The following is a 72,089-nucleotide window of genomic DNA, read 5'->3' on the forward strand; positions in this document are numbered from 1 at the left end:
CCTTGCAAAATGAAAGATCCAATTCCCACCCAGCTCTAATGTTTCATGCTGCTATGCAGATGCAGTTAGGGTGGGGTAGGGAATATTGAGTAGGGGAGCAGGATTCCTCTGTCTTGTCAGAAACCTAAGAATTGTGTTATTTTCCAATTTACACCACATGCTAAACACCCTGTAGTGCCACAACCATTCTTCTGGCCAAGGGAGATTGAATGGGATTCTCTGTGAAACCCATCTAATGTCCTCAAGTGAAATGCCATCACTGGGCTATGCACGATCACTCCCACTTTCCTCTGGCTGCTAATGGATGGAACTCCCTTCAGAGCTTCATTAAAGTAGCTCATGGGCTTACAGATGTTGCCGCTCTTGAGTCATTCAGGAGTTGGGGGTGCTCCTAACCTTTACTGGTTTAGAGAGTGAGATGACCAAACCTGGAATTCATACCCAAGTTTCCTACTTGACGGTGCGTAATGCTATGTCTATGGAGCGGACCTTTAGTAGTTAATTTATTGTGAATGCCTATAAAATGCATGTAGAAGGCAGACAGCTCTGTCATAAATCTGAAAGTATCAGCTCAACTCTCTTGTTGTTTGCCAGCTAAATGCATGGGGAAGATGCCTACATTTTCATTATAGTTTTGGTTTGTGTGTAAGAGAGTTCAGTAGACACAAATTCTGGTTGTGCTGTAACGTTCCAGCATATTTACACTGGGAAGAGCCAGTGAGTTTGTTGGCTTTCCATTCCATTGCTGGGTAAGTTTCAAACTCCTTGCTATGGTTTTATATTTCCCCTCATTTCTGCAGGAATGGTGCAGTTCAGCCTTCATCCAGAAATGAAGCCTAATGGGAATTAGGCTCCTAAAGCTCTTAGATTACTTGTAAATTTTCTATTAAGTCCCATTTTCAAAAATGCTTAAGTTGTTTAGGAGCATAAGTCACATTTACCTTCAGTAGGATTGAAACTCTTAAGTAACCGAGGCACTTTTGAAAATTTTACCCAAAGTCTAATGTGCTAGACTGTGCAAAACAGAAATGACTTTACTTGAGATGCATGTCGTATAATATCTTCCTGCTAAGAAATGAGTGGAAACCAGCTCTATGCAGAGTTGTGATAAGAGTTGTTCATACATTTGAATAAATTGTCACACTGCTGAAAAATGGTAGCCCTTCATCCTCTGAAAGCAAGTAGTGAGCTAGTTCAATGTTCCAAGGAGATTGTAGTTGCTGAATAAACATTTTTTAGCATGTCCACTAAATGCCTTGCTCAAGTCACAGGTTGTTGGTGTGGATCTGAATTAGTCTAACTCCTGCACTGCCTGGCCCCTTTGGCACCGAAGCAGCTGAAAGCTGACCTCCAAGGACTATGATCTATGCAGCAGCCTCTATCAGCCCTTGCCCATTCTCTCGATCCTCTTTGGATCAATGACTGCCAAGCATGGTTTAGTCTCTCAAGTCAGTGCAGGGAGCATCTCAGGGACAAAGTAGCCTGGCCTAACCTTTGATTTGTTGGAGGAGCTGCATTGTAGGAACTCCAGCCTATGGAGCTGTGCATCCTGTATGATCAGTTATTTGTGGGGCAAAAGAAACAAAAACTCAGAGGGTTCAGTTCACCTCTTGAAGTGTTCATTAACCACCATTAATCCCAAAGGAAGGCATAGGTGTGCACGGGAATGTATATAGAGTCTCAAATGTTACAAATACTGTATCATGTGTCTTTATTTTTTTTGTTTACATTGATGCCCTGATCCAGTGAAGTGCTGCATGCCCTCAGGTCCCATTGATTTCAGTGGGAGCTGAGGACATTTATGTTCTCAGTTACAAAGCCCTGTTCTATTCAGTAACATCATCTCCCTCAAGTTCTTTTGAAGATAAATCTTGAGTCTGTTGTCTATGAAAGAGCAAGGGATGGAGTCTTTTATGAACGTGCACCTATTTCTGTGTTTCGAACATCGGAAGATTAAATATTTCAGGGTTTCAGAATGTTCAGTGATGTGCATTTTTAACAAACTTTAAACTGCAGGGATTAACTGCCTCTTCCTTGTTAGCAGTGGGCCAAATGCCACGTGCATAATAAGGAAATGATAAGTTTCTGCAATTGAATTAAAGCATGGAAAGGCTTTTTAACTTTCATCAAGTATGCTGGTAATCCTGATGCTTGATATGGAAACGTGACTGTTTTGACTTAAATATCTTATATCTCAGAGATATTAAATTTAGCTTTACTGGGAAATTTTCAGCAATCCCACTAATATTTATATCCTGTGTCCTGCTTTCCCCAGATTTGTTAATGAGGACACATTTAAGGAGACTATACGCTAGAACCTCTGCGAGTGTAAATCGGTGTAGTTTCATTTACTTCAGTGGAGCAGATTTGCACCAGTTGAGGCTTTGACCTGAAGGATGACAGGTTTCAGATCAACCTTAACCTAACCATCTACATGACAATTTTATCATTCATAAGTGCAATGTGCAAAAACTCTCATATTTCACAAACTTCTAGTAAGAAAGTAGTCCTGGCTGTTCCATGAGAAAGGCTGTTCTCTCAGGAAATCCAGCCTCAGGCCCTTCCCTCCCCTTGAATCCAGACTCCTTCCTGCTCCTACACAGAGTCCATTGATTGCAGTGGGATTTCACGCAGGTGTTGGGATATGTCTACACAGCCTGCGGAAGCGAGCCTTCCAGTCTGAGTTGGCAGCTGTGGAGCTCTTGTTACCTAGGGTTGCCAATGTTCTAACTGCACAGAACTGAACACCCTAGCCTTGCCCCTTCCCCGAGGCCCGCCCTCCGCTCACTACATTCCCCCTCATAGAATCATAGAATATCAGGGTTGGAAGGGACCTCAGGAGGTCATCTAGTCCAGCCCCCTGCTCAAAAGCAGGACCCATACCCAATTAAATCATCCCAGCCAGGGCTTTGTCAAGCCTGACCTTAAAAACTTCTAAGGAAGGAGATTCCACCACCTCCCTAGGCAACGCATTCCAGTGTTTCACCACCCTCCTAGTGAAGAAGTTTTTCCTAATATCCAACCTAAACCTCCCCCACTGCAACTTGAGACCATTACTCCTTGTCCTGTCCTCTTCCACCACTGAGAATAGTCTAGAACCATCCTCTCTGGAACTACCTCTCACGTAGTTGAAAGCAGCTATCAAATCCCCCCTCATTCTTCTCTTCTGCAGACTAAACAATCCCAGTTCCCTCAGCCTCTCCTCATAACTCATGTGTTCCAGACCCCTAATCATTTTTGTTGCCCTTTGCTGGACTCTCTCCAATTTATCCACATCCTTCTTGTAGTGCGGGGCCCAAAACTGGACACAGTACTCCAGATGAGGCCTCACCAATGTCGAATAGAGGGGGACGATCACGTCCCTCGATCTGCTCGCTATGCCCCTACTTATACATCCCAAAATGCCATTGGCCTTCTTGGCAACAAGGGCACACTGCTGGCACATATCCAGCTTCTCGTTCACTGTCACCCCTAGGTCCTTTTCCGCAGAACTGCTGCCTAGCCATTCGGTCCCTAGTCTGTAGCTGTGCATTGGGTTCTTCCGTCCTAAGTGCAGGACCCTGCACTTATCCTTATTGAACCTCATCCGATTTCTTTTTGGCCCAATCCTCCAATTTGTCTAGGTCCCTCTGTATCCTATCCCTGCCCTCCAGCGTATCTACCACTCCTCCCAGTTTAATATCATCCGCAAATTTGCTGAGAGTGCAATCCACACCATCCTCCAGATCATTTATGAAGATATTGAACAAAACCGGCCCCAGGACCGCCCCCTGGGGCACTCCACTTGACACCGGCTGCCAACTAGACACCCCTCCCTCAGTGGCCCGCTGTCCCCCACCGTCGCTCACTTTTACTGGGCTGGTGCCAGGGGTTGGGGTGTGGGAGGGGACTCCAGGCTGGGGCAGGGAGTTGGGGTGTGGGCGGGGTCCGGGGTTTGGGTTGCAGCAGGAGGGAGCTCCAGGCTGGGGGGTGAGGCTGAGGGTTTCGGAATGTGGGAGGGGGCTGTGGGTTCAGGCGGGGGTTGGGGTGCAGGAGGGGGTTCTGGTTTTGTGGGGGCTCGGCTGGTGCAGGGAGTTGGGGCTCGAGGTTTTGGTGCAGGCTTACCTCGGCCGGCTCCTGGTCAGCAGTGCAGCAGGGCTAAGGGAGGCTCCCTGTCTGTCCTGGCTCCATGCTGCACCCCGGAAGCAGCCGGCAGGTCTGGCTCCTGGGTGGGAGGGACAGGAGGCTCCACGCACTGTTGTCACACACAGGCACTGCCCGCCCCACCCCAGCTCCCATTGGTCACTGTTCCCAGCCAGTGGGAGTGCAGAGCCGGTGCTCGGGACGGGGGCTGCGTGTGGAGCCCCATGGCCCCTACGCCTAGGAACCGGACCTGCTGGCCACTTCCGGGGTGCACTGCAGTGCCAGGACATGTTGGGACTAGCCTGCCTTAGCCCTGCAGCACCGCTTTTTTATGACTTTTAATGACTGCAGCCGCCAGGGTCCCTTTTCGACTGGGCATTCTGGTTGAAAAGTGGAAACTTGGCAACGCTAGTGCTACTGCGCTAAATATAACTGTGTAGAAAGCATTTTGAAGTTGCAGCTTGGGCTGGAGCTGGGGTGCTGCAACCTACTACCCCCGCTAGGCTTCAGAACCTGAGCACCAGCCTGAACTGCACCATCTACACAGGGCTATTTTTAGTGCAGTAGCCCCAGGAGCCCAAGTCTGTTGATCCAGGCTGGCAGGCTTGCTTCTGTGGGCTGTATAGACACACCCTTACAGGTCAGCTGCATGGATCCAGTTGTGGATTGGGTACTGGACTGAAAGAAAGGAGACCTGAGATCAATATCTTGCTTTGCCACTGATCTACTGCATGACCCTGGGCAAGTTACTTTGCCTCTGTTTTCCCTTCCTTGTCTGTTCTGGCCTGTAAGATCATTAGGACAGGGATTATCTGTTACTATGCGTGCATAGTGTCTAGCACAATGGGATTCTGATCTCATCTGGAGCCTCTGGATGCCATCACAATAAAATAATAACAGTAATTAGAACTGGTAGGGTATTTTATTTTTTTTAAATGTCAGAGGAAGATGCTATTTGTTGAAACCAAAGCTTTTCATGGGAAAGGGCCAGCTTTGACAAATTTTTTTTTCCTATTTTGAGTACATCTCAAAACTTTTCAATATTATCAAAATATCCTGTTTTCAACATTTTTGAAATAAAAAGTTCCATTTTTTGGTTGGCAATGATTTTGTTTTGAAATTTAGCTTAATTTATCATTTTAAAGAAAAGGGAGGAGTAAAGAAGGTTGAAATCATAATAAAGCATTTCAAATGATCAAATGAAATATTTCAATTGATCTGATATGATTTTTTGTTTTTGTTCGTTTGTTTGTGAAGCTTTTAGAATTTTTGACTTTGTCCCAATTTGGGACAGGAACATTTTTCAAAATCTTACAGTTTCTCCCAGGATTGGAAGCCATATTCCACCTAGCTCTTAAAATAGGCACAGCCAAGAGATCTGGATAAGTATCTGTCTACACTTTTGAATCCTTATTCGAACTGCACTCCAATGCTTTGAAGATTCATGTATCTATGCCTTATATAACCCTCCTTGTTCTCTTTTCTTCTTCCTCCTGTTTTGTCATCTTGATTGCTTTCACTAGTTTTCTCGTGAAAAAAGTGTTATTTCAAAGTAAGGTAATGGGTAAAACATCCAGTTGCTCGTAGTCCCTGCTTCCCCAGTTCTCATTCATATTGAGTGGGATGGATTTCTGCTGCCAGAGCTTATTGTGCAACTGGTGTTTGACCGTGTCTGAGCCATTCTTTTAGAACAGAAGAGCATAAGAACGGTCATACTGGGTCAGACCAATGGTCCATTTAGCCCAGTATCCTGTCTCTGACAGTGGTCAATGATAGGTGCTTCAGAGGGAATGAACAGAACAGGTAATCATCAAGTGATCCATCCCTTGTTGCCCATTTCCTAGCTTCTGGAAAACAGAGGTTAGGGACACTTCAGAGCATGGTTTTGCATTCCTGCCCATCCTGGCTAATAGCCATTGATGGACCTTTCCTCCATGAACTTAACTTTAATCCTGTTATAGTCATGGCCATGGTGTCCCCACAGGGCCCGCTCAGGAGACCCCTTTCTAAAGAGCTGCAAACTCTAGACATTAGTCAGTCTTTTAATTGAAAATAATCAAGGGACAAAACTTCCAATAGTGAAGTATTTTTGAGCAGTTTGTGAGTGTAGGTATAAGTGTTTAATCTCAGACTCCATTTATAAGGCCTTAAAGCCATACATATGTACAAATGATGAATGAAGTGGATCAATTTTGTTTTATGTGTATTCCTCACCATACTGTTCATTAGCTGAACAAAGAGAATAGTTTCAGAATTTCAAAACAAAAGTCTGTCAAGGTTTGGCAAGCCAAATGACTCATTCAGAAGCACTGCCCCGTGGGAGACCTGGGCTTTGGAGTGATCTTGAATCTCAAATTTCTCAAGATGGCAGGGGCAGGGAATGTCATGGAGAAAGCGCTCATAATCTCCAATGGGATGGTGAAGTCTACTTTACTTTACTCCTTTTTGCACCCCAATATGGTAGCAGTGTCCAGCTTGGTGAGAGGAGATTGCCTCAGTCAAAAGGGTACAGCTGTTTATGTAGCTAGTGATGTATGGAGAGGGCATGTGTGGAAGAGATTCTCAGCCCAATGGCATTGCAGGCTGCCACCTTAGGGATGGGAGAACACATATGGATAAATAAAAGCTTCCTTGCCCCACGTAGGCCTTTTCTCCAGGTGAACCAAAACCAAAGTTTTTAGCAGTAGTCAAAACATTAGGCTAACTTTCTTTGTATCATCATCTTTCACTTCTGTGCAATTTCTAGTTTCAGAATACCATAAAAATGTCTCTTGCTTTATGCCTAGCCCAACTTGAAACAGGAAGCATCAGAATTTTGTAAGAAAGCATATTTAGCTGAGATTTCCAAGCCAGTTTTGCAGATCGAAGGTGTTCAGGTGGTTTGGATCTTTTTATCCTCTAAATGGAACAGCCAATCTTTGACGCTCCTCTGTCACAACTCAGGAGGAGGAGAGAGTGAAAATCCGAAGACCCCATTTAGACAATCTAAAGTCCCAAGTCTTTGTCTTGGGATAAAGCATGGATGTTTCATCTTTGAGCCAGTACTACTATATATGGGTCTAGTCAGTTGGACAAACTTTAAGACCTTTTGCTTGAGCATCTAAGGACCACTGAAATAAAAGATAAAAGGGAAGGCCAACAGCAATAATTTAAAATGTTCCATTATATCACATGAAACTATCAAATGCTCATCTTTGGACATCAATGGAGTCTGCTGCTGTGAAGCATTGAACTTATATATATCAATATTTGTACTTTGTAGCAGCACTCCAACTTGGGCAATGCTTCAACATTCCAATGAAGATCATGTGATTTTTTTTTTCCCCCGCACCCCCAAAAAGCCAGCTACATCTATGACCCCAGGGTCCAGTATGCTGAATTGGTGATAAAATCAAAGTGGGAGTGGGGGAATATTTTTATAGGGAACAGACATTGCTCCCTTTTGACAAGAGACAAATGTTTCATTCAAATGCTGCATTTCGCATATTGGAAACAGTAATGAATTCTTGTGCACCTTTCTGCCTAGTTCACAATGTCAGCCACAGGCATTGAGGCGCCTCAGGCTTTCCTCACAAAATTAAATTTAATGTTACACCCTCCAGTGGAACGGTGCATAAATCAAGTGTTTGATTTGCATGGACTCTAGTGAACAACCCCATTCTGTGCAAATATAAACATAAACCCAGCCTTGAATATTATGTCAGGGACAGGAACAAAGCAATCTAGGGCTTCCAATAAAAGTCTGCTACCAAGTGTAATTCATGCTGGTATTATGCTGCTCTCATGTCAAGCCTGTTATTAAAATGCTTGTTTTTGCCTCCTTTTTTCATTTCAAAAGAAAATGTTTTTTCTGACCTTCTTGTATTCTGAAAAAACCAGTATACACCAGTACTATTTATAAACTGGTGTTAGCTAGGGGAATCTGAGAGAGAGAATTGTTTTTTCCTTGGTACGCAGTAAACCTAACATGGATATAGGGATAGTAAGGCAAAGCCGATGATCATGGAATAAAAATTCATAAATAAAGGTTAGGTGGCTGTGTGACTTGTTCCACTAGAGGCTGTGTTCCTATGTGAATGCTCAAAGCTGGCACAGGGCAACTAAGTTAAAAAATTTACTTGAAGGCAATAAATAAAGGGAAATTAACTTCTATTTAGATGCAGAATATGTGCCCAGTTCAGTAAAAGTTCATCTGTATATGCATCTGTTGGTCTCTCTAATTCTACCAGGTCATCATATACTGTACAATTCTGCCATGTACTTGTGTTATAAATGTATGAACTTCACGGTAATAATTATTCTGTTACTTTGTAACTGGCTCTATAGTTTACTAGTAATTTCTATGGCAATCTGGTATCTTCCCAACAGAGCACAGCTTCTCAGATCACATAGTCAAGTGAAAATTTGCCTGTGAGCAGTTCAGTGATAGTTTGTTCTCCATCCTGTGGGCTTCCACCATTGTAACTGTATGTTTGTTGTATATTTTGGTACATTTTTATTTGTAGCTTTGAGCGGATTAGCATCTAGGAGCCAGGGGTGAAATCCTGAGCCCGTTTACTTCAACAGGGCTTAGATTTCACCCCAGATCTTCAACTGTTATAAACTGGGAGCTTTAAATTTAATGGAGCTATGCTTTTTTACATCAGGTGAGGGTCTGACTCCTAGGTCTCAAAGGTTCTAATTTACCATAAATGGAAGATGTGGTTTCTTTTCAGTTTAATCCTAACTCAGAATTTCCTGGTTTTATAATTGTTGTTTCTTAAGTGTTTTATTTTTACTTTTAAATTATAGACATACATTCTCAACTTTTAATTCAAGTTTAATAATGTATATTCTATGAAAATTTTATTGAGATAGATAGACAGATATAGATATAACTATGTTGTTGTAGCCATGTTGGTCCCAGAATATAAAAGATGCAAGGTGGGTGAGGTAATATCTTTTAGTAGACCAACTTCTGTTGGTGAGAGACAAGCTTTTCAGCTTGAAAGCTTGTCTCTTTCATTACAGAAGTTGATCCAATAAAAAATATTACCTCACACACCTTGTCTCTCAAATTTCATAATAGCAGTTACAGCATGTTACTTTAATACTAATGCTAAAGAATTATTAAAGCCACATTCATTTAGTTCTATCAAATAGGCTTCTTTGCAATCAGTAACTCTGACCTTTGTGATATGATTTTGTTCAGAATAAAGTTATCTTGTTAACTTGTAAATAATTGCCTTATCAAATCTTAAAACAGGGCAAATAAGTCATAACTCATTTATTTGATGAGTTTTGTCTCTTTGCAAATTGCCCTCAAGCACATCACAATTTTCTGACTTGTTCAAAATAATTTGCTGAATAATTTTGGAGAGTAAAGCTGGCTCTGCAGGTTGACTGCAAGCAGATAGCTGTAAGTAGAAATTTGAACTGTTTTACTAGGGGTTGCAGATCACATGTTACGTTTCTATTCCCTGTTTGCATAATCACCTGAGACATTAGGTCTCAGGGGTGAATACTTATGTTTACAAACTCAAGATTTCATCTCCATTGATATTCTGCAAAGTTAGCTTAACTATTGCTGTTTGTGTGGACACTCAAGCAGGGGAGCTCATTTGCTAAGATATTCACAGGAAGTGAAGACACAAGGAGTAAAAACACATAAGTCAATTTAAATGTATAAGACTCAAATATATCAGATTTAAATCGCTAATTCACACTTTGAATCTGAATGTATGAACTCTTTAATGAATAATCCTCATCTGTATACCTGTACTTGCACTTCTGTGCAAATTAGTTGCTTATAATAGAAGTACCAATGGCCCATTGTTACATGACTCTTGTCCTTATCGAGTTTGAAGTTCTTATTACTCATTATTAACTGGAGGCCCTCAAATGAGATCAGGGGACTGTATGGTTAGGTGCTGTACAGACTCATAGCAAGAGACAGTGTCTGTCCAAAAGAAGAGTTTGCAATCTGAAAGAACAAAACAGATGAAGACAGAGGACAGGTGTACTCACAGATGAGATTAGTCCCTTAAAGTTGTGATTGATTTCCAGTAGGAATGCAGCAGAAAATTCTGTATCCAAACACCTCTGAATTTTGGAGAAGTTCATGTCCAGTTCTAGACCCTAAACCTTACAGTTTCCATCTCTGTAATTGACTTAACAAAAATCTTGGGTCCAAACTCCCGCAAATTTTAAAGAAGTTTAGATTCAAATCTGAGCTGTGCAATGCAGGCCCATTTCAAACTTCCAGAATCCAGTTCTCCTCCTGCTGCATTGCCACTGTGCCAGATGCGTCTTTCCACAAGAGCCCAAGTTCAGATCCCTCTAGTTTTCTGAAGCTGGTATTAGTTTGGTATGTTTCTCATTCACAAAAATGCGGAAGTTGAGACGTTATTGTAAGAGAGAGATCCAGTTTATTTCCCCATTTGGGCTGCAAAAAGAACCACATAATTGTTCTCATTTCCTATGCCTCTTTCGAGAGGTCTGAGGAAGGCCGTCGGCCATTCAATAATATTTACTGGTCTGTATGCTTGAAAGCTTTGATGAAGCAGGGCACAGGTACTGCACTGAAAAGTGTGGATGGGCAATATAACTGCTTAGCTGCAGCCAAACTCAGGCATCAGTGTTATGCCCTCTTCAGAAGGGAGCTTCTGCCTCCTTTATATTCTTTGGGGAATTGGGCTGCTGGAATTTGGGATATACAAGAGCAAAGATGATACTACTTTTATCATTTGCCTCTGTGTCCCCATTGCAGTGAAATGTCCTTCCCCTTCAGTCTGAGGACCAAGGAGCAAGCCCTCTTTTAAATTAGCAGCATATTAACTTTATGGCTTTAAACTGGTCTAAATTATTCTTGGTTCCTATATGTTTTTAAAAAAGGAGGACTTGTGGCACCTTAGAGACTAACAAATTTATTTGAGCATAAGCTTTCATGAGCTACAGCTCACTTCATCACTCATGAAAGCTTATGCTCAAATAAATTTGTTAGCCCTGGTCTACACTAGGACTTTAGATCGAATTTAGCAGCGTTAAATCGATTTAAACCTGCACCCGTCCACACAATGAAGCCCTTTATTTCGACTTAAAGGGCTCTTAAAATCGATTTCCTTACTCCACCCCTGACAAGTGGATTAGCGCTTAAATCGACCTTGCCGGCTCGAATTTGGGGTACTGTGGACACAATTCGATGGTATTGGCCTCCGGGAGCTATCCCAGAGTGCTCCATTCTGACCGCTCTGGACAGCGCTCTCAACTCAGATGCACTGGCCAGGTAGACAGGAAAAGAACCGCGAACTTTTGAATCTCATTTCCTGTTTGGCCAGCGTGGCAAGCTGCAGGTGACCATGCAGAGCTCATCAGCAGAGGTGACCATGATGGAGTCCCAGAATCGCAAAAGAGCTCCAGCATGGACTGAACGGGAGGTACGGGATCTGATCGCTGTTTGGGGAGAGGAATCCGTGCTATCAGAACTCCGTTCCAGTTTTCGAAATGCCAAAACCTTTCTGAAAATCTCCCAGGGCATGAAGGACAGAGGCCATAACAGGGACCCGAAGCAGTGCCGCGTGAAACTGAAGGAGCTGAGGCAAGCCTACCAGAAAACCAGAGAGGCGAACGGCCGCTCTGGGTCAGAGCCCCAAACATGCCGCTTCTATGATGAGCTGCATGCCATTTTAGGGGGTTCAGCCACCACTACCCCAGCCGTGTTGTTTGACTCCTTCAATGGAGATGGAGGCAATACAGAAGTAGGTTTTGGGGACGAAGAAGATGATGAGGAGGAGGTTGTAGATAGCTCACAGCAAGCAAGCGGAGAAACCGGTTTTCCCGACAGCCAGGAACTGTTTCTCACCCTAGACCTGGAGCCAGTACCCCCCGAACCCACCCAAGGCTGCCTCCTGGACTCAGCAGGCGGAGAAGGGACCTCTGGTGAGTGTACCTTTTAAAATGCTATACATGGTTTAAAAGCAAGCATGTGAAAGGATTACTTTGCCCTGGCATTTGCGGTTCTGCCTTTGCAAAAGGTTTCTGGGGAGGGCAGCCTTATTTCGTCCTTCATGGTAGGACACTTTACCACTCCAGGCCAGCAACACGTACTGGGGAATCACTGTAGAACAAAGCATTGCAGTGTATGTTTGCTGGCATTCAACCAAAATCCGTTCACGCGGTGGGAGGAGGCAAAATGCGACCTTGTAACGAAAGCACATGTGCTATGTATGTAATGTTAACTTTCAAGGTTTACCCTGAAAGAGTGTAGCCACTGTTTTATAAAATGTGTCTTTTTAAATACCGCTGTCCCTTTTTTTTTCTCCACCAGCTGCATGTGTTTCAATGATCACAGGATCTTCTCCTTCCCAGAGGCTAGTGAAGCTTAGAAAGAAAAAAAAACGCACTCGCGATGAAATGTTCTCCGAGCTCATGCTGTCCTCCCACACTGACAGAGCACAGACGAATGCGTGGAGGCAAATAATGTCAGAGTGCAGGAAAGCACAAAATGACCGGGAGGAGAGGTGGAGGGCTGAAGAGAGTAAGTGGCGGGCTGAAGAGAGTAAGTGGCGGGCTGAAGACAGGGCTGAAGCTCAAAGGTGGCGGCAGCGTGATGAGAGGAGGCAGGATTCAATGCTGAGGCTGCTGCAGGACCAAACCAGTATGCTCCAGTGTATGGTTGAGCTGCAGCAAAGGCAGCTGGAGCACAGACTGCCACTGCAGCCCCTCTGTAACCAACCGCCCTCCTCCCCAAGTTCCATAGCCTCCACACCCAGACGCCCAAGAACACGGTGGGGAGGCCTCCGGCCAACCAGCCACTCCCCCACAGAGGATTGCCCAAAAAAAAGAAGGCTGTCATTCAATAAATTTTAAAGTTGTAAACTTTTAAAGTGCTGTGCTTAAAGTGCTGTGTGGCATTTTCCTTCCCTCCTCCACCACCCCTCCTGGGATACCTTGGTAGTCATCCCCCTGTTTGTGTGATGAATGAATAACGAATGCATGACTGTGAAGCAGCAATGACTTTATTGGCTCTGCAAGCAATGATTAAAGGGAGGAGGGGAGGGTGGTTAGCTTACAGGGAAGTAGAGTGAACCAAGGGGCGGGGGGGTTCATCAAGGAGAAACAAACAGAACTTTTACACCGTAGCCTGGCCAGTCATGAAACTGTTTTTCAAAGCTTCTCTGATGCGTACCGCGCCCTCCTGTGCTCTTCTAACCGCCCTGGTGTCTGGCTGCGCGTAACCAGCAGCCAGGCGATTTGCCTCAACCTCCCACCCCGCCATAAACGTCTCCCCCTTACTCTCACAGATATTGTGGAGCACACAGCAAGCAGTAATAACAGTGGGAATATTGGTTTCGCTGAGGTCTAAGCGAGTCAATAAACTGCGCCAGCGCGCCTTTAAACGTCCAAATGCACATTCTACCACCATTCTGCACTTGCTCAGCCTGTAGTTGAACAGCTCCTGACCACTGTCCAGGCTGCCTGTGTACGGCTTCATGAGCCATGGCATTAAGGGGTAGGCTGGGTCCCCAAGGATACATATAGGCATTTCAACATCCCCAACAGTTATTTTCTGGTCTGGGAATAAAGTCCCTTCCTGCAGCTTTTGAAACAGACCAGAGTTCCTGAAGATGCGAGCATCATGCACCTTTCCCGGCCATCCCACGTTGATGTTGGTGAAACGTCCCTTGTGATCCACCAGAGCTTGCAGCACTATTGAAAAGTACCCCTTGCGGTTTATGTACTCGGCGGCTTGGTGCTCCGGTGCCAAGATAGGGATATGGGTTCCATCTATAGCCCCACCACAGTTAGGGAATCCCATTGCAGCAAAGCCATCCACTATGACCTGCACATTTCCCAGGGTCACTACCCTTGATATCAGCAGATCTTTGATTGCGTGGGCTACTTGCATCACAGCAGCCCCCACAGTAGATTTGCCCACTCCAAATTGATTCCCAACTGACCGGTAGCTGTCTGGCGTTGCAAGCTTCCACAGGGCTATCGCCACTCGCTTCTCAACTGTGAGGGCTGCTCTCATCTTGGTATTCATGCGCTTCAGGACAGGGGAAAGCAAGTCACAAAGTTCCATGAAAGTGCCCTTACGCATGCGAAAGTTTCGTAGCCACTGGGAATCGTCCCAGACCTGCAACACTATGCGGTCCCACCAGTCTGTGCTTGTTTCCCGAGCCCAGAATCGGCGTTCCACAGCATGAACCTGCCCCATTAGCACCATGATGCATGCATTGGCAGGGCCCATGCTTTCAGAGAAATCTGTGTCCATGTCCTGATCACTCACGGGACCGCGCTGACGTCGCCTCCTCGCCCGGTATCGCGTTGCCAGGTTCTGGTGCTGCATATACTGCTGAATAATGCGTGTGGTGGTTAATGTGCTCCTAATTGCCAAAGTGAGCTGAGCGGGCTCCATGCTTGCCGTGGTATGGCGTCCGCACAGAAAAAAGGCGCGGAACGATTGTCTGCCGTTGCTCTGACGGAGGGAGGGGCGACTGACGACACGGCTTACAGGGTTGGCTTCAGGGAGCTAAAATCAACAAAGGGGGTGCCTGTACATCAAGGAGTATTTCAGGCAGGACTGCACGGAGGGTTCCAATAAGAAATGGTGCACCTAAGTTATCGTTGTTATTGGAACAAGGAGGTTAGCCTGGCCTCTGATTGATACATGGCTAGATTTACCTCGCTGCACCTTCTCTGTGAGTGACTGCAGTGTGACCTAGAGGAATGAGTCCCCTAGACAGGGGAGGAGGCAAATGAGTACAAAACAAATCTGGTCTATTTCTTGTTTTGACCCACTCCATCTATCTTTTACATCTTTGGCTGGCAGCAGACGGTGCAGAAGGACTGCATGCCATCCACATCTCATGGCTGCTTGGCAGAAGATGGTACAGTACGCCTGCTAGCCATCCCCATCTCTTGCCTGCCTGGCAGAAGATGGTGCAATACGACTGCTAGCAATCCTCATCTCTTGCCTGCCTGGCAGAAGATGGTACAGTACGACTGCTAGCAGTCCGTATCGCCTGCCTGCTCACCATAAGATGGTTCAATAGGACTGACTGCAGGACTAAAGAGAATGACCTGGTCAAGTCACTCCAAATTTAGTCCCTGCGCCCATGTCTGCCCAGGCGCTCCCAGCCGACGCGGCCAGGAGCACCTCGGACACGATGAGGACGACTACCAGTCGTATTGCACCGTCTGCTGCCAGAAGGCAAGGGGTTGCTGCTACTGTGCAGCAAAGCCGTACCGCGTCTGCCAGCACCCAGGAGACATAGGGTGACGGTTACCTGAGCGGGCTCCATGCTTGCTGTGGTATGGCGTCTGCACAGGTAACTCAGGAAAAAAGGCGCGAAATGATTGTCTGCCCTTGCTTTCACGGAGGGAGGGAGGGAACGGGGGCCTGACGACACGTACCCAGAACCACCCGCGACAATGTTTTAGCCCCATCAGAGCGCTCCATTGTGACTGCTCTGGACAGCACTCTCAGATGCCCGATTGTTTGCCATTGCTCTGACGCTGGGAGGGGCGCTTACAGGGTTGGCTTCAGGGAGCTAAAATCAACAAAGGGGGTGGCTTTACATCAAGGAGTATTTCAGGCAGGACTTCACAGAGGGTTCCAATAAGAAATGGTGCACCTAAGTTATTGTCCTTATTGGAGCAAGAAGGTTAGCCTGGCCTCTGATTGATACATGGCTAGATTTACCTCGCTGCACCTTGACTGCAGTGTGATCTAGAAGAATGAGTCCCCTAGACAGGGGAGGGGGGGGAAGCAAATGAGTACAAAACAAATCTGGTCTATTTCTTGTTTTGACCCACTCCATCTATCTTTTACATCTTTGGCTGGCAGCAGACGGACTGCATGCCATCCACATCTCATGACTGCTCGGCAGAAGATGGTACAGCACGACTGCTAGCAGTCCGTATCGCCTGCCCGCTCACCATAAGACGGTTCAATAGGACTGACTGCAGGACTAAAGAGAATGACCTGGTCAAGTCACTCCAAATTTAGTCCCTGTGCCCATGTCTGCCCAGGCGCTCCTGATCGACCTCACAGAGGCGACCAGGAGCACCTCAGACATGACGATGACGGCTACCAGTCGTACTGTACCGTCTGCTGCCACAAGGCAAGGGGTTGCTGCTACTGTGTAGCAATGCCGTACCGCGTCTGCCAGCACCCAGGAGACATAGGGTGACGGTTACCTGAGCGGGCTCCATGCTTGCCATGGTATGGCGTCTGCACAGGTAACTCAGGAAAAAAGGCGCGAAATGATTGTCTGCCCTTGCTTTCACGGGGGGAGGGAGGGAACGGGAGGCTGACGATATGTACCCAGAACCACCCGCGACAATGTTTTAGCCCCATCAGGCATTGGGATCTCAACCCAGAATTCCAATGGGCAGCGGAGACTGCGGGAACTGTGGGATAGCTACCCACAGTGCAACGCTCCGGAAGTCGACGCTTGCCTCGGTACTGTGGAAGCGCTCCGCCGAGTTAATGCACTTAATGCACTTAGAGCATTTACTGTGGGGACACACACACTCGAATTTATAAAACCGATTTCTAAAAAACCGACTTCTATAAATTCGACCTTATTCCGTAGTGTAGACATACCCTTAGTCTCTAAGGTGCCACAAGTCCTTCGTTTCTTTTTCTAACACAGCTGCTATTCTGAAACCTGTCATATATGTTTTTAAGGTGTTGTTGAAAGCAGAGTTAGGCCAATACTGCGTACTCTGGAAAAACCCCATTTGTAGCGTTTTAAACAGTATTTATTTTGTCATAAAATGCACAGGATATTTTTGTAGACAGACATTATATATATATATATATATATATATATATGCCAGACCCTGTGCTTCTCTCTCGGGCACAATCCCCATTGGAGCTAATGGTAGTTTTGCCTGAGTAAGGACTGTAGAACTGGGCTCTTGGTAAGCAAAATAAATTCTTATTCACAGTACCATAAAAAGCATATTACTAGCATGAGGCATTAATCGTTAAACAAGAATAAAATGAAACTCAGTCCTCGGTAGAATCATAGAAATGTAGGACTGGAAGAGACATTGAGAGGTTGTCCAATTCAGCTCCTTGCACTGAGGCAGGACGAAGTAAACCTAGACCATCCCTGACAGATGTTTGTCTAACCTGTTCTAAAAACCTCCGGTGATGGGGATTCCACAACCTCCCTTGGAAGCCTATTCCAGATCTTAATTACCCTTTCAGTTACAAAGTTTTTCCTAATGTCTAACCTAAATCTCCCTGCAGATTAATCCCATTAGGTAGAGCATGGAACATACACAAGTTATTATAAAATGAGAATTGTTCAGATTGGATCTGGCTTACAGTGTAATTATAATTATAACTTATTGGATAGTGGGTTGTCAAGTCATTTAACCTTCCTATGTTTCAGTTTCCCAATCTGTAAGATGGAGATAATAATACTTCCTTACCCCTTAGGGTGTTGTGAGCCTTAATTCACTGATATTTGTAAAGGACTTTGGGATCCTCAGATGAACGCTGCAGTGTGACTACAAAGTATCATTTATTATTAACCATCTGTTTTATTTTCCTCTTTTTCAGGCAGCATTTGTCTTTATATTTCTCTATGTAAAATTTACTGAAAGTATTATTTTCAAAGGTCAGTTTCAATGCTTAGATTCTGATTCAATAAATCACTTAAGCACCTGATTAACTCCCATTGACTTAAATTACTTACTTTGATTTATTTTAGAGTCAATGGGAAGTAAGCATTTGCTTAAGTTAAGTCCATGCTTAATTGTGTGGTGGGTAGGGATGAACTTAAGTGCATTCTGCAAATTAAACACATGCTTTTATGCTTTGCTGAATCACATCTTAGACATCCTACTGTATTTAACTGTAATACTCAATGACAGAAATTACGATGCTAACCAGAGGTTTTCAAACTTTCTTGGGGCAATCTGCAGAGTGCAGGCTGATTATATGGTGTTAACTCTCCTCCTTTTTTCCAGCTGCTAAGATCATATTAAAAATACCTTAATTTTTTCCTAGTACAGTATTAGCAATTGCTGTAGCTGCCACTGGGATGCTATGTGCTTGTAAATAGGAAGGGAACTGGTCTGTGCAATTGGGGATTCAGAAGAGATGTGGGACAATTGCTATATTAATATACAGCTCATGCTACAAAAAGGTTTGAAAACTTCTGTGCCAGGATGCATGTGAAATATGGAGAACAGCAGAAGAATACAAGGGTCTGTCCTTTCACATCAGTGGAAAGTTGCCTTACAATGGGGTTTGGTTATGATTAAAGAGATACTGTTATGCTATGACTATGCAGTCAGTTCTTAGCAACTTAAAAGCTTTTAATGACTGTTGTTTTGTTTATTTATACAATGAAAATGACATGACTGTGAGAAATACAATTTAATGACTTGTCTTGGTGGTTTCCACCTTTGTGATGTGGGATATACGCTATACCGTCTCTTCTAGGGCTAAAAGGGGTTGAATAGTGACTAAGTGACCTTTCCTTTTACTTGTGTCTTTACTGAGCTCTTTGAGAATTTTGAATTTGTGGCCATAGTGTTATAAAACGAATTATCATCCTCTGTATCACAAAGGAAGGATGTTTTTGTGGTTTAAACACTGGATTGGAAATATGGAAAGACTGCATACAATTCTGCCACAGACTTCCTGTGTGCCCTCTTGGGCAATACATGCAATCGCTCGCTGCCTCAAGTCCCCATCTGTAGAATACGTCCCTTCTGTCACCTTTCTTCTCTATTTAAATTTTGAGTTCTTTGGGTGGTGACTCTCTTACTGTTTAAATATTGGGGCCTTAAAGTGTTATTTTAATATAAATAGTAAAAGGGTACTTGGTAATTCAATTCATTCTATATTAAAATTAATATTTTAATGTAGATGTTATATATTAATGATATTAGTGTCCATGGACACTTGTCACTCCCACAGAGGTCTAAAAGCATGCTATGAATTAGCTGCCAAATTCATTGAGGGCTATCACTGAGTGCTGGATATAGTAGGGTTGGTTCCAAGCCCAGACTTCTCCTGGTTATAAAACTTCTTTCCTCTTAATACCAGGAAAGATGTATAATCTGGAAACCAGCCAAATTTACAATTCTTGTACAAAAATCTCCATCTCTTCCTTTCAGCATTCTACAGTAATGCAAAGCTCCTCATGTGGCTTCACAGACACTTTTTATTTCAGCATTAAATTTGTTTATTTCTGTAGTGCTTAAGGACCAACCAAGAGTGGGGCCTCTTGTGCTAGGTGGTGTACAAACAGAGGAGTAGACAGTTCCTGCCCTGAAGAGCTGTGCTGCTGTAGAGCTTCAGTGTAGACACTACCTACACCAACGGGAGAACCCTTCCTGTTGGCACAGGTAATCCATCTCCATGACAGGCAGTAGCTAGGTGGACAGAAGAATTCTTCCATAGACCTAGTATTGTCTACACTGGAGCTTCGGTTGATACAGCAATGTCTCTCAGGGGTGTCAATTTTTCACACTCCTAGAGACATTGCTATTGCAATGTAAGTGCCCAGTGTAGACCAGCCCTAAGCAGACAAGACCATCATGGCGTGAGAGAAGGAGCAGAACACAGAAGTAGAGTTAACAATGTGATGGCAGCAAATGTCATGCCAGTTCCGTGTATTTTTGAGGGCTGGGGATTAGATAGGAGAGGATCAGCTAGCTGGAAAGAAAAGGGAAGAGAGAGGGGACATTGAAAGAAAAGGAAACAGGAGGAGCTAAGGGTATGAGGGGCAGGTCTCAGGGCAGGTGAAGAGCCTGAGAGGGAGGGGAAGGGTTAGCTGAAGATAACTGCCAATAAGCACAGGACAGAGAAAGTCCAGTCAAAACTGTAGTAAATTCTCTGAATATCCAGAGGTCCCTGCTTTTGGCTGCTTCTGCATCTGCTCCTCCTTCCTTGAATCTGGCTGGCTCCACTCAGTTTTCCCCAAGGCCACATTGTGGGATGGAGGAGAAACACCACCCGGGGCCTAATTTCTCCAGAATGATGGGGTTTCCCCTGCATTGTTCTACGTCTGAAAGGGTGCTAGGAGGAGGGTGGGTCCAGCTGGGCCCCATTTCCTACCCCTATCCCAAGCAAAGCAGTCCCTTCAGTCATCCTTAAAAACTTGCCAATTTTACCTTAGATGGATAAATAAATTTTCCTCAAATATCTCTGGATTTCTGTGTTGTTCCTTATGCTTACTATAAGAATTACCTTGAATGCTGCAGATACTGAGGTAAAGTTATGTAGCTATTTAAGGCCTGGATCCTGCACACACTTATACATGTGCTTAACTCCATGCATAGAAGTAGTCCCACTGAAGTCAGTGGAACTATTCATGGGGATAAAGCTAAGCAGTTGCATAAGTATGCAGGGTTGGATCCTCAGATAGTATCTGAGGCAATCACTATATTCCCAAGGGTGATCACTAAATAATGACAGTTCTTAGAAAACAGCAAGAGCATTCTGACTACTTTTTGGAAAGCTGCCTTTCCAAAAGTATTCACAGTGGGACTGGAGGGACTGATTTTCATTGGGTGAAATCCTGGCTCCATTCAGCTCCAAGTCAATGGCAAAACTTCCATAGATTTCAATGGGGCCCGGATTTTGCCCCCAGAGAATTAGTCGGCCCTCTAGAGTGACAGAAAAAATAATTTAAGATGATCACTATCTACTTTCTCTGATACCCAAAAAATCTTGATGAATTTTCCTATCTGTCCACACAGTATCAGTGTCTTGTTGTCCTTAATTACCCAGAAAAACATGGCAGCCATTCCATCCTATCCATTCCATCATGAAGCTATCTAGACTGCAAGTTCATACCCGTGTATTCTGCAACTTGGTAGAGAAAGTTCCCTTTTTTCTTAAAACAGCTGTGAAATTATCGTGAAGAGCACTAGGGCCCATCACGGATTGTCAAGCTGGAGCTCTGAGCTAGTGATGTTCTCAGGATCACATAGGGCCAACTCTGAGCTTGCTGATGTGATCCCCTTTCTAATGCTGGGCAACTCCCTTAGCCGCTCTGTTTCACTTTCCCCACCGCTCACAGAATCAGGGTAGTAACACTTCCCTCATAAGGGCCTCATGAGGATTAGTCAGTCAGTCTGTTGGTTCAGCACTCTGAAAAAGAAAATCACGATGTATTTTTAATAAAGTCTGTTTGAATCCTACTGCACTAGGTGCCTAGGGTTCTTTGGGGCAGGGGGTATTAGTAAGTAATAGGTAATATTATTTTATTTTTTACGTGTGGCCCAATTCTGATCTCAGACACCTGGAATATACTTGGTTATTTAGCATGCGTATAGGGTAGTATGTGGAGCCGTCATACATGGATCGATATCTCATTATGAGGTATGTCACCAAAATGTGACACTGACCCACACAGATATGTTATCTCACTATCTGTCTGGAAAATTATAGACATCAGAAATACTTGGATACTAGAGATTGAGGTTGTGAAAAGCTTTACACATATTACAGAAATGAATTATACACCTAACTCCTTCTCTTAATTTGCCTTGTGTCCTCTATTCTAGGTCTTTTTCATGCATTTTAAAGGCCAAAGCTGCACAATTGGACTTTGACAAGCTGAGATCTGACACCCCTCCCATGTCAGAGATCAGAATCTGACCCATATGAGGCAGAGATTAAAATTTTCAGTTGTCTGGAAATTAAAGCTTGATCAAGGACTCTGTAATGCAGTTGATCGAGATCAGCACCATGTCAAATTTGTATTGTCATCATCATGATTAAGAGAGGACATGAAGGGTGACCCCTGTCTTGATTGAATCTGTAATAAATAATGAGAATGGTGGGAACCTATTCAAATCAAGGGCGTGGGGGGAGAAATTGCAACTTAAAAAGGTAACGTAAAAATCCAGTGTTTTAACTACTACCCAGTAATGTAATATCTTAAACGTATCAAAGGATCTCGTTCTTAATACAACTGGGAAAAATGCAATTTACTTCAAAGAACACCTTTAATAACATCCTTGGAAGGCCTGACTCGCTTTCAAATTTTCTGATATGAAAAGTAGTTTAGTGTAGTACCCAGCCCTGATAAATTTCCTGCAAGCTGGGATCCCTGGAAAAGGAAGACTGGCCCTGATTCTGCAACCTCTTCCATGAAGAGCCCCATAGGGCTCTGTGCAGGTGCAAGGGCCTGCCTGTACGGAGCAGCTTGCTGGATCAGAGCCTGTATGTGAAATGAAGCCTGATCTCCTAATTGTTTGTTGGGGGCACTTGCTCAGCTTTGTTCTCCCCACTTTCTAAAAGCATCATTAGACCCTTAAAATGAAAATACTAGTTCACTTTACAGCAGATAAGGAACTTGGCCTGGATCCAACAATGATTTTTGCCTCATTTGGTCTACTTCAGGTAATAACCCTATTTTCTTCCTCAGTGGATCCTGCACCAAACCTAACTGTAAAGCTACTCAATGAAATAAGTGCAAAATATTCTTACCCAGCTGGCTCCATGCTCTCCTTTATATTCAATCATGAAGAATAATGAATCAGACGATTGCAGTGGTAAAATCCAAATGTAGATATTTGCTGTCCCTACTAATGAGAGAAAAATATAGTAGACCATTGGCCTAAAGGCTCCAGCTGTGATTCCTTTGTAACTTAGAGTGCATTAAAAAGGCTTCAGTCAGCAAGATAAGTTAATTTTTTATGACCTTTATAAACTGTTTTAGCCTGGAACTCAGGAACATCTCTTTAAGATTAAATTTTTAAATCCTTTTAGCTCAGGATTGCTAAGCATCTTGAGACCTTTTTGTTTCAGAAAAAACATACAAAATCTATAAATAAATTCTGTTTGTGACAATTATTGTCAGAGTAATGATTAGCTAACATAGCACTCTTTGTTTTTAGTGGTTCTGTCTCTACAATGCTAATCTAATATAACTCACTTTCCCTTAATTTAAAAGTTGCTTACGATGTGCATCATTACCAGTTACTGTTGCCCATATTTGCAAATTCTTGGAGAAGCAAATTGAATTGTCACTGATGTCATCTTCTTTCGTGAGACCATTGTTCGGTTAGCTAAAAAAAAAAAAAATCATGATTCCATCATGGAATGCACAGTAGCAACACTCTGAGAAATTACAGAACAAACCTATTAATTCATAATCACACAAATGGATTCAATACAATGTTGGTGGGGTGTGAATAATGTGTAAGGCATTGTCTGCACATTACTTGTCTTAAAGAACCTCCTTTCATTCTATTCAGTTGTCTTGAAGTGGAGTTTTAAATATCCCCGGGTTTCATAATGCTAAAGGTTGGGTAGGATGGGAGCATACAGTGACTGCAAAACTCACCTCTGCAATCCTTGCTATACATACTATCCCTTCTCAACAGAGCTGTCTAGTTGTAAAGCTTTTTATTTCCTAGTAAAATCTGGAGTTTGCTCTTTTTTAAACTTTTATTTTGATTATTTATATTTTGTTACAACACAGAGTGAGTCAGTCTATTGAAATCAACGGAATCACATGGTGTCAAGGTTCCTCCCCCACTCTGAACTCTAGGGTACAGATGTGGGGACCTGCATGAAAAAACCTCCTAAGCTTATCTTTACCAGCTTAGGTCAAAACTTCCCCAAGGTACAAAATATTCCCCCCCGTTGTCCTTGGACTGGCCGCTACCACCACCAAACTAATACTGGTTACTGGGGAAGAGCTGTTTGGACGCGTCTTTCCCCCCAAAATACTTCCCAAAACCCTGCACCCCACTTCCTGGACAAGTTTGGTAAAAAGCCTCACCAATTTGCCTAGGTGACTACAGACCCAGACCCTTGGATCTTAAGAACAATGAACAATCCTCCCAACACTTGCACCCCCCCTTTCCTGGGAAAGGTTGGATAAAAAGCCTCACCAATTTGCATAGGTGACCACAGACCCAAACCCTTGGATCTGAGAACAATGAAAAAGCATTCAGTTTTTTACAAGAAGACTTTTAATAAAAAATAGAAGTAAATAGAAATAAAGAAATCCCCCCTGTAAAATCAGGATGGTAGATATCTTACAGGGTAATTAGATTCAAAAACATAGAGAACCCCTCTAGGCAAAACCTTAAGTTACAAAAAAGATACACAGACAGAAATAGTTATTCTATTCAGCACAATGCTTTTCTCAGCCATTTAAAGAAATCATAATCTAACACATACCTAGCTAGATTACTTACTAAAAGTTCTAAGACTCCATTCCTGGTCTATCCCCGGCCAAGACGACTACAGACAGACCCAGACCCTTTGTTTCTCTCCCTCCTCCCAGCTTTTGAAAGTATCTTGTCTCCTCATTGGTCATTTTGGTCAGGTGCCAGCGAGGTTACCTTTAGCTTCTTAACCCTTTACAGGTGAGAGGAGCTTTCCCCTGGCCAGGAGGGATTTCAAAGGGGTTTACCCTTCCCTTTATTTTTATGACGGAATCACATAGGCATAAAGCTGGTGTGCTGTAATGGTGAATGAATCAGGCTCTGAGTATTTACATAGCCAGGTAAGGAATGATAGGTCACTAGAATACAGTCGAGTCACATCTTACACGGGGGTTAGGTTCTAAAGTCCGCGCGTAAGGCAAAAATCGCGTATAGTCAAAAAGAGAGAGAGATGGAAGAATGAAAGAATAAAAAAAGGGAGAAAAATGACTTCAACATCGTTATGCGCAAACCGGAGTGCTGCAGGGTGGCCAGGAGCATTGTCTACGATCAGCAACACTTTAAAGTGTTAAGGAAAAGTTAGCACATGTGACTCCATTTTGGTTTGGGGCCCACCATAGTCTAAAAGCAAGCACATCATGCACCAGGAGGAGTGTTCCTTAGACACTGCATCCCTGTGAAAATCCTCCTTCTTGTCTCCAGCCTGCCTTGACTCCCCGTATCTGTTTTTTGTCAGTCTCTAACTCCCTATCTCCTGGCCTTTGATGTGAGGCCTCCCATCCTGATGATAAAAGTTACTGATGCATGACTTTAGGACCATGCTGTGTAATTAACATACTAGTTTAGCACGAGGAATGCACCAAGCAGGGATAGGTGGTAGATAAGAAAAGGGTTTGTTTATTGGCTAAGGTTTCCGATGCACGAGGACAACACGCTTTGCTAAAAAGTATATAACCTTTGTATAATCTGTATTTGGGGTCCCCTCCTGGCTAGCAGGAGGGCACCACACTCGAACGTAATAAACTTGGTGTTTTTTGGGAACTCTGCAGTTGTGGACTTTATGTGCCTCAGCCTAGATTCGAACTGTGCGTGTCCTACCAGGTGTAATTCGCAGCAGTTGTGTGCGTGTCCTACCAGGTGTAATTCATAACAAAAGTCAAGTCTCTTCTCTTCGAGGTGCCGCTTGACCTCCGGAATGAAACACTTGTGGAACCAATCCAGAAATAATGCTGCCGTCACCCAAGCCTTTTTATTTGATTGCCAGAACATAGGCAGGAGATTTTTTGTTCTTGCCTTTCAGGGCACGGGGATTTGCAGCCTGTAGAGCAAGCCTGGCTTTATTAAATGCACAGCCACATTGCCACAAAACAACACAGTTACACGATCTTTAGCAGCTTTGAAGCCAGGGGCTTGTCTTTTTGATTTCAAAGTGTAAGTGCGGTTGGGCATTTTTTCCAGAAGAGCCTAGTCTCGTCAGCATTAAATCTTGTTCCGGAAGATAGCCCTTTTCTTCTATGATTTTCTTTAATTGTTCGGGGTAGGCTTTTGCTGCCTCTTCATTGGCAGATGCAGCTTCACCAGACGTCTGCATGTTTTTGAGGTTGAAGCGGTTCCTAAAACTGTTAAGCCAACCTTGGCTGGCTTAGAATTCCTTCCCATCAGAAGGCTGTCCCTCTTCAGCGAGAGGTTTGAACAGCGTGTAGAGGCTAAGAGCCTTTTCTCACGATGTTTTGCCATCAATAGACACACGTTTACAGTTCATGTCTTCCAGCCATAAGTTTAATGCCTTTTCAGTCTTCACTAAAGTCTTATCACACACCTGGCTCATCACCTTAGCAGTTATTGGAGCACTTGATGCCATGGCTTGACGAATTTCTCTCTCTCAAATCTTAATGGCACGAATGCTAGATTAGCTGTGGCCATATTTACGCGCCACCGTTGGAGACCGACATACCGTCTCTCAATCAGTCCAACACAGCCAGTTTTTCCTCCAGTGTTGGAACAGATCGCTGTTTCTTCGATTGAGCACCAGATGAAGTAGTTGGCTTGCGTTTAGGGGCCATATTGTATGAAAAATATGTATCTTTAAACACTAGAATCACACTCAGCGCGGCGAGATGCTCACCTGATCAACCCCCGAGCACTCTTCCGTTGACTCCTGTACAGTACTCCACCACGGCAAGTTATTGTTATTTTTCTTTTTTTTTGCCGAGCGCGTATAGTTGAATTTGAGTAAGTTAAATGCGCGTACGATGCATCTCCATTGTACTACTCCTAGACAGAGTTTAACAGAGTGTATTATCTATTGGTTAGAGTAGAGGACTGCATTCTACTTCCAGCTCTTCCACTGAGTGGTCATACAGTCAGACCTTGGGCAAGTTAGTTATCTTTTCTTTGCTTTAGTTTACCGCCCATCTGTATGAATATCCCCTATTTAATGTTTGTAAATGGCTATCTGCATCTTGGAGATCAGACTAGATGGTCACAGTGGTTCCTTCTGGCCTTAAAATCTATGAATCTGAAGGAATTATTGTTGATTATAAAAAATCTCTTACAGATTCTGCTTGCTCTGATACTGACTCAAAAGGAATTTGGATTTATTTTTGGTACTTTTACAGATGTATCAGTTATTGTGTTGTTTTGAAAAATATAAATGGCTGGTAACCTATGCTGAGTATTTAATTTGTTCATTTGCAAGGTAAGGGTTTAACAACTCATTTGATTGTGCACCTCCCTCAATAAACACTGAATACAGAAAATAGCACGAATGTTTTGCATAGTAGTAGCACTTCTAATTCACACTTGAATAACTTTGTGTTTAAAAACAATATTCTATTTAGGTAAGTTTCTTCAATTTCAATTATATTCAAAGATGCCCCTTCTTATGTATAACTTAATTAATCAGGCATGTCTGCTGTTTCTAGTTTCTAATCTTTTCTGGCTTCACAAAGGCTGAATAGAAATGTACAGCTGCATCATTTTCTTCAGAAATCATATCTTCTGCTTGCTGCTGAACAATACAAAATGTGTTATTGATCATATACATGATTGGATGGAGGTTACTGGAGGGAATACCCTCTGTAAATTTCCTTTGATCCTACTAAATGTTGTTACCACTCTGCTACAGGAAATAAGTTAGTGTAATGATTTTAGAGTGGCGGTATTGTTGGCTATATCAAAGATGAAACACTGACGGTGTTCTCTTAGCAGACTTTATAGTAGGGCCACCATGAAATATCTCAAGACCATTATTTACTGGAAATAAAAGAACAAGGCAGCAATCGATTACTACGACCCTAGATTTATGTCTCCATTGCATTCTGTATACATCTCCTATTTGTTCTAACTTCATGGAAAGATGTTTAATATATAATGGAAAGAGGCTTTTGATTTTGATTTATTTATTGTTTATTATTTTTGGCATTCCTTGGAGAAATTCTGGAAATCAATACTTAGATGTATGTGTATGTGTATCTAGGTACTGGGAGGCAGTGGCAATTGATGTATCTGTGCATTTTACACAGATTAGGAGGGTTCCTTAACACACTGAACTCTGTGGTCACAAGTAAAATGCACTCGGCTTAAGTGGAAGAGAGCTGCATCTCTTCTGTTTGCTTGTATAAAATGATCCAGGAAGCATAATCCCTTTTAAAAAATTGCATCATGTTAGGCACTGTTCCTGCAAACACTTGCTCACATGCTTAGCTTTAAGCACGTGAATAGTCCCGTTGATTTCAATGTGGGTACTCACAGGCTTAATGTTTCACACGTTTGTCAGATTGGGGCCTTGTTCCAAGGAGTAAGAGAAGTGTTACCATTAACTTCAATGAGAGCAGCACCTCTTTCGTTTTATTTGTATCATAGCAGTATTACCAACTCCAAATGTTCAAAAATCATGAATCAGGTCCCAAAAAAACCATGAGTTTTTTTTTTATTTAAAATGTTGGGATTTTTTTTTTGAAATTTGCCTTCAAGTTTCAGAGACCTTAGTCACTTTTTGAAACTGTTCTCCACAACCATGATGGCTCAAAACTTACTTTTTAAAAAAGAAATGAAAGCTGAGATTCTTACCTAATTGCATGACTCCAGGAGCTGGGACTTTAAGAAAAGCATTAGATAGCGTGAGACCTGAGATAAAATTGTAAGAGTTGGCCACACCATTATACTAGCGCCCGGAGGCCCAAAGCAAGCATAAGAGCTCCCATTGCAGTAGGTGTTAGGATATAGATATTCAGGCCTGTCTGTAAAGGCCTATACTCTAAGAATTTAGGTGTATTCTTATCACTTGGCTAGTTATAGTGGTATAAAAGAATCAAAATCACTGTCTGCCAGCGTAAGGTCCTTCTCTTACAGTGACAGTCTGAGGCCCTGTTCTTATGCTAAGGCCTTTGGCTAAGCAACAGAGGCAGCCATAAGCTGGGAAGCAACCGGTCACATCCTCACATTCCAAACTAGTCACATTGAAATAAGGTGCTATGGGCTGTTAGGAATACAATCCTGTCCTGATAATGCCCATCGCCTCCAGAGAAAGGGAAGTGCCTAGAAGATGAAAAAGGAAACTTAGTTTGATAGCATCCTGTCTGGCAAGAACTCACTTATCAATAGCTGGGATGTGAAATCATAGAATCATAGAATATCAGGGTTGGAAGGGACCTCAGGAGGTCATCTAGTCCAACCCCCTGCTCAAAGCAGGACCAATCCCCAATTAAATCCTCATTTCTGTGTTTGTTCTATCACTGTAGTCCCCATTTCCCCATTTTTTGTCTGTATAATCTCTGTCTGCTTCTGTGATTGTTTCTGTCTGCTGTATACTTAATTTTGCTGGGGGTAAACTAATTAAGGTGGTGGGATATAATTGGTTACATAATCATGTTACAATATGTTAGGATTGGTTAGTTAAATTTCAATGAAGTGAGCTGTAGCTCACAAAAGCTTATGCTCAAATAAATTGGTTAGTCTTTAAGGTGCCACAAGCACTCCTTTTCTTTTTAGTAAAATGATTGGTTAAGGTATAGCTAAGCAGAACTTAAGTTTTACTATATAGTCTGCAGCCAATCAGGAAGTGGGTGGGTGGGGGAAATTGGAATCATGTTTTGCTAAAGGGGGAAATGAGAACAGGGAATGGGGGTGGGGAAATTGGAATCATGTTCAGGAATGGGAACAGGGACACAGGTGTAAGGCTCTGTGGTGTCAGAGCTGGGAAGGGGGACACTAAGGAAGGAAACTGGAATCATGCTTGCTGGAAGTTCACCCCAGTAAACATCGAATTGCTTGCACCTTTGGACTTCGGGTATTGTTGCTCTCTGTTCATGCGAGAAGGACCAGGGAAGTAAGTGGGTGAAGGAATAAGCCCCCTAACACTAGGTACCATACAGGCATGAAGAACAAAGGCAGCCTTTGGCAGCAAAAAGGGTCCAATTGTTTCGGACAAGTCGTAACAGGTGAATGAAACAGATGATGGAAGGGGTGAAGAAAGGATGAGGTAACCAGACAGTTGTACGCAGTAAAGCAATTCCTAGGAGACAGAGGAGGGTAGCAGCCCTTTCCTAAAAATTGTACCTTCAGCTATTTACTTCTTTAAAATCTTCATTGATGATTTCAAAATTTATAATAAAAAGCATCAAAGCTAAAGTATGTAGGACAGAACAGCTGAGCCATGTCTCAGCCATTCTGTATAATCAGCCTGGTCAGCGATGTTTAAAGGCACCAGCTTTTAAAAAACAGACTACCCCATCTCCAGCACCTGAAGCAGTAAGACAGGCATGCTTATCTCCTTCCCCCTGCTTCTTGTTTCTAGCGTACGTTACAACTTTGCTTGCCTATGGTGTCCATCGCTTAGCGCTAGATCATTAGAGCTGTGTATAACCAATTCTTTGGGGTCGCTAGCAGTTCTCTAATTAAAAAAAAAAATTGTGTCAAATGAAACATTTTGTTTTGTGAATCTTGCCTGAAAAATCAAATCATTTTGGAAATAAACTGTTTTGATACTTTAAAAAAAATGTTTTTACTCAAACAATTTGCTGAAACTGGCCCGATTTTGGGAAATGTTTCCATTAACCTAAATATGTATTTTTGGGTGAAAAAAAACGTTTAGGCCAAAATTTGTCACCTGGCTCCGTAAATTATAATGTGTAGGCACAGTCCGGTGTCAGAGGTGGTGTGAAACTGCCATGCCACAGCTGGGAGCTCTGGGAGCCATCCTGACTCAAAGAGAGAAAATCTTTCCCTCTCCTCCCAGCATGCATGCTGGCTACCATTGCTCCTTTATGGAGGAGTGTAAGCTGCTCTTCCATGCATGTTGTTGCCACTCCATAGCTTGGTGTGGAGCCGAGGCAGAGTAATGGCTCCATCTCCCCCTGGCCTTGTTCCCTTTGCATCTGAGGCGCCCTTCTTGGGGAGGAGTAGGGTTGGAGCAGTTCCTGCAGTCCCATGCAAAGAGATGCAAGAGGCTGCACCTTTTGTCAATAGCAATGAGTGAGATTATTCTATGTTGGGGGGGGGTGTGTTTAAAACTAAAAAGAAAGTGTGCGAACTACCCAATAAATGCTTTAGCTCTGATTCTCCTCTCACGCTGATGTGACTCCAGTGTGACTCCATTGACTTCAATAGAATTATTCCTCTTTGGCACCAGTGTAAGTGAGAAGAAAATCAAGGCCCTTTGTCTCACTCAGTTGGAAATGAACCAAGCTTTTAAAAAATCTGGGTTCCACATATGCAGCCAGTTATAATAATGAGTGCACATGTACAATATAGGACACGAAATTCCTATGCCCGATTGTCTCCTACTTGCACACTGTCTCCTTACTTTCCCAAACAATTCTTTCAAGAATAACAAGGAGCCAACAAATGAAAACTCACAACTAGATTTGGTTGAAAAACAGAATATTTCACCCTGACTTTTTTCTTGGTTGAAATTTGAAAATTTTGACTTGTTTTGTTTTTTGTTTACATTTTTAAAATATTGTCAAGCAGCTCTCCCCAGGACCTATGTGGATAATTTGTGAACAGAAAAATGGTCAAGATTTACCAGTTTAATGATCTCCTGTGAATTATTTGCTAGGCTTCATTACTAAGGAAGATGCCTGTGATTCATGCACAGCTCCCAGCCTCTGTACCTTCAGAGCAAACACTATAAGGAAGTAAAATGCTTCCCTTCCTTGCGCCTACCAGTTAGCAATAAGAAAGCCTTTTCTCACCACTCTTCCTCAGCACATTTATTCCCTTTGTTCCTGGTATTCACTGCTCATGAATATGAGCAGCAGAGGGCTGGCAGCAGTTCCTTGGTCTTTCTGTTCAGGAATGACCGTGTGTTTTCTCCAGTCGTGTCGTTTTGATAACACCATTACTTTGCTAAAACATTTATCAATAACAATTTCTGGCTGAGACATGGCTTTGTGAAAGAGAGAATCTGTGAAAGTCTAACAATGTTTGTCCACTAAGGCTTCCCATAGCCCTGCGATGTGCGATCAATATCCTCAGTTAAGTCTGAGGATGCCATGATACCCTCAAAGATGCAGTGGCATTCTCCCCAACCTTTCTTCTATCCCATCAGTTATAGACTAATAAGCTCAGCTTTGCTGTAGGTAAAAGTCTGTTTTCAGTCAAAGTTTTTCTAGGTCTCCTGCTGTTGTGGGGGGAAGGGTGTTTATTTTGGCAAAATATCATTTCTTTATAGAAAACGTACGCAGAAGAGCCTTGCTGCTAGAATCAGCATAAGAGAGGAATCCCTCCTGAGTAAACTCCGGTCATCTGGGGGTCTCCCCCTTCCATCCCTGAAACCCTTTTCCAGCAGAGCAGGGATTTCTGGCAGCTTCTGTCATTGTATTCTTGCTCTAGGCAGATTTATAGCCACTGGCGATCCGCAGCTGCATCGAGCTGACAGAGAATGAATCGAGCCCAGAAAAGCAGGTACAATGTCATCCCTTTAAAGGGTAGCAGGCCTGAAAAGTTTAGCCTGGTATGACCTGCATATGCTCTACCTATGGATGTCTCTCTTTAGATGATTGCATCCAAATTGCTCCTTGAGATCTTGAGTCTGCTTCTACTCATGCTCCCTAAGACCCATGTTTGTGGCTGCCTGGAAGGTGTAAACTCTACCTGCATGAACAATGGATCTTGTCATGCACATATATCACTGATGAAATATAGGTTGCATTGAAGTTATGATCAAAGGATCCAATCCTGCGGTGTCAGCTGTGCAAGCACAGACCCCTGCATCCATGCAGAGCACTCATTAACATTAATGGGACTCCGCGCAGGAAAACCCTTACACCTGCACAGTATCTCATTGAGATCCATGGAGCTCTGCAGGGATCCACTCACTTGATCAGATTGCAGAATCGGGGCTCAGCCATTTTTGACTCCTGCAGCAAGACAAAGAGGCAGGAACAGAACCCAGATCTCCTGACTCCTAGTCCAATGCCCTATTGATATTTAGATAGATAAATTAGAAAGACAGAAATACCTTAAATTATCTCTTCCAATCTAAGGAAATCCTCAGATTTAAAAACAAACAAACAAAAAACCACAACCCTCCATTACAATAAGTAGAAAATAAGTTCTTCTTTAAAAGCACAGAAATAGAATATAGCAGTTTTTTCAAAATCCAAAACTGCTCTAGAAACTCAGGAAATGCACAGTGAAGGTACCAACACAAATCTTAAGTCTGCCCTCCTGTTCTGTCCAGCCTCCACCTTCCCCCCACTCCTACCTTCAATCTGCCTCCATATCCATACTCCACTCTATCTCATACACGCCCTGAGTATGTCTACACTTGGAGGTGGAAGTCTGATTCCCAGCTCATGCAGTGGTACTCAGGCTAGCGCTCCTAGAGCTAGCGTGCTAAAAATAGCAGTGCAGACAGGTTAGCATAGGCAGCAGGGAGGGGCAGCATGGGCTAGCCATCCCAAATAGTACCCAGTACACTGATGGTGATTTCATGAGATCTTGCAATGCATTATGTTAAATGCAAACCATTGTTTCCTAATGGTTCACCATCCGACTGATTCACGTAATTTAACCCCTTTATGCTATATATTGTGGAGAGAACTGCACCATTAACATGGTTTCACGAGTGTACTTGGCATCTGCCAGAAACAATCAGATCTGTTCTCTGTGTAGACAAACAGTTGTGAAGTTTCTTCTGTCTGTGCTTCATAGGAAACCTACTGTAACACAACATTACCTGTGCCCTTTGCTCTTGTTCTGTTGTAGCAGTCTCCCTGTCTGATGCCATTTACTTTGTTGCAGGACTAAGCTGTATGCAATTAAATTCAAAACAAATCATTCCTTGATGTGACATTAGGGACCAGATTGCAGCAGTTAGTTATTGCTCCAGGTTGAGGCTGTTGTGGAGTTGTGTCAGCCAAACAGGAGTACAGGGGGAGGGAATGTGCCTTAGGGAGACAGAGTACCTCTTGGAACTCCTCAATTTGCGAGGGAAACATGCCCACTATATCACTATCTAGGAGAGTTCTGTGTCCACTGTCCATAACACTGGTCAGTATGGGGTGGTGGGGAGGAATGAGCTGGGGCTTTCCTACCCACCCTTTTTTTGGGGGGGTGGGGGAAGACGACTTGTGCTTCAGAGGGTGCTAGTTAGGAGTAATCCCTGTGTTCAGGACAGCACCAGGGATCACAATTAGGTTGCCCCTGTGCAAGAAAGGCTGCTTGAGCACTCTGAGCAGCCATTCGAGTCAGTAGATATTGAACCTTGTCATGTAAGAGGGGTATTAACCTGTTCTTTAACCCTGACTGATGCCTGGGCATTTTGTCCTGATCTAATTTCCTACTGTATGTCACAAGATCATTACAAAAAGTATTGTGAACTTAAAAAAATAACAAAAACAAAAACAAAAAACCAGCCAAGTAAAAATACAGCTACCAGGAAAAATACGTTTTTTTCAACTTGGGTGACTCAAACACAAAAGTTGCCATATCGGACCACATGAGTGGGCCATATAGTCTAGTATCCTGTGTCAGACAGTGGCCTGTACCAGCTGTTTCACAGGATGGTACAAGAAATCTTGCAGTAAGTAGTTTCTTCCTAGCCCCCTTCAGTTAGAGATGAGCTTTTGTTCTGTAGTATGGCTGAAAAGATTTCCCGCCGTTTTGCTAAAACAAGTAATCTTTTCTCTAGACGAAATGTGGAAAGTTTGAGTCCAAAAGGAGACAAATAGAAAGTTATGAGCAAGTAAAATAGAGGATTAAAATGGAAATTAATTGCAACTTTAACTCCAGCCACACCAGCTACCATGCCCTTTACTTCCCTCAACACTTCTGCAGATCTCTACCTGTCTGTGACATCCATTTCCCTGTGCACAGAGCAGATCACCAAATTACAATCAGTTTTGAAAGGGACAGGGAACACACAATGTCTCTAGGGCCTCCAAAGCCTCATGTTGAAGTACAAACTGTCTAGAGGGCTGACACAACTCATTTCCCAACCCAGGATTTACTGTGCTCCCTTGTCAGTGCTGCTTGATTTGGTGGGCGAGGGAGGGAAGGACATTCTCAGCTCTGGATTAGGAGTTTGAAGTGGTGTTATTCACTTAAGTGGTACCATAGGCCTTGTGCTGCCTCTTTGCACAGGGATGAGTTTTATGCTCTTTGAGAGCCATCGCACAACAGAAAATGTTTGGGATTTCCAACAGTTTTGTGAATTTTAGCCTGAATGGTTATTAGGCCGAAAAATTGTTAGTTCACTCTTTGGCATTTGTGTTTCTTTGACTGAAAGAAGCAAGGGGCATTCAGGGAATCACTGCGCGCTGCCCCTGCCCCCAGCACCGGCTCCGCAGCGCCCATTGGCTGGGAACCGAGGCCAGTGGGAGCTGTAGGGGCAGAGCCTGTGGGCATGGGCAGTGTACACCACACATAGCGGCCTGGCCCCTCTGCCTAGGGGCTGGACATGCCAGCCACCTCGGGGAGCAGAGCAGTGGGGAGCCAAGGCAGTTAGGGATCCTGCCTTAGCCCCGCTGTGCTGCCGACCAGGAGTCACCCAAGGTAAGTGCCTCCCAGCCAGAGCCTGCACCCCAACCCTCTACCCCAGCCCGGAGCCCCCACCTGCAGCCAAACTCCCACCCAGACCCCGCACCTGCACCCCAACCCCCTGTCCCAGCCCCCTGTCCCAGCCCAGAGCCCCCTCCCGCACCTAAACTCCCATGCAGAGCCCACACCTCGAACCTCCTGCTGCACCCCAATCTCCTGTCCCATCCTGGCCCCACCCCTCCCAGCTGGAGCTGCACCCCTCCCACACCCCAATCCCCTACCCCAGGCCTGAGCCCACTCTCACACTCCAACCCCCCCAGGGGCCCTACTAAATCTAATAGCTCTTGGCCTACAGGAGAGATAATCCGGTCTTGCTAGTGTGGATGTAATTATACCATCTAAAGGTGATGTATACCAAGATAGAAATTCCCCTCCTGTATGGAAATAGCTATACTGGCACAAATCAATGTTATACTGCTATAACTGCATCCACACTAGAAGAGTTATACCACTTCGACTATATTGATATAGTTAAAGAAATAGAACTTTCTAGAGTAGACAAACCCTAAGCCTCAAAATAGGGTTTAGTGTGACTTAAGTGGTGATCAGGGCCTCTCCTTCACAGGGATGAATTCTGCCTACAGTGAATTATTTGACCCTGCTAATCATAGCAAACAGAACTCTGCATTTAATTGCAATATAATTGCAAAGTAGGGTCCTTGATCTAGTATTGTGATCAGGCAGGCAGACACACTCCTGATTTCAATGGGGCTCTGAGCAGGAGTAACAGACCATCTGTATGGATCACAGTGCAGCCTTGGGGCATAGGACTTTTACTATTCAGGAAGCTCTAATCCTTACACATCCTTGCCCCTGAAAAATACAGTGCTGATGCAGTCTTAAGCTATAGTGGAAAGAATTCTCAGCTGGTGCCACAGTTTTGTGTAGGTGAATAATATATAATGCTCCTCCCATAGTCTATACATGTATTTATTGTGAGGAAGACTGGAAGTAACTACCATTGTGTATGCCTAGAAGCCACAGCCCTTTTGTGATAGCCACTCTTACAAACATATAACAAAGACACAGTTCCTGCCGAAGATAGAGGGAAACAATACAAGACAAAAAGAAAAGGAGTACTTGTGGCACCTTAGAGACTAACAAATTTATTTGAACATAAACTTTCATGAGCTACAGCTCACTTCATCGGATGCATTCAGTGGAAAATACAGTGGGGAGATTTATATACATAGAGAACATGAAACAATGGGTGTCACCATACACACAGTAAGGAGAGCGATCACTTAAGGTGAGCGATTACCAGCAGGAGAGCGGGGCGGGGACCTTTTGTAGTGATAATCAAGGTGGGCCATTTCCAGCAGTTGACAAGAGGAACCGTGCGGAGGGGGTGGGGGGGATAAACAAGGGGACATAGTTTTACTTTGTGTAATGACCCATCCACTCCCAGTCTCTATTCAAGCCTAAGTTAATTGTATCCAGTTTGCAAATTAATTCCATTGTAAAACTATGTCCCCTTGTTTATTTTCTATTTGCGAATACAGACTAACACGGCTGGTACTCTGAATACAAGACAATTTATTTCCAGAAATGGTTCTGATCCAGCAGTGAAGTACCTAGAATAAATGTGTGTAAATTTTGCCCCGCACTCCCACCATCACAACCAGCCAGTTCAATACACATATTTTGCTGCATGATTATAAGAACTGTAAGGCCTAAAAAACGTCTTTAGAAAACATTTAGACTGTGAAAGAGTTAAATGCTGCGCACATTAGATTCCAGTGATGAAGCCTCTGATTAATATAATTAAAAGCCTGGTTTAATTGCATTACCCTCCATTAGCTTTCACTGTATTTTTTTTTAAGGCCCTCTATACCTAATCCCCAATGGGGCTTTCATCCCACGTTGATTCAAGTGAGATTGCTGCTTTCAAAACTGCACCTTTCATCAATCTTCTATTAATTAGCTAAATGCTGCATCATATTAAACATTCATGCATTCTGTTGAGGCTGTGCCATAATGAGAGCAGAGCTCATGATCTGCCCAGGCCCCTGTTTGAGACTGGTCATTGGTATTCCAGGATAAGTCAGTTTACTGTAATTTGAAATTGGTCTGCCGTCCCATTAGGAATCTGCCCGATCAATACCAAGTGAATTAGAGTTTCAGTGATCTGATTAACTCCCCATTATTTTCTACCGGGCCTGATTTAGAATGCATGATGAGACAATATTCCAGTTTCTTTGCTTTATCCCAGTTTAAATGAAATATAGACATCTGAGGAAGCAGTGGCTGTGCATCTGATTTGGCTTTGCTGTAAGTGTCTGCCTCATCATGACAACCATAAGTGACTGAGGGCTGCCTCACCGTGCACAGAGCGAGAGACAGCAAGTGAAGAGAAAAAGGAAAGGAAAGGGCAGGGCTTTTCCTATATTAATTAACTGCACCAATGCTACATTTTAACATGTTCATTCACTTATTTCCCATTTGATAGAAAACACTTGGAGTTAGCTAGATAGCACTTAGCTGTCACATGTTGTTTTCTGGGCTTATTCAATGGACATATCAAGGCACTGATAACATTCATAGTGCTGCACAGGTAGTGAGCAGTGTGAGAATGTTTGTGTATTTATTTAGGGATAGAGATGGGTTGAAGGGTTAGTGTTGAGATCCTGTTTCAGTTTGGAGTTGGATGTTGGAACAGGGCTAAGGTTCAGATTTGAAGGCCTGTAGGCTAAAGCTACTTTCAGTATATATAACAGACTAAGATGGAAAGAAATCTGGTGAAATCACCTAATTCCGTGACTCCTCTGCCAGGCTGAACATCGGACATTTTTGAGAATCTCGTAAAATAATTTCTCCATACCTAGATTGTAAATTATTTAGGGCAGGGACTGTCATTTTGTATTATATTTGTTAGCATTGGGATTCTGACCACTGAGTGGAGCCTACAGGTGCTATCCCAGTACAAATTAATAATAATCTGAATCAGAAAGTGCACCTCATGCAGTTTAGGATTACAGCTGGAATCAACACTGTAAGGGAAGGAGGGTTCTAGTTTTGTCTTGTCTCTCAATGAATGAACACTAGTACATTAATTAGCATTGCTCTTTGTCTCTGATTATTTTCATTTTTGTTCATATTTTCAAGAAAAAAATATTTTGCACTTGTATAGCAGCTTTCAGCCAGGTTCACCAAAGCACTTTAAAAACATTCATCCTTCAACATCTGCATTATATAAGTATTATCACCCCCATCATGTTCCATCTGGGGAAACTGAGGCTCAGAGAGGTTATAACTTACTGCTGAGCCAGTGGGACTTTCAGCAAAGCCAGGAATACTGTGGATCCTGGGTATCTTGATTCCCAATCTACTGCTTTAACCAGATCACATTTTGCTAATCACTGATCATGAAAGAGAGGTAACAGATTTCACAGGAGGCCTCCCTATGTACAAGTAGTGCCCATAGATATGGCAGCGCAGTGGTCGTATTTACAGAAGCATCAAACAATAGTTTCCATGGCAGTTATAAGTGATATCTTAAATGGTCAAAGGTGCCAAGGGGTTGTAATTTAGTAACACAAGCTTTACAATTATCTAGAACAGCGTTTCTCAACCTTTTTGATACCAGGGACTGGCTTGCTGCCTTCCTAAACTGTGTCAGGAAGATCTCAGGGACTGGCGCCAGTCCACGGATCAGTCGTTGAGAAACACTGACTTGGAAGGTACAAACAAAACCCCTGATGAGCAATGTGTTTATTTCGTGATTGGAAATCTATTTTAAATGGCAGAATAATTTTATATCCTTTAATAAATGTTCACAGCATGACCCTACTCCAAAACATTGGTCAAGTATACAGCAGGGAACAATCCTGCACTCATTGAGATTGCAGGTCATTTCCATTTCTGCTGTCTTATGATCATGATGATGTGCTTCAGGGAATACGCAGGGGGGTCAAAAGTCAATCCATGACTATGATAACGTGCCACCCAAGCCCTAGGCCTATGTGTGTAGCATACGGCCTGCACGCCCTCAGAAAGGATAGATTATATTCCCCCCCCCAAAAAAAATCCCCTGCACAACACCCATTTACCCAACACTGCAGTATTTGGCCCTAGGTAAAATATGGTTGTTTTATGGGGACGGTTTCCCCCTTCCTTTGAAGCATCAGATAGTAGCTGTTGCTAGATATATTAAAGAATGTGGGGCCAGATTTTTAGAGGTATTTAGGCACATAGTAGGATTTTCAAATGCCTAGGGTTAGATGTCTAGGTGCTTTTGAAAATCCCCCTCAGCAACTATCTGAATCTTTAGGCTCCTAAATACCCTTTTAAAATCTTGCTGTAGATGGATTGAAATACATTAAAAAGCAGAAAATAGAGAAAAACTACACTGGGAAAAGTTAGATTCATTTGTATTATAAAAACAAAAACAATTTTTTATTCCCCTACCATTTATCCTAGAGCCCTAACCCATCTTTAATATATTTCAGGGCATAAAATAATGTGCAGTGCTGCACGTTTTGTGTACTAATAGGCAAAAAATGCGTTGTAATCTCCTTGAACATGTGCAATAAGTATATTAATATTAATTTATATATTTTGGAAATTACTATAGATTTGCTGACTTGTATAAGTGCAATACATAAATACATACATAAAAGTTTAATGCATGCGTATTCCTGTAGCCACCAAGTGTGTGTGTTGACACATTTTTAGTATTTCCTTAGTGCTGCTTTCTAGCCCTTTTAAAAAAAAAAATTAAAAATGATAAGGTGTTAAAATGGATGGGAGATAGATGCACAAAAGTAACAATGCTCTGCGTTGGGTCATTTTTGGGAATTGAACCTGGAATCTTTAGTTCGAAAATCATAAGCCTCTACTGCTTGTCTTAAAAGAGAGGCACATAAACCTCCTTACATGGCTTGCTAGAGGGTGAAAAAGACCAATGCTGGGTTAATGTGCATTACACACTGCCCTGGCTGGAGAAACTTGTCTTGAGTGTCAGAGGTCTATGGCAGTGCAAATCCTCATACTGTCCAACACTTAGTAACAAATCTGCTGGTCAGGCAATTGGTGGGGTTGAAACCTGTGGATCTAAAAGCATGAACCTCAACCATCAGAGATAAAGGGTTGGGTTTGGGTCCGGGTCCATTAGCACAAAGATAATAGCAGACTCATAAACCTCTTCATGAGGCCAAGCCACTAGACAGGGACAAAGATACATGCAGAACTATACGCCTACCTGCAAGGATGGTAAAGCACAACACAGCACAGATTAATCCACTTAGGAAATATCTACCAGAAATACACATTAGGTGCTCAATCTTGCTGTTGGACAAGTGGTTACATGGGAGTGGTGGAAAGGATGCTCAAAATTCTGAATCCAGTGCACTAACAGCATTGACCTGATCCAAAGTAATTGAACGCAGTGGAAAGGCAACCCATTGACTTCATTGGGTTTTAAATCCAGACTATAACATGGGTGAGCAGACGGCATTCTGCCATGGCACACAAGTTGGTGTGCCTAATGTGATAGGCACTGCTCCGTGTCCAACAGAGCATGGCTGCCTCACAGTCCGACAAGTGAGTAAGCACAACAAGCAGTAACTGGCAGCAATGACGACATGCTCAATGCTCCTGCAGAGAGCTGCAGTTTAACAACATGATATTTAACAGCCCAGCAGGAGACATCCTGCCCTGCAAAATGTGTCTTGCTTTAGAAACATATCCATCTTGGCACTGCTACCTTCCCTGTGCAGGACTTGGGTGTAAAACCTCATTTAGACTTGTTTCTCTCTAGCAATCTGTCTGATACACAGACATACAAATGCCAGGTATAAAACCTGCAAATTTGCTATTCCAGATGATCAAGAACCCTCATTCCATCATATAGGCTTGGTTCAACTCTGGGTTTCCACCAGTGTATCTCAGGGCAAAAGATCAGCAGTGACAGTCAGTCTCCCTGAACGAGATTGCAGGGATGTCGTTCCCTCAACCTCTGTTCTGTTGTAGGGGCCTGAGGTGGGAAGCAATGCCCCAATGTATGGCACTACTTATAAATGGGGCATGGTTTAGGCAGCTGAGGTATGTGCTGGATCAGGGCTTAATCAGACTCATACTGAGGTAAATGATCATGTCCCAATTGACTTAATATCAATTGTATTGGGTGATGTCCCCAGACAGTCTCCGGGAGCAGGAATCCTATGGAGCCAAGCTGCAGTTTAAAGCTGCCCCTCACCTCATGCGCATTAGTGGTGCAAATGCCTGGAACTGAACACGTGCAGATATTCAGGGAGGATTTTTTGTTTGTTTGTTTTTGATGGGCTTTCTTTCAGATATTCAATGTTGTTGTTTATGCCCAGAGAGATTGAATATAAAGAACTTGCGTCAGAGATTTTGAAAATCCTGTGATATGTATAACGTTTGTTTATTTAAAAATCTAGTTTATTTTCTCAGATTATGGAATATTTAGTGTGTCCAGTTTCTAAATAAATAAATACTGTGAGAACACATTGCCTTTTCTGCCATAATTTTCCCCCTTCATATTATTTTTGTTACCCATGCACTCCAAAAGTATTATGTAAAATTTTTAAAGCTGTAGTACACCAATTAAAAATTAAAATATTCATACAAAGCTTTTTCTTTTTCCTGAAGCTTTTTCTTCTAGGTCCTTGCATTTAAACATGCTTAAGTGAATCCTTATTCAGCAAAGAACTTAAACATGTGTTAAGTCCCATTGACTGCTGAATTGGCATCTTCCTTCAGAGGACCATTTCTGGTGCTGAGGAAAGAGGAGTAAGAAATACTGGGGTTTTTAAATATAAAAATTCAGTAATTGTCAGTAATTGACCATACAAAAATGCCTGATTATGAAATAAAAAGATAAATAGATATTTCAAAATTGTCACATGGCATAGAAAACAAAAACACAGAAAACAAAACCAAACCTCTTTAAAAGGATAGGCTTTTTCTTTAGAAATATGCAATTACAAAATCCTGAATAACATTAACCATACAAATGTTGTAGGATTTGAAATAAATACGTGATGGATTTTCTGCTCCGAGACATGGTTTATTTCTTTTATGTTTTATTATTATTTCTGAGAATCCCATACAGAACTCTATTAATTAAAACTCAGCCCGACACTTTAGCTCCGTAAGATTTAGGAATTAGTGGGATTTTATCTCATTAGTGCATTTATTGCAGTGCTCGTCCTTTTAATTAAGCATTAAGTCCCTCCAAGGTGAGTTTTATCATCCCATAATGCATCTGGACTTCCACTACTTGTCTAAATGTACATTATGGGATGACAGCCACTTTGGAGAGACCTTAAGTGTGGTATCAGCGAAGTCTGATCTTTTGTCTTTCTCTCTCTCTCTCTCCTTTTTGATGGCTCTGTTGTAACTTTTTACCCCTAGCCTTTTCAAAATATTCAGGAATTGCATGGTTAAGAACTGTGTGTAAGTTCAAATCAAGGCCCACTTCCATATTATCTCAGAACATTAAGAAATCTGTTTTCAAAGGATTTTAGTGAATCCCTTTCCGTACATAGTTTATTTCATAATAATAATTAATAATAATTAATTTTAGTGCTGATAAAAGGCCTGATCCAAAGCCCAGTGAAGTAAATAGGAGTCTTTCTGCTGACTTGAATGAGGTTTGGATCAGGTCCAAAAGGTGTTGTATCGAGAACCCTGAAGTATCGAGAACCCTGAAGTCTGATTTTCCTTCCTCCATTGATCACGGGTAGTGATCAATGGCTCCATGTCTAGTTGGCAGCCGGTGTCAAGTGGAGTGCCCCAGGGGTTGGTCCTGGGGCCGGTTTTGTTCAATATCTTCATAAATGATCTGGAGGATGGTGTGGATTGCACTCTCAGCAAATTTGCGGATGATACTAAACTGGGAGGAGTGATTGATATGCTGGAGGGCAGGGATAGGATACAGAGGGACCTAGACAAATTGGAGGATTGGGCCAAAAGAAATCTGATGAGGTTCAATAAGGATAAGTGCAGGGTCCTGCACTTAGGACGGAAGAACCCAACGCACAGCAACAGACTAGGGACCGAATGGCTAGGCAGCAGTTCTGCGGAAAAGGACCTAGGGGTGACAGTGGATGAGAAGCTGGATATGAGTCAGCAGTGTGCCCTTGTTGTCAAGAAGGCCAATGGCATTTTGGGATGTATAAGTAGGGGCATAGCGAGCAGATCGAGGGACGTAATCGTTCCCCTCTATTCGACATTGGTGAGGCCTCATCTGGAGTACTGTGTCCAGTTTTGGGCCCCGCACTACAAGAAGGATGTGGATAAATTGGAGAGAGTCCAGCGAAGGGCAACAAAAATGATTAGGGGTCTGGAACACATGAGTTATGAGGAGAGGCTGAGGGAACTGGGATTGTTTAGTCTGCAGAAGAGAAGAATGAGAGGGGATTTGATAGCTGCTTTCAACTACGTGAGAGGTGGTTCCAGAGAGGATGGTTCTAGACTATTCTCAGTGGTAGAAGAGGACAGGACAAGGAGTAATGGTCTCAAGTTGCAGTGGGGGAGGTTTAGGTTGGATATTAGGAAAAACTTCTTCACTAGGAGGGTGGTGAAACACTGGAATGCATTACCTAGGGAGGTGGTAGAATCTCCTTCCTTAGAAATTTTTAAGGTCAGGCTTGACAAAGCCCTGGCTGGGATGATTTAATTGGGGATTGGTCCTGCTTTGAGCAGGGGGTTGGACTAGATGACCTCCTGAGGTCCCTTCCAACCCTGATATTCTATGATTCTATGATTCTTTATCCATAGTACAGGCACAGCACAAGCAGTATAAGCTTCCCATCCCCTCTGTGCCTCACCCCTTTCATTTCTGTGTGAGAGAGTTGAGCAGGAACCAAGGCTCATTCCGTTCAATACCTTGTCAGCCAAGTCTGTCATCAAGTGTGCTAATCATTATCATTGTTATTTGTCTTGCAGTAGCACTGAGAGTCCCCAGTCAGGGAGCAAGTGCCCCGTTTGCGAGGTACTGTACGTTCATGTAACAGAGAAGACAGTCCCTGCCCCCAAAGACCTTACAATGTCCACATATAATAAGAAACACGTGGATACAACAAACTAATGGGGGTGGGGAGAGAAAGACAGTCACAATGCAATTATCATGGTTTATGTATCCGCGTGTGTTGGTGGCTTTTGTGGTATGGACGCTGGTGCAGAAGCAACTGCAGTGACACCATCAACTCATATTAGGCAGGGGCCACCCTGCTTCCAGCAGATGGCATTGAAACAACGCTTCATGACTAGCAATCAGAACACAATGTTGCCAGCTTAGAATATTTGGTGTCTTTCTTTAAGCCCCAGCTCCTGGACTCAGTATTTAACGAGGATCTTGGCTTTCTTTTTCTTTTTTAAAGCAAGTTTCTAGCTCTCATGGTTGCTCTCAAGGAAAGCTTGAAAACAGGACCTAACTTCACCCTGAAGACTTAAAAAACAATGAGGCAAATAAAAAGAACTCTGAATGGATTATTTTTTTAAAAAAACCCTCATGATTTTTAAGCCAATCTCATGATTTTGGGGGCCTGACTCATGATTTGCGAACCAGTTGGGTTGGCAATACTATGAATGGTGGTCTGTCATATCCGACAATGACGTCAGGGTGTCTTGTGACTTTACAGTTCAATTTGCAAAGAGCAAAGTCGTGAACAGATGTCAGAGGAATGTGTAGGGCTCCCACTTAAGACTTGGCATGATGCTTTGGTCTCTTTTCAATCAGGTTTTTTTTGTCTGTTTTTCTCAAAGTGTTTCCACTTTTTATTGATAGTTGCTCTCCATCAGGTCTGTCTTTGACTGTGTCTTCAAAGTTATCAATATTTATGCTGCATGCGTTCAGATTCTGCTCATGGGTATCCTTGAAGCTCTTATGTTGATCACCTTGCTTGCACTTTCCAAGTTTCAGCTCACCGTAGAGGACTTTTTTTGGGAGTTTATCATCACACATTCTGATAACAAGACTTGTCTATCTAAGATGAGCTTTGACAATCATTGCCTCAATGATGGTTTTTTTGCTCTTTCAAGGATGTCAATGTTTGACACTTTGTCTTGCCAGTGGACCTTAAGAATTAAATGGAGATAGAACATGTGAAATGTCTGAAGTTACTTGATATGTCTGTGGTAAATTCTCTGTTTACTTTATAAAAGGGATGCTACCAGTGCTGCATTGTATATCATTTGTTTTGTTGACAGTCTGTTGATATGCTGGCTCAATATCCTATGGCAAAGTCTTCCAAAAGCCTGGCTTGCCTTTTGTATTCTGTTTGATCATTCTTGACCCAGTGAGCCATCACTTGAAATGGTACTGCCAAGGTATACACAGATATTGACATTCTATAATTTTGAAACTTCAATGGTGAAGTTTGGCTCAGTGGTAGTGGTCAATGGAGCTGGTTGAAGGAAGTCTTCAGGTTTTGCCAGGCTGATGATGAATCCAAATTGTTAAGTTGCCGCTGAGAAGCTATAAAGGATAAGCTGTAGGTCACTTTCACTATGACTAAGTAGACACCATCATCTGTAAAAGGCTGATACTTTAGATGTGACCCAGTAACATACAGGTGAAAGGCCAGAAAATCAGGCCCCTTTAAAGTATCTCAAATTAGATTCCCCAAAATGGAGGGCCACCAAATTATCATTAGTCACTTTTGAAACCCTTGGCCTACATGTGTATTCATTATTTATTGAATAAAATGGGAATTTTGCCCGAGTAAGGACGACAGAATCTGGGAAGTTTGGGAAATATTTAGAAAATATCAGTGTAATTGATATGTGGTTCATTAACTTTTATTGTAAAACTTGAAGGTAAATTTGGTTATAGTCACTAATTTTAAAACTGAAAGTTAATTTATTTTAATCATTAAGTTGCTTTTTTCTTTTCTTGCCACCAAAATAAAATGTAATCATAGAAATGCCCCAGGCATTTTAACTGACCACTGGATCTACTTTTAGCATATAGAGGAGATAAATGTGCCTGTATGTATGCAAGGTTGTAGGGACAAGTGTATTTTTTCAATGTAAAAGCACCTCTTATCTCCTTTTTTGGCTCCCTCACCATTAATTATATAGTGCCCCACTTAATATTCCAGCCACCATGGTTTTTGGTCTTTTTTTTTTTTTGGTAATATTTCTGTTACTTAAAAGACCTTCTCCACCCCCCAGGTAAGTTCACTGTTGTATAAATCTGAGGATGTAAAGACAAAAACAAAACAAAAAAGTTAACTGTAACGTACAAGTACTTTTCATATAAAATGTCAATTCACCATTGGATGTGTGAAACCATAAAGCGATTGCAATCCCCAAAACTGATCTACCCAAACAGATATCAAGCTCAAAGGTATTTGTCATCCCGGCTGATTCTCTTGACATGAGGTCCATGCTGAAAGCTAAACTTTGCCTAGCATCATGTTTTCCCTCTCTATCCCCAGGCCTCCCATTAGGAATGGGTGCCACACTTTTGCCAGCTGCAACAGAGGAAACCTTGCTAAGCCATAAACTTCTCAGAATCTTCCCAGCTATTGTCAGTGCAGCATACATAATTCTAGGCCCAATTCCTAACTGCAGCCCCATTAGCCAGATTAGGTGCTGTGAAGATGTATGGATGGGTGGAGGATAGGAATTCTTCTCCCCTCCCCAAGGCTGCAGAGCAATCATAGAGGGAGGGAGGAGTGTGTGTGTGTGTTGGGAGGGGGTGGTACTGACCCTATGGCTATAAGACTCTGAAGGTCTTTGTGTGGTCCTCCCTACCCCCGAATAGGAAGGAACAAGGGCTCTGTGCAGCAGCAGATTCACTATAAAGTTCTGTTCTTGGGTGTGTGTGTGCTGCTCCCATTGAAGTTAATGAAAACCATGTGTACATCCAGATGCTGATTGCATCCCTAGAATTTATTACATTGCCTTACAAACAGGATATTATTTGCTGATTTGACTTCAAGACCCTTTAGTTAAGACCCTCTTGCCCTCTTCCAGCATATAAAATCTGTGCTTCAACCAGAGAAGTACAAGTGCTCTTCAGGTCATGTATTTGAAGACAGAGGTTCTGGAGTCAAGGGAGACCTGATCAGAGATTATCTGGTGAATCACACAATGGCATTATTTTTGTATTTTTCTTAATATTAAGGCTGGTGTTTTCAGAGGAGCCTGTGGGAGCTAAGAGGTCAGCTGTGTTACCAGATTTGCCCGGTACTTTGGGATACACTCATTTATTAGGGTTACTCTTCTAGAGGGGGAGGTTTCTGTAATTCTATCAATGTACTACTTGTGTCACTTGTATTTTCATATGGAGCTCTACTTTTCCTTTCTGCAAGTTCCCTCCCAGTGGAGCTATCCTGCAGGACTTAGGTTCCCCAGGGCTGGTTTCCTCCAGCCCCAGAATCAGATGCGCGCACGCACACACACACGTGCTCACACGTTAACAGAGCACGTCTGAGTGGACCAGGTCAATCAGCACTCTCAAGCTGACCCCTTATATATCCTGGGACTCAGCAGGCTGGGTCAAGCAGCACTTCCACGCTGCCACCCTCCTACACCACGGGCACTACACTGGAACAGAGTATGTCTGACAGGCTGGGTTGAACAGCACTTCCAAGCTGCCACCCTCCTATGCCCCAGATTCAGCACGTCCCTATCCCCACTTTCACGTTGCAATTGTTCTGGTAGTAACCCACTTGATGAGCAAACCCCACAGGATTTTTGGCGCCACAGGGACTTTTAGCTTAGAGCGTTGCTGCAGAGCAAATGGGGAAGCCAAAAACACAAAAGAGAGAGCGAGGGAGAGGGAGGGAAGCAACCAGCTTAACCATAAATGTTATTTACTGCCAGGTAATAACCATACAAAGAGAGCCAAACAAACAAAACAATTACAATATTACATCTAGCTTGAATCTGAGTACAAAAGTCAGGTTTAGAAAACTAACTGCTCACACAGGGTCGGGGTTAGAAAAGCTTATACCTAGAGTAATAAAAAAAACAGAGAGAGAGAGACTGTTGTGTTCTCACCACTCCGTGAAGCCGGTCGGGGTTCCCAGGTGGTGGTAGCTGAGGGTCCGGAGTGCTGTAAACAGGGAGAGCCCCCAGCACCAGCAGTCGGGAGAAGATGAAGGCCCAATGAAACTGATACAGATTTTGGATCTAGGCATCAGAACATTTACTTGAGCATGTGTAGTAGTTTTTTGTAGGGAAACAACAGTTCAAGGGAGAACACTAGATTTGTTTATGGGTAAACTGATGGTTCAAGGGAGTATACCAAAGTTGTTTTTGTTCAGGCTAGACAATAGAAAATGATCATTTCTGGCCATGGGCGGTGTTCCTTTAAGGGAGCTCACAGTGTAATTAGGCAGCTTCAGTATTTTGGATACCAATAAAGGATTTATTACTAGAATTGTTCTGATAACTACTGAGCTGGGTGTGTGCAGGCGTGGGTTCATTAACATCTGGAGCAGAGATTCCCCCATCATGCAGTGCTTCCCTGCTTTTTTGGTCCCAGAGTTCAGTGCAGTTCTTGCCTTGGAATCTCTGTTCTCCATTCAGTATACTAATGGAGATGCCTCCCTGTCCCATCTCCAATTCAAATGAGGCTAGGGGAGTTGCCTTAGTCCTGTCACCCTTGTTCAGAGGGGTTTAGGTGTGTCTCCCACCACCTTTTCATTGCTTTTTGTAAGTCTTTCTTCTGATTGGTTTTGGCTGGGGGGTGGGAGGTGTCCTTTGTGAGTCAGACAGGCTGGATACTGTGCCCAAGAACACAGTGCTGACAGGTAACAGCTGCTATTGAGTTTCAATGGGATTTAAGTACCTAACTCCCATAGGCTTTTTTTTTTTTAAAACCAACCTGATTTTAAAATACTGTTTCTGCTGTTCATATTGTCCAAACTCCATGTTGCTTTGTCTTTTATCTTCATCGAGGCTTTCACTTACAAGCAAAGAGAAAATCAGTCCAGATTCCAAAGCATGCTGAGTACCATTGTTGCCTGCCATGTTCCTTGTTACATCCTGTTGATTAGAGACAAAGTGCAGCTTTTGGGCCTGTTTCTCCTCTCTCTTACTCTGGTGTAAATCAGAGGGAACTCCACTGAACTCAGTGGAGCTAGGATAGAGTAAAAGTGCTGTGAAAGAAGAATCAGATCTACAATATCTCAGTTTATCCAGCAATACAGCATGCATGACACATCTCTCATTTAGTGCTGCAAAATGAAATTCCCCAAACTTTAGATTTTTCCTGAGTAGACAATTTTAGCACTGTCCTCTGTGAGAATGATGGGATTACTCAGCTAAAGACAGTGCAATTGCAATATGTCTGTGGTAGAGGTCCAGGTGTGCAGACTCACCCTTTTCTGTTTAAAGAGATTATCAACTCTGAATATAATCTAAGGAAAAGTTACTTTGCCCTGCTTCAGTAATGAAAAGTCACCTATTTTCCCAACAAATTAAAAGAAAAGCCTTTCTACTGTATGAGAAATACAGCCTTTAACATTCCAGCAATGGGGCAAGGCAATCACCTTTTGATCCCAAATCTGGGTGCTCAAGTTTGTAAATTTAATAAAAAAGATAAAAATGTGGCAGTGTTTATATCAGAAGCAATAAACTCTGATTAGATCTCACTGGTTTTGTATTGAAGTCTCTTTGGGTAGCACTAAGGTGAGAGCTTTGTGCAAGATAATAGTGTCTGACAAATGTGAAAGTGTTTGAAGTTTTAAGAGCCTTTCAGATCTCAAAGAGTTTAGGAAATTAAAATAATTGGTATGACTTTGTCATAGTTTCACTGAGTATAACTGTCCATGTCACTCCATCATGCATCATTCCATTGTGAGATAATCTGTTCCTCTTCTTACACGTGGACTTTGTGCCTGCATGGAATCACTATCTCATCTGCTCATTTTTATTAGCTTTTAAAATAGAGACGGGCCAGAATTGAACTTTCTATTGTCTTATGGTACCATCAAACTATGAAAGACCTGCTTCCCCACTGCATTGCCTCTTATGTGGTGGTCATTTACAAATGTGCAAAGAGAATGTGAAAAGCAATGAAAACAGAATTTACCTCTCATTTATGTTGGCTATTTGCTCTCACTTTGAATTGGTGCTATTATTACACAAGATACAAGGCTGTGGAGAATCACGTTTTCAGATATCAATCCATTAGCCCTACCTATCCGGCATCCATAAGGGTTCAGCGATGGGGCTCTGTTGTTTAACTAACCTGCTTCTCTAGATTGAGGAACTTCGTTGATGTTAAGATGGGAGCTGGCTGGGTGTGGGTTACAATGCATTGTCATAATTGTGCATGACTGCCTGGAGTTGAACCAAGAACTGGATCAGCAACATTTAGCTCCACTTCCACAAGGTAAAGGATAATGTTTAATTGTTCTCATTGGGTTTAAGGAGTAAGGTTCTACTCAACATAAGTGAGTTGAAAAGAATAGGGCCTTAGATTTTTTAAAAGGGTGAAATGTCCTTTATTGCAGGAATAGCGATACTTCCACTTTCAATTTTAAAATAATGCAGAAGCTCATACTACTGTTTGTCAACTGAACTTTCTCGGACCTCAGTAAAGATTTAGGTGCAGTTCACTTCAAGTGTATCATTCATCTTTACAATGCTCATCACCATAGAATCCATGGACAAATTAAGAATTGTTTGGTTTGGATTTTATTCTATTATTTCAAGCCATAGTAAATTAGGAAGTACCTGAGAGCATGATGCTTTCCAAGGCTCCTGTCCAGACCGAAGAGATTTTTTCATCTTCAAATAAGTATCTGAATGTTTGGGTGCTTATATAAACCAAACCGCTAAGACTTTTGAAATTGGCTCATCTGTACTTTGAGTTGATCATCTGCTTAACCCAGATGACTACTTCTTTTGTTTCAAGGACAAAACCAAAATACTACTGCTACTAATAATAACAATTTGCATTTTATAGTACTTTTAATCCAAAAATCTTAAAGTTCTGTATAAATCTTAATCAAGCCTGACTATACGCCTGTTGAATTACTGTAAATAAACATTATCACCCTTTTACAGGAGGTTACACTAAGGAACAGAAGCTCACAACCAGATTTTCAAAAACTTGGAAGGCTGAGCTATCTGCACATTGATATGCTGACCGATATTGTCACATTGTTCATTTGTGCTCCCCTGTCTGAGTCCCTCTGTTGTCTCTTGTCTTATAATTAGTCCCTGTCCCAAGGAGCATGTAGTCTATCTTTTTGTTCTGGGTTTGTACAGAACCTAGCACAATGATGGCCTGGCCCATGACTGGGACTTCTAGGTGCTATGGTAATACAAGCAATATAATACATGCTAAACATGTGATGAAATTATATGCTTAACATGTTAATATATTTACCACAGTTGAACATGCAAATTTAGTATTTTCATGAACAAATGGACACCTACAAGGTTCCATGGTAATTTACACACACACAATCACGGTAACCGCATGTGCATATTGGACCCTAATTCAGCCAAACACCTCAATCCTTTGCTTAGAGATAGACTTAAGCACACGCTTTACATTTCCATTAAAGTTCTGTGGAACTTGGTGATGTGCCAAAAGTTAAGCATGTGCTTTATGTGCTGTGATGGATAGGCATGGGTTACTAAGTCCGGGCTGAGGTGCACAATTGCACACACTTTTTTATATGTGATGCTGAGATCCTGCTTTTTTTACGATGAACCTCTGAGCAATTTTTGTAATAAGTCAATGATGAGTACAGATCCCATAAGCCTGGAATCTAGTCCTCTGCTCCAACCATACTGTGATAAAGATATATTTAAGTTTCATTTTGGAACATAAATTCTTATCTTTTTGTTCCAATGTGCAGAAGAAGACCCCTTTGAACCAATATATCTCAGATTTTCATTTTTCTGCCTTAGGTGGAAGTTCTCACAATCTGAGGTTGTAAGACACTCTGCAAAGAAAACATCTGGGACCCTATTCTGAACCCTAAATGCTGCTTTGTCAGCACATAGAGGACCCAGAAGAGTTGTAAAAGCCCAAAGGGGAAGTCACCTGGAAAGGAACTGTGTAGAGCCATTGTACAGTTTAAGGCTGCAAGTCCCCCTCCCCCTGCAGTTCCTGGCTTAGGAAAGGTGCCACAGAGGATGGGCATGTTGTGGGCAGGAGGGAAAGATGGGCATAGTGCTGAGCACCTCGGACATTCTAGGCTTGAAATAGCCCATTTGTTGCTGCAGAGAGGCTGCCTTAAGTTAGTGTTTCAATTTATGTTGCATAGCAAACTGAACATTGCATTCACTTAGAGAATACTGTTTTAAATGCAGAAATCATCACAAGACAAAAAATGCCAAAGGGGTTGGGCAGGGAATATCCAGCCTAGCCATATCACATTTTAAGACGATCACATAATATGAAGTGAGCGTTGAAGTCATTAAGGACAGGATATTAAAAGCACTAAGAGGGAGGGGTGTGCTGAGGTGGGGGAGGAAGCCCATTAATCTGTTATTTTGAAGACTTGTGCCAAATGGTTCATCAGCGATCTGGGCACCATCCAGCACGAATATTCCACAGTCAAAAGGCAGCTTTTGCAATTCCTTGCCCACAAAGCTCCAATGTCCATAGAAAGTGGGTGGTGACTGACCACTCAATGTAAACTGCTTGGCAGAAAGGGGGCTTCTAAACACATGATGATCTGATGGATCATCCTCTTTATGAGAAAACGCACACATGGGACCAAAAAAACCAAACAGACCAAGACAGGTGAGTTTCTGCTCATAGTGTTTTCCAGACTATCCCATTATTAGGGCAGGATTCGAGCCATTACATGGCAACAAATTTAGCCTGCTTAGCATACAGATGGGTGGATCTTGGAATACCCACAGAGGCCCCCACACTGATTTCTGAGGGGACAAGGTCAATGGTAGTATGACTTCTACAGGAATCATGCACAGATGGGGTGTGGGACCAATGAGCAACCATTCCTGAAAAAATCTGTGAGGTATTTTCTGCACTGATTCTTCGGAACCATAGGGTTGGAAGACTTCATCACCCAGCAAACTGTAGTCCTCCAACAACCCCACCGCGCAACATGAGGCAACTCTTGCAGAGTTTTCCGATCCCCTCCCAAAGATTTCTTTGAACAAGGTCCTATTGAGCCAGGTGCTGAACATATACGTAGTAAAAGACATTCCGCGCCCTAAAGATCTTACACTCTACAGATATGTCTACACTGCAATCAAAGGTGTGATTGAAGTTCAAGTAGCCATACCTGCACTAGTTTTAATCTAGCTAGTGTGGCTAAAAATAGCAGTAAAGAGCAGGTAGCTGGGATTTGGCATGGGCTGTATGTATATGTACTCGCTTTGCTAGTCTGTGCTAACGTCTGTTCTGCTATGTCTTTGCTGCTATTTTTAGGAGGCTAGTTAGATTAAAGCTAATGTGGGTATGCTCTCACAAGGTGCAGTCACATATCCAGTTGCAATGTAGGCATATCCTATGTAGACAAGACAGGGTAAGAAAAAAAATTATCCCCATTTTACAGATTGGGAAACTGAAGCACATAATAATGAAGTGACTTGCCCAAAGTCACACAGGAAGTCTATGGCAGAACCAGGAACAGAACCTATATGCCCTGAATCCCAATCCAGTGCCTTATTCACAAGATCATCCTTCCTCTGTGGATTTATTCAGGAAGGCGATTTGTGCAAACTCAAGTACACTGTACCAGCATATGTACTATTTGGACCAAGTTTTACAGTCTTATTTAGTTTTTATGTAGGCAAAATTTTCTGTGCCTTGAATAGGAGTTTTGCACGTGTGAAGACAGCAGTATTTGTCTCTAGAACTGTTTATTATTTTTTAGAGTTGTCTGCACTATAATTCTCCCCAAACCAGGGGGAAAGAAATATTTAGATAAATGATGTTATTGCAAACAATTTAAAATAGTTAATCCTTCAGCAGCCAGTGGAGAAATATATGCCCTTACTGGTACTAATAATAAACAGTTCTGAAAGTAAATATACCCTTGCTCCCATTTAGGGTAAACATTTTCCAATCCAGGTAATCTAAGTAATACATGCCTTTACATGCATATTTCCAAAGCTATATAAAATTAAGTCTTTCTGAGTGTTCTTTAGGCTTTAAATAGCCAAAATTCATAGCAAATATTGAATATTTTTTCATTAATTTGAGGGATATTTGGCCAGATCCTCAGCTGGTGTAAATTGGCGTAGCTCCACTGAAGTCAATGAAGAATCACTGACTTGTATTAATTGGCACACTGTAGTTTGACTCTACATCAAGTATTTCATTGATTTCATTGTTGTGTAGAGAGCTATGGTGTAGGCCAGTGGTTCTCAAACTTTTATACTGGTGATCCCTTTCACATAGTAAGCCTCTGAGTAGGACCCCCCCGCCCTAAATTAAAAACAATTTTAAATATATTTAACACCATTATAAATGCTAGAGGCAAAACAGGGTTTGGGGTGGAGGCTGACCGCTCGCAACCCCCCATGTAATAACCTTGCGACCCCCTGCAGGGTCCCGACCCCCAGTTTGAGAACCCCTGGTGTAGGCCAGCTCTCTAGTGAGAACCAGTCTGGTGAAGGGCATATAATGAAAATTCTACTTATCTGTATGGACTGTAGTCTGAAGCCCTTTCAGTTATTGTTCTCTACAGGCCAGGAGTGGGGCAGACCCATGGCCAGATTCACTCTTGCAGTCACAAAGTTAGTAGCTGCCTTGGAAGGAACATACACTCCTTGGGAGGGTGGGTGGTGATAGTAGTACTGCCAGCAAAAGGCAGCTTCAAAATCTGCCCAGAGATCCACAGGAGTCAGCCAGGGTTGCAAGAGGTCCTGAATCAACCCATCTGCTGGTTGGCCCAGCTCTGGTCTCCTTGGACACACCACCCAGTTTCGAGATTACACTTCCGGCTGGAATTCGCAGTTGCAACTCAGGAAGTGAACTCAGGCCCATGCGTGGCCAGTAGAGATAACAGGGACAATGACCGAGATCATAATCTGCATTGTAAATTAAATTAAGATTAGTATTGGATTCACTATGGCAAAATCTTCTGTAATAACCGTCGGGAACAGTATGCAGATTATGATTAGGACTGGACTCCCAATTTTGGGAAAGTTTGTATCTTAACTTTTATCTTTTATCTTAACTTTGCAGTAGGCCCCACTTCTGTAAAGGATTGAGTAATGTTTAGGCCCTAAACATTTAGGGAGCTCTCAGGTTTATCAGGAGAGATGGCACAACACTTCTAACTGTACAAACGTTCAACTCGGACTAAGTCTGCTCAGACGTCTGACTCACACTGGGCATGCTCAGAGGCTTAAAACAGGTGTCACCACATTCTGCTGTTACGCTATCTCATTAGCATGATCTCTCTCCTATTTGTATCCAGAACTGGTCAAAACTAGGAATTTCCGGTATGTGAGAAATTGCAATATTTCAACATTTATTTTTGTTCTGAATTGGAATGAAATAAAAGAAAATCAAAATTTCCAATGAAAATTGTTTTAGGTCAGTTGAAACATTCTCTTTCAAATTTGACTTTGTTTATATTTTTTAATTTTTATTCATACTTTTTTATTTTATAAAATAGATTTTGAAATGAAGTCATTTGAAAATGAAGATTTGAAACATCCCATTTTGACTTTATTGAAATGCTTTGTTTTGATTTTTTGCGAAATAAAGTTTTGTCAAAATTGACATGTTCCCATGAAACATTTTTTATTTCGACAAATCAACATTTTTCAATGAAAAACATTCCGTTGCAAAAATTTTGACCAGCACTAATTGTATCTCTTTTTTTTCCTGAAAACTTGGCTTCAAAATCCCAAACTTGGAAAATTTGGACCTGAATCTGGGTCCAGATTTCGCAGTTGGGTCCATCTCTATTCATGAGATTCTCATTTACAAATTACTCTCCACATTTGAAACTACTTATGGTGGTAGGTCAAGCCTGGATCCTCTGAGCACTAAAATCTGCAATCCAGGCTGAGAGGGGGCCTTCCACTCTAGGAAGCAATGAGAATGCATCATAGATCATTGTTGTTGGCCACCCGGTGCTGATTTAGGAGAGGGATGTTGCTGAGGGGAGAGGAGTGGGGAGGGGTCAGAATCATACCTGACACCTGCTTCATTGTCTAGAGCACAAGGCAGGAGCCTTTGGAAGAGGGAGGTGAGAGCTTCACTTCACCTCTGAAGGACCAGCAGATGTTTTAGTTGTATCCAGAGAGGATGAGACTGGTTGAAGATTATTGATTCAGATCCTTGGTGGAGGGTTGTGACCCAGAGAGAGTGAGTATGGGTGAAAGTGTGGACTTCTGCTTCGGCTTTTGTTTCCTTGGAGTTTTGTTACCATGGAGAGGGTGATGTTTGGGTTGTGTTTGAGAACTAAACTATCAAGGGAAATTGAGGCAGTGGCCATGTTACCATGGAGATACGGTAGGACCCCCATCTTTGCTCTTCAGTAGTTAAGGCATAAGCTGTGATTGTCACACTGCAGCACTGATGCACTGTGAGGGTATACCTACACAAGGATAAAAGCCCCCTGGCACGGTTATGGCTGGCCCAGGTCAGCTGACTTGGCTTCATAGGGCTCAAGCTGCGGGGCTAAAAATTGCTGTGTCGATGTTCAGATTCAGGCTGGACCCCAAACTCTGGGACCCTCCACCCCCCAGCCCAAACGTCTACACAGCCCCAGAGCCTGAACCCTGCAAGCCTGACTCAGTGGATCTGGGCCAGCTGTGCGTTTTTTATCCCCTTGTAGTCATACCAGAGGCATTAGGCCTAGTTTACCTCAGGCCCTGCTGCCTGCTACAGGGAGCAGAGAACTGTGGAATCTCTCCTCTCTCTTCAGACTGGGGATGGGATCTGGGTCAATTGACGAGATTTAGTGACTGTGGCTAGGAAGAAGAAAACATCATGGAGCTAGAGAATGGGAGCAAGCAAATAGGGAAGAAAGGCTAGATTGAAAGGGAACATTGGGGAGGAGAAAGAGCCTGGGATGATCAGAAAAGAAGAGGGAATATGGAGGAAGTTTAAAGAGTGAATAAGAAGTTGATGATGAGAGAGGAAAAATCAGAGAGGACCTATGTCTGGAAGAAAGAAGAGAGATGAAAGAGGATTAACTTTAGAGAAAAATAAACTGAACAATTTTAAAAGTAGAGAATGAACAGTGAAATAGACTTAGGGAGGCTGAAATTGAAAAAGAAAGAAGAGGAATACCAAGAAGAAAGCAGAGAGGGAAAGAATATATATAGATAAGGTTGGACATAGAGGTACAGTATTGATATATATAGATTTGTTATAGATAAGTGTACGTACATAGAGAGATGCTGTATGAACCAAGTTCATCCCAGGTCTAAAGGTCTCATAGCAGTAATTGATTTGACTGGACCTCTATGTTGATAAATTCTTCATAATACTTCAGAGAGCGTGAAATATGCACAGCAGAGTGGGGACTGATAATAGGTTTTGCTGCCTTTTACCTCTGGGTGACTTGTTTGAATTTGACCCAAGTGGCAGGTAGTGTCCAAAAGTTGTTACTATTTTAGGAGTGTTTGGTGGGCAAGGCAAAATACATTGGTGGTTTTTTAATCTTGTGCTATAGTAGACAGCTCTCTTCACCATAAAACCATCCTTGCAGATGGTACTTGCTGCCAGCTTTGTCGGCACGCTTATGAGAGCAGGAAAGGATTGGATGAACACGTAGACTGAACTACCTTCTAAACCTTAGAGGTGGCTTAGACCCTGTAGAACAGGTGCAACAATTGGATTGGGTGTAGAAACTTGCATCTAATCTATCTCCTTTTTTCCAAGGTGACCTAAATGCCACCATGATATCTACATGCCACTGCCCATGCTGTGCCTCTTTGAATATGTAGAGGATATAGATTTCATAGCCTACTAATATGTCACCTCCACCTTTCATTAGCATTAAACTCACTTCCGTAAGAAAAATATTTTAAAAAGAAAAGGGCACATCTGGCACTTAAAAAAACAAAACAAAACACAAGATCATCTTGACGCCAAATTTAGTGGGTAAACTTTTTTTGTGGGGGGAGAGCTGGGAATTCAAATAGTTAAGGAGGTTTCTCTACAAATACACCTGCCCCCTTTCCCTTTTTGGGTTTCTGTATCTTTTTATCTGATGCTGCTTTCATTATATCAATACATGTGTTAAAATACAATAACTCTTGCCACCAAATTATCCAGCCATTTGATCAGATTTTGCCTCTCCCTTCATGTTGCCTTGGGAAGACTAGTTGCCGTCACAGCCCCACCACTCTTAGTACACTAAACAAATACAGCTGCAAATTGTTATATACTATCCTCCCCCACTCCAGTCACTTTCTACCCTCCAGTCATGGACCATATAAAAAGATGACACTTTAGAGACAAAGTTTATAAATAATTTAATGACAGATATTAAAAGCATCTTTTTTTTAAACAGGCTTTTTGGGGTAAATCTGTCTACATGAAAAATATTCCTAGCAAAGTTTGCACACTGAGAAGGCTCAAAGTTATTATTAGGCATATAAATTGACTGCTTTCTCATTTATATGCAGGCAAATTTCTTTAATTTATTAATCTGATTTGCATATAAAATTATGGCACTCATTGGCACTGAGAATTCTCGATTAGGGAAGGTTTTCCAAACATTATTATAATTAAACCGGTATTAAAGAGAAAATACGTGAGGGGTTAGTTGTTTGTTTTTTAAATATCTATTTCTCTAGCTCAAGAAGAAAGTTTAAATAAGAAAGTTTTATTGCCAGTGCAATAGCCTGGAAGCACCTCTGGAATTATCTCATGAGCACACACTTGGTGTTTATTATTAACTGGTAACAGACAAAAAATGTTTGAAGTTCACAGGGAGAGAAATAGCTTAAAGGAACTGTCTTATTGTAATGTAGGAAGACGCTATATTAACTCAAGCTTCATTGAAAACTATAGTGTAAATCTTTTCAAAATGAATCAAAGTCCACACTGAATTATGGCTTGCCCAAGTTTTACAGTCAGAAAGATCTTAAATCAGTAAGGCTTGTCTTGATCTGAGAGCTGTGTTAGTGTTTCTACATCCTCTGCAAGCTCATCCATTCTTGGATGAGAGAGTCTCTGCCCTGAGTCCATTTGCTATAGCAACAGCTGGCTTTTTGAGGCAACGCATTAGCTGCCTACAATTAAAAACCATTCCAGCTAATCTGAGCCTGAGCAGATGAGGAACATCATTGACAGTGAGGTTTTTTTCCCTCCTCCATTTGTTTTTTTAAAAATTTTATTTTATTTTAATCACTCTTCAGAGACACTGTTGCTGGAGCTGTCACTTTGTCATGTTGTCCAGCTGAGAAACTGCTCTCAGAACCTTCTGAGGCAAAAGCAGGGAGCACGCTGCAGATGTGCAAGGGTGGTAGCTTGGGGAAGCAATGACAATTAAAGAACATATGGTCCATAATAAATCTGTACAGTAGTGCCAGTCCATATTAATCACAAGATTAAGAATAATAGCACATCCATACAAGTAGTGTGGTAAATCTCCTATTACAGTTACTAGGCTTAATGTATACGTATGTTTATAAGGGCATCTTCTAAGATATAGTATGTGAAGTGAGGGAGGATTTATGGTACAGTTTGTGCAAATGTACCCTGATAAAACAGCAGAAAAGGGCATGATAAAACATTAACATCTGGAAACACATATGTCACTACAACACAGAACGAATCTGTCTGTGACTATGTGACAGGGAGCAGTAGAATAAGATTTTTATTCTAACAGAACTGTAATGTGCCAAGTTCCTTACAAGTCTTGGAGAAATAATAATCCAGGTTTTTTTCATCTCATGTTTTAAATTTAGGAGGTGTCATGCCAGGCTATAGTTAACTACTTATTCTGCCTTGAATTATTTCTCTATTTTATAAATTTATTCCCCATCACATTTCGCAAGAAATCTAGAGTCTTTTGCAACATTTAGTAGCAATGGCACTTGTGCTTTTGAAAAATTTCCCCACAATAGCTATTATTCACTTCTACATCCCATGATCTTTCTCACAATGTAAATCTCCACATAGGAAAGGCATCTATCTGATGTGAATTGGTTCATATTATGTGGTTAAATATTATCTATTTTTAATACTTATGACTCCTATCACTGTTATATCTGAGCAGCTCACAGTCCTCAAAGTATTTATCCTCTTAACACTTCTATGTGATAGGGAATTGCTGTTATCCCCATTTAACACATGAGAAATTGAGGCACGGAGAGAATAAGTGAGACTAACAAATTTATTTGGGCATAAGCTTTCATGGGTAAAAACCCCCACTTCTTCAGATGCATCTGAAGAAGTGCGTTATCTGAAGAAGTGGGTTTTTGACCCACGAAAGCTTATGCCCAAATAAATTTGTTAGTCTTTAAGATGCCACCGGATTCCTCGTTGTTTTTGTGGATACAGACTAACATGGCTACCCCTCTGATACAGAGAATAAGTGATGCATCTGGTCACACAGGGAGTCTGCAGCAGAGCAGGAAATTGGATCTGGGTCACCCAAGTCCTGGGAGAGCCCCCTAACCAAAGGAACATCCTGTAAGTTGAAGACTTGAACACAGATAAAGAATAAAATAAAACACTGAATGCCCATGTTTAACTAGCGTAATTAAAGAAGAATGACCAGATGATCTGGGGTGCCCAAGCTGTGCTTGGTGAAAGACCTGGCTGAGACAGTGGATGCAAAGGTAATTTTTGGCCACATACGCATCTTCCAAATCCTGGTGTCCATCAGGGCTGGCCTTCATCTTCAGTGATCCTTGTGGCAGCTAGGAATTGCGGGGGAGTAATCCCTGGCGGAGTCCATGTTTTCATGGACACTGTTCCTGCTCAGGGAAAGGGATGAGGCAAGAGTCCCTATGAGAGCTCTGCACTGCTACAAGATTCTCCAAGAGAGTCAGTCAACTTTATGTCATCCTTTGGCTGCCAGAGCAGCTCAAAGCAGCCCAGAGCAAGACTGAGGATACTAACCTTTAAGAAACTATTTTGCTCTAGCCAGGGGAAGAACTAGATGAGCTAACAGATTTTCTTTTACATGTCAAATTTCTATGATTTTTAACAGCTTAACTCCCTGTATAGCACCGACAAACACCTTGGCAGAGGAGTCCCTTGGTTAAAAAAAAAAAAAAAAAAGTTCTTCCCTAGACCATGATCTGCTACCCTTTCCTCATTTTGGATACAACCTTACACTGCAAATAGTTCCAGTAAAATCCCTGGAACCATTTGCATAGTCAGATACTTCTCATTGACCCTGATTTAGAAAAGCTCTTTGCCCCTAATTCAGCAAGGTCTTTAAACATAGGTCTAACTTTAAGTATTTAAGTAGCAGTATCGCCAGCCCCAAATATTCAAAATTCTTGAGTCAGGCTCCAAAGCGTCACGAGGTTGACTTAAAAATCATAAGAATTTTTAAAAAAAATAATAAATTCAGGGTTTTTTGTATTTATCTTCTGGTTTTTGAGCCTTCAAAGGGTCCATTTGGGTCACATTAACAAGCTTCTTTGGTTTTTGGTTTAACCATAAAGGCTAGAAATGTCCTTTTAAAATTTATTTATTTATTTTAAATTGAAAGCTGAGATTCCCATGGCTCCAAGACCCAGGACTTTAAGGAAAATATCCAGTACTGCAAGACTCATGATAAAATTGCAAGAGTTGGCAATGGCTGGAGTAGCCCTAGTAGAGTCAATAGGATTACTCACAAGCCTACATTTAGGTAGAGGCCTCAAAACCCTGCTGAACTACAACCATATGTGTACGCCCTTTCCTGTTCACCAAAGTACTTAAGCATATGTTTAAGTGCTTTGTTGAATCAGGACCACTGTGAGACATATAAGTGTCAGAAAAATAGTTATAACTATTGTTATAATTAAAACTATTTTTATCTTATGATTAATTCCTTCTCCAATGTATTTGACTGTATGATTAGTTATTTACAGGCTATGTAATTATATTGACTAAAAGGAATTACAGTTATATAGGAGAGGGATTGCATCATGCACCATACACTGATCTAAGGAATTCCTAATATTGTCTATTCTCCAGGCCAAGGGCATATTTTCCAGTGTGTTTGCACAGTGCTTAGCACGATAGGGTCTTGATCCTGACGGGGCCAGCTGTCATGATGCTTCTGCAATAGGATCATATATTAATAATAATTACAACAATAATTCAGCTCTTTCTAATCTAGTGTTGTTTTCACCTTTATCATTCCTCTGACATAGCTACCGAGTATGCCAGGGTTTATTTCTCATTTGTAGAAATAATTTTATCTGAAAAGAAATATAATGCAAATGTAAAATATTATCAGACTTGGAAGGTGTCCTTGTGCTTTTCACAGACATTAGTCACAAACCATATATAAATTTGTACCAGTATAGCTTGTACTTGTGGGCTCTGGTTTACATTGGTGCTGACACTTGCCGTGCAGAGGGCACATAAGATGGTGGCAAGGGTACCAATAAAAAACACACTTCATTTGACAAAATATATCATATGATTGTTTTCATTAGATCAGCTACTGAGTAACAGACCTTTAGGACCTGAAATCTTCATGAATTTAAAATTGTGTATTGGTCCAAAATTTTAGAATGAGCTCAAGGATCCATACTGTAACAAATGTCTTGATTCTGCTTTAGCATGATTTTGCTGCCATTGCAGCCAGTCCCTGCACTTCATTTGAGAAGTGAGTGCATCATTCATCTGTAACATATTACCACATTAGACCAAGAGATGAAATTCATCTCATGCAGAGAGTCAGCACAAGGTCTGTGCAATTTTATGTTTTACTTTTGAAGGCTTACAAGATTCATGGACCCCATGTTGGCTTTCTGCATGGGATGAATCTCACCTTTCATGAGCAAATTTTTGTTTAAACATGTATAATTGTGATGATTAGAACACATGCAAGAAACATTCCAATAAACAACTGCAATACCCATTTTTTTTATTTGCCTGAATGCCAGTATGAAAATTCCTCTTTGAAGATGTTATAGTAACTTACAGTGAATGAGCAGTAAACTCAAGACCGTTGCACAGAATGTAAACACAGTAGGCTAACTAGTTATTGAATTCCTTTTACAAGAAGGGAAGGAATGATTATAATGCTGTAGCTTTTTTAGGTGGACAGTAACCTTCTGCTGGTCAGCATCTCATTTTTCACCCAGAGGCTTCTGTTCCTTTCTGTCTTCCTCCCATCCGCACTATATGTGTACAGCGGCCCCCCTAGATTTACTGTCTTGCCATCTGAACAAGGAAGCAGCTGCTGATGTTGTGGTGATGCATGCAATCTAAGGTTGCCAGGTTTTTATGCCTATCTATTGGGGATTCTTTTTCTTCTACTGGGAAGTTTATTGGACATGTCCAGGGCTTTAGGACAGTTTGGGAACATGGTTAAAATTCAGTAAATAAGGCCTGTCTACACTGCAAGACTCAACAATGTTTTAACCATGTTGTAACTGGATCTCCTGACGTGAGGGTATTTATAATATAGACAAGCTCTACAATGGGTTTTTGTGGTTTCTTAATCACTCACATTTGCATATAAGGTTTATTATGACTTTTTAAAAATAATTTATCAACAGTTTTTTTTCAGGAATACAATGCAGGGCTTTGTGGGGCTCAGCTATATATGTGCTGCAGATGAAAATCACTGCTTTCCAGAATTCTTTTAGGTTTCATAAATTCAGTGGCAAACTAAACTGAAACTGTTCCAAATTAAGAGAATAATATTTTCTGAATGAAGATGAACTCCAGGACTCCTGTGTTCAATTCCCAGAACTTGCTCTCTCGCTCTACCTCCCCCCTCCACCCCATACTATGCCCATCACAGGAGTATCTTATCACCTGAGCTCAGCTTTGCTATTGAGTCACTGTGTGACCTTAGATAAGTCTCTTAGGGCCACAGTCTGCTACCCTTACTCACACTGGGTAGTATATTATTCTGTAAGTAATTCCGTTAATTACAATTACTGTGCCTAGAGCAACATGAACAAGGGTGCCAGAAAGTGGCCCTTAATTGTAAGATAGCTTGAATTCCAACATCATAGAGCAGTAATCGTAATAATAATAGTGAAAATGTATTGAAAGTAGTTTCTCAGAGGATTGACAAACAGCAGTCTCTTAAGCGTGATGATTTTTTAATAAAGCTGGATGAAACTTGAAAAGGCTAAAAGGAATGACATAAAATAATTCAGTCATACTTATTTGTTTCCAAAAGTTATTTGCTTGCTTACACTTCAATTACTAATAACTTAAATACAAATCCTTTTATTTTTATAAAACAATTGAAATACAAATGCTATTAGGAACAGATGTTTAAATATAGAAAAGGTCACTTGTAGCCAGAGCATTGATCTGTCTGCCAATTTCCCTAGACATAGGTGAAATAACATCAATCAAATTTATTATATATAACTGCTGCCTGATGTTCCAGTCTAAAAATCTTAAACAGTACACAGAACTATGTGACTGCAGGGTGCTGTCTCCTGTACAGTCTCCCATATGCGTGCACTGTAGGCGAAATCCAAAGAGCCAGCACAGGGTTTATAGTCCCACTTAAGCCCTATTTTGAGGATTAAAGTGGTATATACACCTGAATTTCACCCTGTGTATCTTGTGGGCACTGACGTCCAAAACAATTAAGCCACTCTCCTAGGAGATGGTGCAGCTGACCCTGGCATGACTGCTGGGTGATCTCTGGTCATTTAATTCAGGTATTTTAACATTGTGAAATTCTTTGGGGACACTTCTGAGTGGTGACTTAATAAATGTTCGCAAAAAGAAAAGGAGTACTTGTGGCACCTTAGTCTCTAAGGTGCCACAAGTACTCCTTTTCTTTTTGCGAATACAGACTAACACGGCTGTTCCTCTGAAACCTTAATAAATGTTATCTTCAACAAATGTTTAACTTTTGTGTCGCGCAGATTCATCACAGCATTAAAGCTTGTGGATACCTTTCAGTCCCACTAAAGTTAAAGCTTAAATTTAGGTGTGTGCTTATATGCTTGGCTAAATCAGGGCCATAGTGAACACTTTCCATCTATATTTTGTAAATGTATTCTAGTACATTGCTTAAGTGAACAAATGTTGTTTTTAATTATTGAAATCTCAGCCATCTAGCAATGGAACTGCTACACCTACACCTACATTTTTAAAAAGTCCCTTTCCTTAAGATACATCACTTGGTTGGAATTATTTTTGAAACAAATGAAACGCACTAACATTAATTGAATCTTACGGGACTGACTAGTTTCCCTGTATAAGTAACACCAGATGGCTGAATGTTTTCTGGTCTTTCCTGTACTTTCACTGTATGTACTTTGTATGCCCAATATCATGAGAAGTTTCTAGCTCTGCGGAGTTGAGGCAAGCCTCATCCTAGCGCAAGATGCAATATAACCCAACTAGCCTGCCTGACGTTGACAACCCTCCCGGATCTCCACTGTGTGCATGCAATTCCAACCTTAGCTTCAGGCCAGACTTAAGCAGGGGGAAGCAGGTCAGCAGGGAACCTATGACTAGGAGGATCAGGGAGGAACCCGGCCTAGATCTGGAGCAAATCTGAGAGAAGTGGACCAGCAGTCCATGTGGGCTGGAAGAGGGAAGGGATTGGCATGTAGAGGCAGTCAGGGTGGGTGGAATACTCTGTGGAGAAGGGGGTATTGCCTAGGGGGTTGGAGGGTGGAAGGAGCTTTTAGGGGGAGAGAGAATAAGATTTACAATGAAGAGCTAGGTATCTGTTGTGGCTGAGGGGAAAAGGAGGATGCAAACACAGGAATTGCCATACCAGATCAGAGCATCTAGTCCAGTGCCCCATCTCTGGCACTGAGGCAGGATAATTGCAGCCAAGTGACTCTCCCAGTACCAGACACCTCAGAGTAAGATGCAAGACCCAGGAGTGAATAATTATGGATTAATCTGCCTAATGGTGGAGTTTCTTCCTGGCTCCAATTAGACAGTAGATGTCTTCCATCCTGAAGGGAAAGGGTTTATATCCCTTCTTAAAAGAATGTCTGTTTTTTTCCCTATGTAATAACTATGGGGGCTCTCACTGCCCATATGAATATCTGATCCTTTTTTTTTTTTTTTGGATCCTATCGAGCTGTGCCCTTGTTTGTGAAGACTTGTTCTCAGTTCTCTAAGAGTTAATAGGAAACAGCAGCCAACTTGTCCTCTTGAAGTCTTCATTTTTTAGAAAGAATCACTGTGATCATTGAATGTTTCAGGGCTAGTGTAATAGGGTGGGGGAACCCTAAACGTTGCATGTTTCCAGAATCAGTCTTTCAATGAGAAGGCATTTTCCCTCATATGTAGCATGAAGAGCCCTTACAAAGGTTGCAGGAAACTGCCTTTGAACACTGAATATTTTATAGTTACCCCTATGGTGCAGAATTTTACCGTATGTTCAAAAGCCCGTTCCAGATCTGATTTTTTTTTTTTTTTTTAACATTTGGAAGCCAATCTTAAATGGTAAGCCTGAATTTTGTATGAAAATTTTGAGGGTCTTAAATGTGCATGGAACTGTATGTCATTTCCCTGAAGCTGAACACTGTCACAATCATATGCCATTCTGTCTTGTGAAGATAATTAGAGGCATGATGAGGATGCGGTGATTTTTCTCAAAGCTTCATAATCCAGTGGTGATTTGTGTCCCCATTCAGCGTGGTACTGAAGTGCACACTTGTAGCCCCGTTGTCTTTGGTAGGACTTGCATACTTAATATTAGGCACCTTGCTGAATTGCATTCTGGGTGAATTACAGTGGTGAGAGGAAGCAAAGACTTCTTCTGATTATGGTGTGATGTTATGTGTTCCACACAGGAATTACAGATCATTTCCAAAGGTCAGGCTCTACCGTAAGGTCTGTTCCCGGAGGTGGTGAGAGGCAGACATTAGTAGACCTTTCCATCCTCTTCATCTTCTTCTTATGTGTTCAGCACCTAGTTAGGCAGACACACTTCACAGACTAAGGCTGTCCAAACTTCCTTTGTTAAGTTAATTCATTTGGGAAAGGTCCTATAGAATTGAATAGGGAATTCAGTAGGGTTCTACAGAAATGTAAAAGGGTTCCATAGAAATTAATCTAAAAATTTATTGAGTATAACAAAATATCCTTCCTATAAGTTTTTTGAACTACCTTATAAGAATCTCATTGCAAGGATCTAATTCTCTATTAAAATCTATTAGATTATTTTTAAAAAGCTATAGAAAGGTTTTTATTTTTTATTTAATTCCATAGAATTTTTCCATAAGGGTCCCCATCCTCAAAACTCTGCAAAATTTACTCCTACCTCTATCTCTGTTCTCATTTCTTTCTTTTCCTCATCTTAGTACATATTAAGGCTATGCTTTGTATTCTACTCTGACTATGAACGTCATACCAATTTTCTTTCCCCCACTCCTTTTAAGCTTGTAGAAGTTAACTTTAATTGCTTTGTCTTGGGTCCCAAATACTCGTCAAATCCAGATCTGCAGTGGAAAGGGGATTTTGGCTTGAAATACTACACAACACCTGAATTTAAACAAGCAGCCAAAACCTTTACAAGGAGAAACCTATCCATCCGTAAGGGGGCTTCCTGCCATCCCCAAATCCTACTTAGCATCTATGCCCAAGGCACCCTGAAGTGTTAAAGTAGCCTGAGGTGATGTCTAAAGGCCTGATCCTGCAGCTAAGAGGCTCTCTGGGAGCTTTCTCATTGACTTCTGTGTGCTCAGGACAAGCCCTAAGTCAGCAGCTGCCTAGCATTTATAATCATCCCCCTCAAAGCACACAACAGCACTTGACCCCCAGGGAACTTCCTGAGGCCTGCCAAATGCAAGAGTAGAGAGAGCAACAAAACTCCTCATTGTAGGTTTATTCTCTTTTGGGGGTGGCGGTGAGTGCTCTGCGGACACTGGAGCTTGTAGAGTTCTTTGGCTATTTGGAGGACATGAGGGCAAAATTTTCCTCCGAGCCAGATTTACGTCTATAACAGACCTTTGGACTGCTATCTGAAAGAGGCTGAGTACTGGGCTGGCTGACCACTTAATATACATACAGAGAGCTGTTGTGAGGGTTTATGTGGGATTTAAGGGGTTCATAGACCTTTTGCTGGCCTTCTGCACAGGAGTGAATTTAACCCAGAGAGTACTGAAGAAAGACTATGAGGCAGTTCCTCGGCTGCTGTAATTTGGCATGGGTTCACTGAAGTCACTAGAGCTGTGCCAGTAAACATAAACCGAGGCTCTAGCTCAATCTGTCCTACCTGAACTGGTGAATCTGTAGTCAGTTGCAGACAGACTGTCACACTGAAATTCACAGATGGAGAACTAGACAGGAAAGTTAAAACTGCATGAAATGTAAACAATGAAACAAAATATATTTATTTATGTGTTGATTTGCCACAATGTGGGTTAGTGGTTAAAGGTTCTGGTTAATTTTTGAAGTGTGAGTTTGTGTATCTACTCTACTATACCACTGTGGCATTGGCACAGCCAAGGATGCTCATTATATATTCTAGACCACCCCAGAATGTTAACACATCATTAATATGTGTAGGTGCAGATATCTGTCGTTTTATAATGCTATTCCATTTATATAGTGCTAGTACTTGCTGGTTTTATTTAGGAATCTCTCTAGCTGAGCATGGATTCTCTTATATCCTTCAAGTTATTGCAGAAGTAATCAGACAGCTCATAAGAGTTCAGGTTCAGATGTCTCTCTCTATATTAGCCCAGCTCTTGAGTTCCAGCTCAAACGTCTCTCCATGTGTCCCAGTATATCCTCTCTCCCTAACTGACAGTTCGCTATTATAAGCTTCTACCAGTCCTGTTTCAATGGAATCCCTTAAGACACTGGGGCAGGAATTTCGATGGTAAGTGAGCTGACTTCCTCTTCTGTCCCCCAGCTTTTTGTCTAGAATTATATTTTGCCACCAGTATTTGTTTTAAAATGCACCTGTTTGCAATGCAAAGAAATCTTACGCTTAGTATAGTGCTGATGCTCATGAGAGAGGGTAACATTTCTTTAGATAATAGGGCTGGTTGAAGTGAAATACTTGTGTGTTAGTTTCTGAGGAAATTTAGTGTTGGTGAGAGGTGTCAGATCAAAAACCCTGGGGACTGAGAACCCTTGTTTAATCCACAGAACAGGTAGAGCATGGGCAACAGTGCAAGATTCTTCACTAATGGCCTGTTCCACAGCCTGTTGAAGTCAGTGGAAAGATGCCAACTTATTTCAATGAACATTGATCTGGTCCTTAATGTGCCTGAACCTTGCCATGGAAAAACCAACCCAGGGCACGAAAGGGTGCATCAGTGTACTTTCATACTTGTGCTTCTGCTAAGAACGACAGCAGTTCCTGCTGGTGGGTTTTGTGACATGTGTACCATTGGGGCTGGATTAATACCACTGTCTCCTCTTCCATAGATCCCTGAATGGTTACCTCATGGTAATAATTTTCAATCACTACCAACCTGAGCCTCAAATCAGGAAAGCACTCATACAAACACGTTTAAGTCTCTCCCTAAGTATGGGTTAACTTTAAGCATATGCTTAAACCCAATGGTCTTATTTTAAAAAGTCTGAGCAATGCTCTCTTCAGATTAAGAAATTCATAGTTTGCAGGAAAACAATTTGGCTGGAATATTTAAATGAACCTAAGAGAGTTAGGCACCCAGCTGTCATTGAATTTCATGAGGCTCCTTTAAAAATCCCAGTTTTTAAGCTGTGTAGCATGAATGTTATATTAATTGTGTGTTTGGGCATGTAAGACCTTGTATAGGCATTTATTTTATTACCACTATTTAAATTGAAATAAATACATAAAATAAGCAATAAAAACATAATAAAAATTGTCAGGTATTTAAGCTACAGTAAAAATAACTAGTGTTTCAAATATTTAATGCAAAAAATCCCTTCAGAACTTACTTACTGCTTCTAGGGAATAGTATGAAAAGACATCTGCTAATTGGCTATTTTTTAAAAGATAAACGTAATTTAATTTAGTGAATTTTGTAATATAAGTTGCCAAGTGGCACTGCAAATGCCTACCGATTCACATAAGGTTTACTGCATGGTCTTGGAAAATAAGGACATGGAATTTAATTAGTTGTATTCTCCAAAGGCTTGTTAAGAGTTAGCATTGCTTTATAATTGCTTTCAGGAGATACTTCCTAACAGTGACCTGTATGTTGCCCTCCTTCTGGAGGTGACTATGCCGAAAACTCCACTGGCTTCTGTGTATTGCGAATGGGCTGTATCGGGGCAGGGAAATGTCAAGGGGCATGATTGATCAAACATGTGGGTCAGAAATCTGTGGAAACTCCATCCTAAATGCACAAGGTGGACACTCTACACAGATCCAAACTCTCATGCAGCAGCATGGCCTTCTGCACTGCTGTGATACCAATGGCTCTCCTCTCGTAACAGAGCGATGGTGTATGGAAGAAAGTAACATTGAATGAACCATCATGAATTTCTGTACAGTAATACACTGATGTTTTACTCCCCAACTCCTCTTCCTTCATTATAGGGTACTCCTGAGGGCATTCTGCACCAAAAAATTAAAAAATTCTGCGCACATTTTAAAATTCTGCAAAATTCTGCAAATTTTATTTGTCAAATAAATGTGGAGGCTCCAGCATAGCATTGGGGAGCACAGACCACTGGCTGCACAGAGGTGGGAGATCACTTTGCAGCTCCCCCCTCACCCACCCCCGGAACACGGACTCAGTGGTGAGGCTGCACCCAACCCTGACACAGTGGAAGGACCTGGCCTGCCCCAGAAACACCCAAGGGCCCTGCCCCTCTGTGTGGGCAGGCAGGCTCAGCAAGGCAGGATCTAAGTGTAGAGGGGCTTAATGTGGGGGGATCCAGGTTAGGGTTGAGAGGATTCTGTGTGGGGCAATCTGGGTCTGGGTGGCTCAGTGAGGGATCTGGGTGAGGGTGATCTGGATGCACTGGTGCTTTTTGGGGGTCCTGGGTGCAACAGTAATGGGGACTCTGCAGGGGAGTACAGGTGAAGGTGGTTGGGGCTCAGCGGGGGTGGGGGTCTGGGTTTGGGGGGATAGAGCTTGGCAGGAGGGTCTGGGTGTAGAGGGCTCAGTGGGAGGTCCAGATGCTGGTAGAGTGGGGCTCAATGGGGTGGGAATCCAGGTGCAACTGGTTGGGGCTTGGTGGGATGGGGATCTGGGTGCGGGTGGCTCGTTGGGGTGGTCCAGTTGCAGGGGGAGTGGGGCTCATTGGAGGGGTTCTGAGTATGGGGGGTGAGGCTCAGCAGGAGGGTCTGGGTATGAGGGAGTCTAGATGCATGGGGGTTAGATGGATAGAAGAGCAGCTCCCTGTACAGGAATCCCTCCCCCTGCAGCTGAGGCGCAATGAATGCAGGAAGCAGGGGTTGGGGGGTGGGGGGAGTTTGCAGAGCTTCCTGCAGCCAGGGGAGAAATCTGGGTGTGGGTCTGACCCAGTGCCATGCAGGGGAAGAGGAAGTCCCATCCTCCCCAGCCCAGCTGTGACTAGCAGCTGAGCCCGGTGCAGGGTAGGAGCCACCAGCTGGGTCTTCCCCAGTCCTGCCTTTTGCCCCACAATGATTTACCTTTCTGCCAGCTACCCTGGGCACCCGAAACATACTGCTGGGGAGGGTCACATGAGTGCTCTTGTGGCTTCCCTTTGCTTAGAATAATAGAATATCAGGGGTGGAAGGGACCTCAGGAGGTCATCTAGTCCAACCCCCTGCTCAAAGCAGGACCAATCCCCAATTTTTGCCCCAGATCCCAAATGGCCCCCTCAAGGATTGAACTCACAACCC

The sequence above is a fragment of the Caretta caretta genome, chromosome 4 (assembly GCF_965140235.1).
Source record: "Caretta caretta isolate rCarCar2 chromosome 4, rCarCar1.hap1, whole genome shotgun sequence".
Taxonomy (NCBI): domain Eukaryota; kingdom Metazoa; phylum Chordata; order Testudines; family Cheloniidae; genus Caretta; species Caretta caretta.